This window comes from Drosophila obscura, unplaced genomic scaffold (genome assembly GCF_018151105.1).
Source record: "Drosophila obscura isolate BZ-5 IFL unplaced genomic scaffold, ASM1815110v1 contig_4, whole genome shotgun sequence".
Taxonomy (NCBI): Eukaryota; Metazoa; Arthropoda; class Insecta; order Diptera; family Drosophilidae; genus Drosophila; species Drosophila obscura.
Genome location: NW_024542828.1, coordinates 7,380,570 through 7,451,512, shown reverse-complemented (window position 1 = coordinate 7,451,512; position 70,943 = coordinate 7,380,570). Strand labels below are relative to the sequence as shown.

At 41.2% G+C, this 70,943-nt stretch overlaps 3 protein-coding genes across 3 annotated transcripts; all 3 read right to left on the bottom strand.

Annotated features, from left to right (window-relative positions):
- Positions 1 to 10,653: 10,653 nt before the first annotated feature.
- On the bottom strand, positions 10,654 to 11,790 carry LOC111065608. Its single transcript, XM_022353857.2, has 3 exons — positions 11,561 to 11,790; positions 11,032 to 11,474; positions 10,654 to 10,946 (listed from the first exon to the last, which is right to left on the bottom strand). Exons 1-3 carry the CDS (start codon positions 11,693 to 11,695, stop codon positions 10,862 to 10,864), a joined length of 663 nt encoding a protein of 220 aa, XP_022209549.2. The 5' UTR covers positions 11,696 to 11,790; the 3' UTR covers positions 10,654 to 10,861.
- A 1,591-nt stretch (positions 11,791 to 13,381) lies between these two features.
- LOC111066130 lies at positions 13,382 to 14,377 on the bottom strand. The gene is made up of 3 exons (XM_022354580.2): positions 14,185 to 14,377; positions 13,660 to 14,117; positions 13,382 to 13,590 (listed from the first exon to the last, which is right to left on the bottom strand). The coding sequence occupies exons 1-3, from the start codon at positions 14,320 to 14,322 to the stop codon at positions 13,494 to 13,496; spliced, it is 693 nt and encodes a 230-aa protein (XP_022210272.2). The 5' UTR covers positions 14,323 to 14,377; the 3' UTR covers positions 13,382 to 13,493.
- A 6,961-nt stretch (positions 14,378 to 21,338) lies between these two features.
- On the bottom strand, positions 21,339 to 48,753 carry LOC111065684. The gene is made up of 5 exons (XM_022353998.2): positions 48,643 to 48,753; positions 41,245 to 41,696; positions 33,317 to 33,429; positions 25,729 to 25,990; positions 21,339 to 23,601 (listed from the first exon to the last, which is right to left on the bottom strand). The coding sequence occupies exons 2-5, from the start codon at positions 41,479 to 41,481 to the stop codon at positions 22,189 to 22,191; spliced, it is 2,025 nt and encodes a 674-aa protein (XP_022209690.2). The 5' UTR covers positions 41,482 to 41,696; positions 48,643 to 48,753; the 3' UTR covers positions 21,339 to 22,188.
- Positions 48,754 to 70,943: the final 22,190 nt, after the last annotated feature.

Below are 70,943 nucleotides of genomic sequence, written 5' to 3'. Positions count from 1 at the left end.
CTGTCTGTCTGTCTGTCTGTCTGTCTGTCCGTCTTGTTGAGCGCCTAGATCTCAGAGACTATAAGAGCTAGGGCAACCAAATTTGGTTTCCAGACTCATGTGATATCACACTGCTACAAGTGTATTTCAAAATTTCGCCCCGCCTCCTTCCGCCCCCACAAAGAAGGAAAATCTGTGGCAGGCACAATTTTAAAGAAACGATAAAACTAAAAATGCAGTATCGTAGAGAATGCCCATATCTACCAGATTGCCGAATCTGAATCAGATCGGATCATAATTATAGCCAGAATGAAGAAATTAATTTTCTGTTACTTCCCCTGCACCCTCCTGACACAACAACACAACTCATTTTCCTTCTCGCTCGCACACTCTGCCGCGTTCAGTGCGCGAGCAACCCCTAGCGGAGGAGATGTAGAATATGAATGGAACATGTACAATCTACATGTTAGATGTATAATAGACATTTTATATGTAGATGTAGATAGCATATGTAGCAAAAAAATGTAAAATGTAAAATTTTTTTTTTTTTTCTAAAATTCTAAAAAATCATAAGCTCAAAAATGTATGTATATACTGACTGAGTACGGGTATAAGTAGAGTCGTGTCCCCAGAAACGACTCACACGTTCCTTCTCGTTTATTACTCTAAAATTGTTGCTTTTCTTGTGACTAGTGAGCGCGGGGAGTCAGAGAAGGCTCTTCCCCCTGCTTTGCTACTATAACTCTTACTTTTAATTCGAATATGCCTTCTGCAGTTGAGGGTATTTTATTAGTCAGTATATTAGGCAACTCTTCTTCATTCTATCTATTAGATGCATTTACAAAAATCAGAAACAAGTGATAACTTTCATTATGGATCTCTTAGAGTGTCTGATATATGGTTAAATATGAAATATGTAAAATTAATTTATTCGTGAAAATATTTATCAATATAAGTTTGAACCAACCCTGTACGATTTACTTTAATAATAATTTACAGCAGATATACAGCAGTTATAATTAATGCAACACATGCAAAATTATTCAATATACTTACTAGTCTGTACAGCCAGAGCAAGCCCATGTATCCTCCCCCTGATCCACAACTAATTATGGCGGCAAAAAAAGTAACAAAAACCTTTTTCAAAAATCCCATTTGGTAAATGACTAATTTGCAATTCAACGTCACGATTTCAACAGTCTGAAAATTTGAATTGTTTATGTGAAACGGTTATAGGCAACCAATCCGAACCAATCTGAATAAAATCTGCTTTTAATCACCAGAGCAGCCGACATTTGTGCACAGTGCGTGTCAAAAATATATAAATAAATTTCGTAGTCCTGCCAAACCACTCACTCATTTTATCCCTTTGCACCCCCGCCCACCACCACATTCGTTATGTAAATGCGGACAGGACAGGATTCCGGGTATACAAAAACAAAACAGAAAAAAAAAAACACGCTACTATATATGCAAACAATTAGCACTAAATGGATTTGCCCAACAACCGAGTGAGGAGGGGTAGTGAAAAGTTCGTAAATTTTGTACGAAATTTGCACAAAATCAATTAAACCGAAATGCAAAATATACACCCGAAAATCAGTAACAGAAATAGGATTTGAAATCGTGGCTAGCCAAAAGGGATAATCGAATGTTATGGCAACAGACACACAGACAGACACAGGAGGGTTATTTAGACATGTAAATGTATACTGAAAAGGTAAGTGGCATCCGCATCGACAACGACAACGATGCGGGGCGCCATGGGGGTGTACACTGTACAGCTATACCAAGGGTTAATCTATCTCTCATGTTACTGTATTCTACTTATTAGAGTGTCCATCAAACAATTGGAAAACGTTGGCAGTTCATGAATTGCGTTTGAAGAGGGCCAAAATCGAATGGAAAAGTTTGGGGAAAAGTATGAAACTTCGTCAGAATTTCATGAAAATGGCCAACAATTACCATAATCAGTCTGTGATTGTAGTAGTAAAATTAGTCAATCAATTGACTAGATATAACTCTTCATTTAGTAGCAGTTGCATTGAGTTTGCCCTCCCTGGATACCCGCCATTGAACTCCTTTTCACACATTTGAGCCATATTTGCTGCACTCAATTTTTAAATTGGATTTTCCTTTAGCTTACGGCTAAATGTTCTCACGTGCTTTCACATCCTCACAAAGAAGATTAAGACCAAGTATAAGAATGCGAATAACTATAAATGGATCTGGGAGAACTTTATAAAATTATGCACTTAAAGTTATTATTTGAGGCGATTATTGCAACAATGCCGGCAGTGGCAACTGCAACAAATGCACGATTGCACTTTCAACGGGCGGAGTAGTAGCAGTAGTAGTCCATATTTAAATGAAATTTTAAGTGCCTGACTTGCTGCACACGAAGAGCCAGCCAGTCCAAGGCTGAAACCATCAAAAGAGCCCCCAGCAGCAGCAGCAGCAGCAGCAGCAGCAGCTGTGCTTGGTTCTGGCTCTCTCTCTCTCTCTCTTACCCTCAAGTTGATTATTATTTCCGAGCACACTTCGTTGTGGCATTATTATAATGACTGTTGCAGCAAAATTCACAACGCACCTGACTCGAATACAATGTTTCTTCCTGCTAGAATTGAAGAAGGCGAAGAGCAGAGGAGATGGTTGCCACCTCACCCAAAGGAGCCAGTAGATTTTGAGCCAACTGTTGGCAGGCGTCCATTAGACAAGGCCAAAAAGCAGCATAAGGAAAACACAGAGAGAGAGAGAGAAAGAGGGAGAGTGAGAGAGCGTTGTTCTCAATTTCACTTTCGCTTGCGGTTGCTATTTATGCAGAATTTTAAGCATTTTTAAATTACTCTCAAGTTAAGTTGCTAAACATTTCAATTTACCTTTCAATGCATACCATATCCTCTGGTGTTTCTTGACGAAAATGATGTTAAGAACACGATTAACCGACAGAAAGATAGAAATACAGCGGGCAGGAGACACAATGCCATGACACACAAACAGGCAGGACACAATACAGTCCGAGACGCAGGACTTAGTCCGAGAAATATACACAGCAAACAGTCCAATACGCAGACAGACAGACAGACAAGCATTCGTCTGGGTCTCCAGCTCTGAGTAGCTCTTAAGACCCAACATCAATGTCAAAATGTTTACACTTATGCCTAATGAAATTTATAAAGCAGCCAAAATGCATTTGCACATTTTATGATTATTGATTTATTTATTTTACAATCCACCAGTCACCAGCCGCCAGCCCACCCACTTGCCAGATAATACCTTCTAATTAAATACGACTTGAAGTGGTTTTTAATCAGCATTTTCTTCCGTTTTAATTGCAGGTGGCAGACAACTCTTGAGGCTGAGTCACAGCCATACTTATTATTAGATGTATTTGTCCAACTGATAGGACAGTTCACTGGCGCTTCATGGCTGAGAAATGGTGCGAAATTCGCGACAAATGAGACAGAATCCATTTTGCAGCTAGCAAAACTCAAGATAACAGATTAATATTTGAGAGATCTTCAATTGAGGAAGCACCAAAGGAATGTCAGCTGATTGAATTGGGTGAGTAATACTTGGAATTTTGAGAGTAGAAAATTAAGTTAGAAACGCGTAAATATTATTTATCTCTTTTTTTAAATTATAATCTCATGTTATTTGTTGTTAGTTGTATGAATAATTGCAAGAGATAGCTTAGAAATTGATTATATATAAGTTGACGATCCCCTTTTACAGGATTTCAATTGGTTATAGATCGTTCTTGGAATAGATCACAGATTAACTTCCTGTAGTTTTTCTGTTTATCTTCAACAAATAAATTAATTTTGTTTACATTTTTCTAGTTAAATGGTTTTTTTATAGCATACTCGAGATTGTGTTAAACGGAACTGTATCTTATCTAATCACAGCTATCGTTTATTTTTATTATAAAACGTTTTTTCTTAGAAAAGATAAATTTCTGTTTTTGTCGTTTTTGTCGATAGATTTGTTGCTTTCAAATGGGGCTAATATTTATTTAATGTAGGGATCCGCTTGCAAAGCTAAGATCAAGATGACTTTTTAATATTGCTAGCTGTCAGAGCCATAGAAAAATGGGACTTAGATCTTTAGCCACCATTTTTGTTTATTTCTTTTGAATTTAAAAGCAGTTCCCAGAAAATGCATAGCATAGATTCACAAGCCTCAGCGGCAGACACAAATTTCGTACAAATTCCGTACCCATTCCGATTAGCAGCTTTCGCAAAAAAAAAAAAGAACTCAAATTACGAGCCCCAAGGAAATATAATAATTTTCCCCATCCCTTTTCCATGACAGCAACAAATATAATTAAAATTTTATCACACGCCAAAGCAAACACCTGGCGTACAAAATAAAGAAAAACGAATAAAATGCCCGTCGTATCATAAAAAATGAAATTCAAAAACTCGGAATTAAACGAAATTTTATTATTAAGTGCACAGACAGAGAGGCGAGGCACAACATACATTTTTATTGAAAGCGTGTGGCGCCTCAAGTGGCTCTCGGTCGCTCCCCAATTCCCCCCATGCCCATAATAATCTTCAGCAAATATTACGTATACGCCACACACACACACACGTAGACGGCCCCAGAGACCTCCGAGGAAAGACTTGTCGAAGAAGTAGGCAAAAGACTGCTTTGATTTTTAGTTAGGCGGCTGCCTCGTCGATTTTTGCCAATTTTGACATCCTTACTGCCAGCCGCATTATTTCCGCCACCTGCCATGCCTACCACCTACCCACCTACAACGCTACGCCCTTGTCTGCTGGGAGTTTCGATTGAAAATTGCTCCTGCTGTTGTGCGCGGGCCAAACGTGCCATGGATTTCAAATGAAACGTGTGTGTGCAGCAGCAGCAGCAGCAGCAGCAGTTAGACAGCGGCTCTGCCGCCTGTAAAAGTAAAATACTCATACGCCGCGTAAGCCATCGCACATTTTTACGTCCTCCCTATTTGCCAGAGTGTTTCTGTGCGTTTCTGTGTGTGTGACTACGTTAGGCGTAATTTTAATGGCTCAAACACGATGCAAACACACAGATAGACAAACACACACACACGCACAAGCAGAAAAAGTTGAATATAAAAAAAATGAATGCTGCGACTATTACGATACCCAGCAATCGATATTACTAGTTTCTGAGTGCTTCCATAGATTGAAAGTATTATTATTAATTTTACAAGTAAAAAAAAATCGAAAGCTGTACATTTTCCTAGTTTTCCTAGAGTCTCTAAGATCATGCCTATATCTACAATTTTATGCACTAGAAAATTCTTTCTACCATACTGCGCCCCATATACCTCTTTTGGTGATTCGTCGATTATCGCGGGGTATATATGTATGTATATGTATGTATGTAGGCAAAGTTGAGGCACGGAAATCAAAGTGTATTTGGTGGAATGGCATCCGGCACCCAGTGAGTGTGGGAATCTCTCTCTCTCTCATGTAGGTGTTGTACCGGAAATTTAATTGTGTGCGTGCTGGCGCAGTCAAATTTCGTCCTTCGTAACGTCCTGCGTTACGTTTTGTTTTGTTTTGTTTTTGGAAAAACAGGTGTAAAAATAAAAACTAAGGCACTCCCCGGGCCCGGGACCATTATTGTGTTTGCATTTTGTGTTATATTTGCGTTTATTTTTATGATCATGTCGCTCGTTACGAATAATGCCGTGAAACACAAATACACACACACAGGGTAAGGAAGAGGGGGAAAATCGACAGCAAACAGTGGAAAAGCCTTCCGAAATGGATTTACAGCAATTTGCGCCATTTTTGCCCCCTACAAATTCCACTTTATGCTACTCTCTCTCTCTCTCGCTCTCCGTTTCAGTCGCCTGCTATGTCTCTCTCTCTCTCTCTCGCTCTGTTGCTTTCTATGTCTCCTTTCTCCAACTGTAATTGGCATTTAAAATAATGGTTGGGATTGCTAGAGGAGGATGCACGTCGGATGTAAGATATAGTAGGATGTCTACTAGTACGTACCCCCCACACGACACTTCAGGTTATCGTTTTCTTTTACAGGCTCGCTCACGTTTTGTGGTTTACGGTCGCTCGAACTTAATTAATTGTTTTAATTGTGAATTTGATGGGCTGTCAAAAGAGGATTCGCACGTTTTCCCGAGAAGTCAGGGATAGAGAGAGAGAGAGAATCATGCCAGGAATCATAGCTAGACAGTTGGATGAGTCGATGTTAGACGATTGAGTAATGGATTTAGGAATTAAAGTGCATAAAGCTGGAATAGAAAGTACTGTGCTAAATGCAGAAGACTGTGCTCTAGGGAAAACATTTTGACAATATTTTTGGTGCTATTTGTTTAGGTATTTTATTATATTTTTGAAATGTTTTAAAAAATATATTTTAAATGTATTTTGGAGTATATTTGTATGAAATTTTTGAAGGTATTTTATGTCATTATTAAGGGTATTTAAGAACGCATTTTTGTCTCGCTACTTGCTACATTTTCTTCGGATGCTTTCTCCATCTCTCAAAGCACTTCACCGCAGATCTCTTTCCATGTCATACTGGTCTCAGAGCGTTGCCTCACAACTGTCATCAAAGGCAATGGCACAGCCAAGGGCAAAAGCAACCAATTCCTAATCCTTAATCCTTGATATTTGATACACTTTCGCTTGAAACTGTAACCATAATTACAGATATCTTATGCATTAGGCCAAAAGCCAAAACTGAGGACACACAAAACACAGTGCCATTATACACAAGACTCCAAGTTCATGGGGGCATAAATTATGGAAACATAAGCGGCGGTAAAGGGGGGTTCAATGAATTAGCTATAGAAGCGCCTCTCTCTTGGGGTAAGCCCCGGCCCATTGTCCATGAATATTTATGGGTAAAGCAGAAGCTAATAATACGACCAGACCCCAGAGAGAGAGAGAGAGAGAGAGAGAGAGAGAGGAGCACAAGTATCTCATAGATTGGCCCCTACAACTGTTAATTGAATGTAAATGACTAAGGACAGCCCATTCAATTACCTACCCACCGCCTCTCCCCACAAAACACAACCTGTAGCAGCCCAAAAGATCATCACAGGTTCACAGCTATATGTACATATTGTATATATTATCTGTTACCTTTGTGGTGGTAAAATCAAATCATGTTTTTCATGTGCCAAGTGTTTGATAACTATGCAAATGCTTAGAGGGTCATGCAATTTTCTCAGGCCAGAGATCAGCATAAATTAGGTATACACTTAACGAAATCAGTTAAAACCTAAAGAGAAGCCTTGTTGGGGTATATACAACGTTTTCTTTCAGTGCACAATGCTTAGCTCTCGAGGGTTCTGGCCCTGACACTTGACTGTGAAAATGCTCTCGAGTGCCTTGGAGTGTCAGGAACTTGTCTAAGATTTCAATTTATATGATAACATCTGTGGGGCTCTCTCCCTATAATAACCCACACTACTGGGTTGTGGTTCTACTTTCTTTTACTCTCTCTCTCCTACGCCCAAAACATCTTCCACTTTTCAAATGAATGTCTAAGCTAATTTTCTCGCTTTTCCTCGCATACATATATACATATAAAAACTTGTCTCTCACTCTCACTCCATTTGGCAATTCATTAGCCACTCCACACCCCTCTCTTCGCAGCCGTCTCATGGTCGGGCAGTGGGTTGGGGGAAATTGTATTGGTTTTGCTTTTGACTGAAATGTCAACGGCATGCGGTGTGTCGTGTCGATTGGCCCCTGCAGTGACTGGCAAATTAATTAATAGTTTTGTCTCCCACCTTCAATCGGTCTCTGTCTTTTCCTCTCTCTCTCTAAGCCCTGTCTCTTTCCCAAACCAACTATATATATATATATATATATCTGTACCTCTCCCTCTATCTATCTATCTATATCTGTGGCTTTTGGTTTTCTAAGCACTTTGAGTACTACATTGTAGAGGATGCTGTAGGATGATTGCTATTAGCATTGATTGGAGGCGTCCTTTGTTTGTCTGGCATTTGACCAAAAGCCCCAACTCTCTCCATCTCTCCATCTCTTTCTCTGTCTCTCTTGCTCTCTCCCTGCCTCTTGGACTTTGTTGCGGTCAGAGTTTTGGTTCCTAGGGTTTGGGTTTTGGCTTCTGATTCCTCTGGCTTCCACTGGTGATGGCTCGTTTGATGATTAGCTACTTGAGAGTGTATAATTATTGGCTATATGTGGATGGGTTTGTGATTGTGGCTGTTTGTGTGATTGTCGCTGTGTGTTTGATTGTAACTGTGTGTGTGTATATGACATGAATATCTTTCAGAGGGGAGAGAGTGAGGTGTACTTCATGGGTACTTGCTTTTGGGTGGGATTTATCCTAAATATTAATGGTTATTCAATGATTTATGTTTGATACATCACATAAAACTAATTATATAAAATTTAAGTGCATTGAAATGCGGTTTAAAATAATTTGTTTTAGACTTAGAGAATTTTCTGCTAATGAGAACATCTTTCATCTTGTACGTATAAATGTTTCTAAAGCAATTTATTGACTGGCAACACTATTTTGATGGATAATTTCCTCAAAAATTTCCTCTCTAAGACATAGTTTCTCATACTTCAAAGAAACACAAACAATTTCTGCTTACCTCCTCACTAAAGTTACAGTCGATAAATTATCGTTTTATAATCGATTGCATAAAAATAGTCTGTGGAAAACTATCAAAGAAATGAACATATGACTTAACGATTATAGTGTAGATTAACCGATATTTTATCGATAAATTATCGATATTTTAGTCATCAATCAAAGGCATTTTATTGATAAATTATAGAAACGTATGAATTATAGAAACAGTAGAAATGGCATCGATTTATTTTCGATGTCATAAATATATATTATCGATTCAACATCGATATGTTATCCATAAATTTCTTTATATTTCATTTAAATTAAAGATAACTTTCACTTTCCATAAGCTTCTCCATTTTTGTAGTTCTTATGACAACATCTTCTTGTGGGGCTTACCTTGTGTATCCATCAGATACTTTTGTGTGAAGAGGTGGCAGGGGGTTGCTTTTGTGTTATTCTTGGGCAACAGATTTTACAGCTACTTAATCGATGTAAACTTGATTTCAAGAATAACAACAACCAACAACAAGAACAACACCCAACACCCAACACGGGCAAACAATGAAGAAGATTGTAAGCAAACAATGTAACCAAATTGTGCCAACAAATAAACCGAAGCGAACCGAACCGAAGACAGAAGACCGAAGACCGAAGAAGAGGGTGTCCTGTCCGCAAAGGCGAAAGGGCAGAGGAGGAGGAGCTAGCTACCAGCCGCAAGGAGGAGGACAGATGAAGCCGCGGGTCAAGCAGCAACAAAAGAAATCATCGGTAGAGTGGAACAGCAGCAGAAGAGTCCTTCCGTGGGTGTAAATGCCAGGACTGTTGTGGGAGAGTGTTCAGTGATTTAGTGGCCTTCTGTTTGCATAAGTGTGGGTTTTGTTTGCATCGGTATTGTATATTGTATCTGCTGGGAACGGTATGTGTGTGTGTGTGTGTGGGCTGATTGGGTTGAAAGCAGAATAAATAAACATGAAATCAGCAACAGCTCCCAGAAGCTGGAAGCCCCGATAAGTGTATAAGCAGAAGTGCCACAGGCTACAGAAGGGGATTTTGTATCTGATTTGAGTCTTGGCCAAAAGGAACTTGAGAATGGGTAGTAGGGAGGGCTAAACAAATCACAGAAATCTTGAATAAGAAACCCAAAAGCACTGACTGGCTCTGCCCCCCGCAGTATGTTTAGTGAAGTTGTCTTTCCCACGCCCCAAAAACCTCTCCATTCATGACTTGCTCTGACAATTAAGTGTCTGGTGGATTGTGTGCTGTTGATTTTTTTTTTTTTTTCCTACATGACATGTAGATGACATTTGGTTAAGTGCGATATGATACCATGAATAGTTATAGAATCTATAATTTTTACTTAGCCAAGGGCAAGGCCGTCTTCGTTCTGTCAGTCCAGTTTTATTCTCATACTGCCCAGTGACGGGCAACCTGTTCTAATCAGACATTTAATTTCTCTTTTTTTATACCAAACACTTGAAGCTTCGACAAAACGCTGTCCTACCGCAAATTCAATTAAGTTTTTCTAATGATTAGTGGCCCCTTAAAAACGGCTACCGCCGTTTGCAGGCCCTCCTGTAAACCACTTCAACTGCAATCCTATCACATAATGACCCTAATTAGGGTGTAAATAAAACAAAAATAGCCAGCCAATAGATAAGCCAACAAAGCCAGCGATAACCGAAGCTGTCATCGGGTAGCAGTAATTAACGAAACAAAATCGGAATCGTAAAGCAAAACTGTAGTGATTTGTCAATCGGTTAATCAGGTGACAGGCAACATATGAGCGCCGCACATATGATTGATTTACGAGCTGGCTTGTACATAAATTGGCAACACGAAAAAAAAAAAACAACAAAAAGATACTATACGGCAATGTATCTATGGAATGTGTACCCAAAGAGTCATCATAAATTTGTTGTTATCTATTTTTCATATTTTTGAGTGTGTGTGTGTTTTTTTTTTGTCATTATCTTATCACGCATTTGATGGGGTACAAGTTTCCAAGCAAATTAAAGGCACTGATTGGGGAGCTCTCCTCATTATTCTTTATCGAGCTTCAGATTTTTTTTTGTCGTGTGTGTGTGGTGTAGCGCTCCTCTATTATGGTTCGGTCTTTTATTGAAGGAAGTTTTTAAAGTAAACTAAAAACTAAATAAAACAGCTGACGTAATAACTTAGGCAAAGGTTTTTTTGTTGGGGGGTTTTTTTTTTTTTTTTTTTGGGAGTGTCTTATTTTTTGATGGCAAATAATAAACGAAATCTACATTTGATTTTTGGGGGTTGCTTGTGTGTGTGTGTGTGTGTGCCCTTAGGCCTTGAAGATCAGGGCCATGGCCAGAGCCAGAAAGCCAGTAATCAAAGGCAGCGTCTGACTGGCAGAGCTGGCGTAGCAACTAAAAGAAATAAAAACGATATCAATTAGAATGATCTTTTGTGCAGATCTTAGGGAATCTTTTGGGATTCGATTCGATTACTCACCCAGCCTGCGTGACATTGCCGTAGGTGTTATTTTGGAAGTTTGCGTAATACAGTGAGGCATTATTGTTGGCCGACGCAATGCCTGCCGCCGTGTAAGCGCTGCGAGCCAGAATAAATCCATAGCTAGTGTTGCTATTGGCGGCATCCGTGTAGGCGCAACCCACCAAATAATTATCGGAGAAAGACAGCAGCTTAGTGTAGACGGCCGTCTCGTTTACGCCATTCTTTTGGAATGTCACATTGTAGCCAGCCGTTGAGGCGGCACCATCGCTGGCCAGCGTAATGTTGGCGCTCTCGTTCACATCCATGTAGAGGGATGAGACACTGCTCGAGTGGCTGATATTGACCAGGAGATTGGTGTTATTCCACAGTTCCGCCCTTATTTGAATGCAGGACGCATTCGCTGCAGGATTGCGGGCCACTTCCAGCCACGTACCCATCAACTGGGGAAGGGGTAGAGAGAGAAAATAAACAGACATTAGCTTTCGTTTGGGGCTATACTATAAATCTCTAATGTCTTTTCACTCACGTCAGTATTGTTGAAACTCAGACTGCTGGCAATACTGCTGCATGATGCGGGAGTGGCTGGAACTGTTTGTCCCTGCACCACAGACACAAGGACTGCCGCCGCGATGGCCATACAAATCATCAAACTTTTGCACATGATCTCACACTATATATATATATTTCACTGTCTGGTTATATCGATTACTCCGGTTCTACTCCGTTCGTTTCGCTGCAAGTGCGTCGTTCAACTGAGGTCGGATCGCACACAGAACTTGCTTTTATAGCCATGTGTATCTTTTGTCCTCTTTTTGCACCCCATTATCGAACCTCTGCACCCAGAAACGTGCACACACACATACACACACTCAGATACAGATAAACAATTCTGTCACCGATTTACGTACATCTGAGACCTGTTATCATGCCCCAGACGGAGGCATGAGTAATCCTCAAGGGCTTAGAGCTATCAGTGGTAGTTTGCTGATTTTCCATGTTCTTTTGGGGCGCTACCTACCTTTTGAAACTTCCCCCCATCGCAACCTTAGCCGTAAAGCTCATTGACATGGCCACAATAGATTTTCGTGGAAATTATTAACTTGGCCATAAATAGATGCATTGTCTAATTTACACAACAAATTGGCGTGGCTGAACCTTTTTACCATTATAAAGTGTTAATATCTTTATGGTTTTTTTTTATAATTGAAAGTTGTTTGAATTTGAAAAAAATCACGTCTACATTTATGGGATCGGAGTGGCATCATCAAATATAAGATTATTAAAAAAGTTACATATATGTATGTAATTATATATTTATTTCAGTATATATTTCATGATAGTAAGAAAGTGTCGAATGAAACTAAAATGTATATTATAAATATAGTTAGCAGATTCGCTTCATGGAGAAATGGAAAATCATCTAAATGTATTTCATTTTTCGATTACTGCATTTAAATAAATCTATATGGCAATAGAATTTCCCCTTAAATACTTTGAAAATTCATTCAAATTTTAATTATATTCTAGCGCAGGTTTTTCCCTGTCCTGTGCTATGACTACTTGCATTACTCATCTTTGGAAAAAGTTTATATTTCTTATCAATAGATACACAGACACAATGCCCCCACCTCTATTTAATTGAAGTCGCACACGTTGTATCTAAATCTTTTGACGATCTACCCCATCCCTTTGTGTCTCTACCCAGAGCATCGCACATGTGATTGTTTTTTATCACAGCCCCCAGAGAACTGAGTCAGCGTTGGACATAAAATTGAAGAAGAAATAAAAAAAAAAAAAATTGGAAACGTAAAAAACCCGTAGCAGATAGTGACACTATTTTGTTCGTTTTGTTTTGATAAATTGCAATCAGTGTGTGCAGAATGTACAGAAGAAAACACAGCAGAAAACAAGAAGGGAAGGCAGGAAGCTTCTGCTCGTCGTTGCCGTTGATACCCTTAGCGATCGATCGTTAAGTAGCATTAATAAATTTTCTAGAAACTGAACAGCTAGACAATAGATATTACTGTATTTCTACGCCTGCTGATGCTGAAGAGGAAATTTATAAAAGCTCAAGAATGGTTTCATCTTTGGCAATACCCTCTGCAAGGGTGTAGAAAGTGGAGAAATCCAACAAAACAGGTAACCAGATAGCATGCAATCATCGATGATCAGTGATTTATCGGTGTTCAGTGCTTATCAGTGTAGAGTAATGATATGCAGTGCTCATCAGCTTTGCTCAGTACTGTGTAACGCTTTTAGCAGTCTCTTTGTTAAGTTTTATGTTTGGATCAGTGTTTATTAATTTGTATCAGTGTTGAGTAATTATTTTTGATCAATGTTGATTAGTTTCAGAATCACTCTGCTGCTCTTTATTGTCTATCAAGTGTTGAACAACGCTTCAATCCAATCACACATAATCTAATATTTTCACTTGAACAAAACGAGAGTTTAAATAATATTCAATGACGAGCATCCAGCAGCCACAGAAGTCCAGTCACAGCCAACAAGAAAACGGAGATCATCGTCAGGGGATTGGCACTGCTGGGGGCATAGCACCTGGAAAAAACAAAACTATGACCATAAGATATCCATTATTAGACATGATGAATCGATCCGAATACATACGTTTCACCCTGAGTGATCGCCGACATGCTGCCGTTCAAGAAGTTAAAGGGAAACCGAATCGAAGCATTGCCCTCCAGTTTGTTCAGCGTATCGGTGGTCGGTGTGCGATCCCTGGTGAGGATCACACCAAACGAGGTCGAATTATCGGTGGCATTGGTGTAGCCGCAGATGAAGGCAAAGTCTGTGTAGTCAGTATACAGAACCTTGAACACGGTGTAGGGGGAGTAGTTGGGCGGATTCCAGTACGTAAAATTGTAGCCATCTGGTGCCTCGGTTTCATTCGGCACTGTGAGGGTGGCATTCATCGTCTGATTGACCCACGGATAGTCCGGGGACACGCCATAGGTTGTGTCAATCTGCACATTGTCATTGGGCTGATCCAACACGGTGAAGTTAACCTCAGTGCAGAAATAAGTGGTGGATGGCAGACGGGCAACCTCCCACCAAATGCCAGCAAACTACACAAGGATATGCGGAATTATTTTGAGGCTATAAATATAACCTGCACCCATTCCTATTCCTCACCTTATCCAATTCCAAAGCAACACTTGTGCTTAAATTGCAGGCCTGTAGAACATCATTTTGAGCTACTGTGGTGTGATCCCCCAGCAGTACGACCAGCAGCAGACAGATCACACTCAAAGCTTGACTCTTTGGCAGCATTTTTGCGTCTTATGTTGCGCGTAACTTGACCACAGTTCAGCGACTGAGGTGACCACGCAACGCGGATTGCCATGTCAGTGTGTAATTACCCCGCAACGTAATCAATCTGTAATCAATCAATCAGTGCAATGATATCTTAAAACCTTCAGATAAAACGATGATAAACCACCATGACTCACCAGTGTTGGTTAATGTGCAGACAGTTAGCTAAAACAAAGATTTGTTAGATCTTATCATTTTTTAGCATTGACCTAAGTAGTTTTCGATCAGAATCGATCAGCGCGAAAAGTGTGGCTGCAATTAGCCCCCAACCCCCACCTCTCCATTCCCACGCGCACTGATCTGATAATTGTGTAACTTGTGACTGCGATATCATATTTCTTTTTTTTTTTTCCAAATAGATAAGTGATAAGACCCACTGTCACATTGCAGCAACTCTCAAGTGATTGGCAAACAATTCATTGGAAATAAAAGAGCAGAGGTCGCTCATTAGTCTATCTCATTAGGGATACTCTTGCAACACTGATGGCCAGCCATTGTGAGACAACCACGGACATAAAATGCTGGATAATACTGGACTCGAACTGAGTGCAGTAGTTTTCAATGGCCTACTTCCAAGACTACTTTCTTTTGCAAGAAAAATTTAAAGTTCAAGTTTTAAAAATTAAACTTCTTAAAACAGTGTTGAAAAGCGTGTCTCAAGGGAGAGGGTGTCCTCAGCCGTTATGTTAACGTCTTCTTGTCTTCGACTTGTCTTCAGGCTTGTGTCTTGTAAGCTCTCAAACACCTCCATATCACATTAATTTTAAATGTCTTACAAGCTCGCGAAGAGTAAGAGAGAAAGATGCTCGTCGACAAGAGAGCGAGAGAGAGAGAGAGATAACTTTTGCTGACACTTTTCCTTGGTACAGTTGACACACATTTACCGTTATTCGGCCATAGGCTTTTGTCTTGGGAGTCGTTTCGTTTGCTCGCAAAACTTTTCCCTTAAAATTGCAACTAAAAAATAAGGCCACACCCCCCACACCTCCCAACAACAAAACAGTTGATACTACAAGGGTATATGTATCTATTATTTAATTAAAACTATTTCGAGTCCTCTTTCTCTTGTGCAGAGCTATGTGTGTGTGTGTGTGCGTCTAAATAATTTAATTGGACCATGTGTGAAAATTTGTAACAAATGACAAAACGAGGAGCCTTTTGGCAGGTACAAAACTCTCAGGTACAACTTTTCGAGTTGTTTTGGTGCAGGTGGGACGGTGAGGTGCTGTGACCCCCCAAACTTTTGATTAACACAAAATGGTGCCAGAACAGTTCGCAAAAACTAATTAGGGTCTTTGGGTCTCCATGGCAGTAAAGAGTTTAGATTTAGCTTCTATTTTTTTTGTGACAGATTGGCAAGGCATAGAAAATAATTTAAAACGAGAAGGAACGTGTGAGTCGCTTCTGGGGACGCGACTCTACTTATACCCGTACTCAGTCAGTATATACATTTTTGAGCATGATTTTTTAGAATTTTAGAACTAAAAAAAAAATTTATATTTTACATTTTTTTGCTACATTTGTTATCTACATCTCATCTACAATGTCTATTCTACATCTAACATGTAGATTGTACATGTACCATTTAGATTCTACATCTCCTTCGCTAGGGGTTGCTCGCGCACTGAACGCGGCAGATTGTGCGAGCGAGAAGGAAAATTAGTTGCGTTGTCGTTTGTTGGAGGAGGGGGAGGGGAAGCAACTGAAAATTAATTTCTTCATTCTGGCTATAATTATGATCCGATCTGATTCAGATTCGGCAATCTGGTAGATATGGGCATTCTCTACTATACTGCGTTTTTAGTTTTATCGTATCTTTAAAATTGTGGCTGCCACAGATTTTCGTCCTTTGTGGGGGCGGAAGGGGGCGGGGCGAAATTCTGAAATACACTTGTAGCAGTGTGATATTACATGAGTGTGGAAACCAAATTTGGTTGCCCTAGCTCTTATAGTCTCTGAGATCCAGGCGCTCATCGAGACGGACAGACGGACAGACGGACAGACGGACGGACGGACGGACGGACGGACAGACAGACATGGCTATATCGACTCGGCTATTGATGCTGATCAAGAATATATATACTTTATGGGGTCGGAAAATTTTCCTTCTCTGCGTTACACACATCCACTTTTACCACAAATCTAATATACCCCTTAACTCTTTTTTGAGTACGGGTATAAAAATGATTTTTACGCAAATAAAAATTTGATGAGTTCTACATTTATAATAAAAAAAATCTGTATCATTATTTTGCAGTAAAATCCATGGAACCGAATGTTAAACGGGTTTCGAGATGCAGTACCCCATTGAGTGTGAATTTATGCACGATTTTCGCTCAAACAATTTGCTTTTCCAATTAATTTCTCATTTAATGCGTAAATAATGAGTGCCGGTGCCTTGGGGTGCGTTTTTAAACGGCAAGTAGTCAGCCTGCGCATTCCAAGAAAAGCGTGGAACCACTTGATTTCCGCGCTGCTGTCGAGGTTAGTTTTCTTAGAAAATTTAAGTACTAGCAAAATAGTCCATGCCTCGCTGAATTCGAACTTACTTAAAGCAACAAATGAAAAATGAGAAAGCTTTGATTTATGCCAATGAAATGTGTTTAAATTTAGATGAACGTAAGAAAAGTTTGATGAACAAATTGAGTTAAATTTAAATCAATTGCGTGGTCTTTGTATTCAATGTCTTTTATCTATTAAGTGTGGGACACGTGCGTGGGGCAAAAAAAAAAACTGGAACTTGAATAGAATTTTGTACAGTGATATTAGTCGAAGATAGTCATGGCCCTGGGTTCGATATCTCCGACAAAAGTGTATAAGACTATATAATATAATTATTTACAATGTAAATGCTCTGCACATTTATTCCTTAGTTGCCTTATTGACTGGCACTTTGCCAGTGGCGGCACATGTTCCATGCGTTGGGGGTGTTCTATTGAGACATATCTCACTGTAATCTTCAGAGCATCTGAAATACAGTTGTTTTTGGGCAGCAGCATTAAATATCTTCCCAAGCTTGGAGCCATTCCTCGTAGGCTGCGTTTCCTTGAAATGAGTACACACTGTACTTTAGTTTTGCTGCTTCACTTTCGCTATTCCTTTAGCATTCACTCTACTGTATCGCATTTATTATAAATCTTCTTAGACTCGCTCGACACGCACTTTCTCCATTTTATTTAATTAGCTCAAAGAAAGCTTTGAAGCTTTCATTAACAGCAAACATACTTGAGTGGCACTCACTCTCTCTCTCTCTCTTTCGTTCCGTGTGTCTTTCGCTCTCCTGCTGCCTGCTTTTACAACCGCAGCAAAAGTGCAGCCACATTCACACTGCGAATATAATTAAGTTGTTTATCTTAATGCAAACATATCCCTGACACACTTCCACACACGAACACTAGCTCTCCCTTTCTCTCTCTCCCTCTCTCTGACTGCTCCTAGAGCTATGCTCTCACTGCAAGTAACTGTTAATTACAGCAAGAGCCTTATGCAAAAACCAAAGAAAAAGTAAGACAGAGAGAGAGGGGAATTAGCGTGCAAGAAGGAGTGGAAGAAGTGCCAGCCCAAGAAGTAGAGCAAGGTATATTGAAGCGAAGGTGAGGCAGTGGCCTTCATATATGTATCAGCCAGATACAGTTTCACTTGTGCAAGAAAGAGAATCAACGAGAGAGAATGAACCTGTTAAATATTAAGTAAACTACGGGCAGAGATTTACCTTCTCAGTCAATGCATCCTGTAACTGACAAAAAGGAGCAAGAAAAAGCGCAATGCAAACTTTCTATTTAAGTGAATCTTGGTTGGAGCCTCAACACACACACACTCCCCTCCCCTACCGCCATGCACACACATGTAAATGATGACTGCCTTTGCTCTTCCCTTACCCGCTCTCTCTCTTTCGGTCTTTCTGTTCTGTGGAGGGCTCCTACTCAAGGGCGCACTGCGCAAGCCAATTTAAATTTTAAAATAAGCACATTAACTGCATGCACAAGCGCCAAAACAAACGCCCAGCTACCGCCAGCCGCACTAGGCCCCTACGCAAGCTGCTGCTCACCCCACAACACACACACACGACGTCTCCGTTCTGACACACACGCGCGCATATTTAATTTGCTGCAGATTTACGCCTCCGCCGATGACTGTGTGCTCTGCCCACTGAGCTGCCTTTCACTCTCCCACTCTCTCTCTTTCTCTCGCTCTTTCTTTCTCTGCTGGCACTGCTACTTTGAGTACTGACTAAACGAGGAGGGAGCTAAAGTGCACGCAGGTTGCCTTTGCCTGTGCTCTTCAAGGGATTTCATTTAAGACGATACTTGGATTAAACCACAAAGTGAGAAGCATTAAACAGATACGTTTAATCAGTTCAAAAAATATGAAACATATCCAGCAGTAGGTGTATCATTAATCTTACCAAATAAATTTGGATTTCTGCTGCTGCGCTGTTTAGCCAGTACTTAAGATGCTGCTGCCTTGCCTGCTGCTGTTGTCCCCAGAATTTTCGTTTCTTTGCTGCTGCTGCTCCTCCGTCATGATACTCTTCTTGCTGCTGCTTCATCTTCTACTTTTTAATTCCTGCTCCATGTGGGCAATGCGTCACATATTACCCCACCACAGCTGCACGCCACCCCCACCCCCAACCCCCTTCACACGCATGAGCAAACTATCTGCAGAATTAGTGCAAGAGTGTGAGTATGCGAGAGTATGCTAATTGGTTCTTGCATTTCTGCGTTTCTCTGCTGCCTACTTTGCGGAAGGCGCAATTAATTTCCCCGCACACCACAGGGTGCCCTCAAGCCAAAAAGCAAAACAAAACAGCACACAAAAAAAAACGCAAGCATTTTTCATATTTCCATAATTTGATTCAGTTGTTTTTTCGGTCATTTCTTTTAATTATTTATCCATATCGGCTTATAGAAAAAGGTGAAACTAATTGTTAAATTGGTTTTGACAATTAAAAAAAATTTATAAACTAACTATTTTTCGGGGGCATATAATTAATTGCTAATCATTTTTCATTTTCATTTTAATTGAATTGATATTTATATAGTTGTTGCTGTTTTACTTCGATTAACTGCCATTAAACATTATAAATTCGATTAAATCGTTTTACTTTTAATTTTACCACTCTCTTTTGCATACAAAATGAAAAGATCTCTTACTTCCAATATAAAGTCTACGCGGTTTGTTGTTGTTGTGGTTGTAGAAAATTATTTAAATACTTATGGTTAGAGTCCATTGGCTTTGATATGCTGTCCAAAGGTTCTATTTGATTTTTTTTTTTTTTGGAAATAAAACAGGAAAACAATTTATGTACAATTAAATTTCATTCAATTGATTTCCTAACTTAAAATTTATAGTTGTTTATTTGTAACATTTTTAGCTTAATATAATATTAATGTGTGTGTTTTTGGAAGAGCTACGGCAAAATGTTTTTTGTTATTGACTTATCCGTATGTACAGGCATTTGATGGAGAAAAAGTTTCATTTCTGATGGATAAAAGATTTGTATTTAATAGAGATGTTTGTTTGTACTGATATTGATAGTATTAGAAACCAGGTGTGCTATATTACATAAATACGATCGTTGATATGTAAAATTCAACTAAAAAAAATGTTTCATAAATCAACGAAATTAATTAAAATCAAAAATCATAGCCATGTTTAAGCTATTGAAACGCTGTTTTACCATCTGATTTGTTTTTGAAAAGTATATGTATGTATGCCTAGTTTTAGATACATATGTTTCCTTTTTTTTTGTTTTTTTTTTGTTTGTTTAGGGTTAAGACCTGTAAGCTGCTGATTTTTTGGGTTTTTCTTGTCACTCGCTTTGGATGATTGTGCTACTGCATTTACATAGTTTAATTATTTATTGGGGAATCTATACGCTTTATATTTAAGGGGATTTCCAAAAATCACAACGACTTGAACTTGATCTAAAGCAATTATTGCATATCGTAGTATGGCAGAGATGGCTGAAAGAAGCTTAATCTAGGCTACAGTTTTTTGTATCCGTAATTTTATCCGATTTAGAAGGGTAGGATTATCATTGTGGGGCAGGGGCTTTCATTTCTAAGCTATATGTATGTTATGGTATGTATATGTATTGTATGTATAGACTACGTTTTTTTTAGGATACATTGCATTGTGCTCATTTAAGAAAATTTAACATTTTTCGCTTCCTCTCACACACATGACGCTTGCGAGGGGTGTTTAGGTTTAGGTTTAGGGGGGGATTTGATTTGATAATGGTTTATGGCTATACATATATTCCGGTTGCTGTGCAGGGAGGCAGCTCTGCCTCTCGTCTGCTATGTACAGGGGGGGTTACAACCTAGCAAGTGGGTTTTGGGGAATGCAAGGGATTGCCCGCCTAAAAATGGTTCACTCGACATACCTAATGGGTGTTTTTTTTTTGTTCTAATCTCCTCAGCTGATTGCTCAGTTTTAGTCATAGTTTACACAAGCCTTAACAACTAGATAGTTTTCCATTTACAAAGATTTATTATTGTTTCGGCAATAAGTAAAATATGTTTTAGGTTTATATACATATATAATTAAACAGTCTTGTTCGAGCCTCTAAATGTGTGTGTGTGCATAAAGGCATTGGTTAAATGCATTTCAGTTTGCTGAAAATAAAAGAAATTATTAAATAAAAAATGTTGAAAGAGTATTCTGCTATGTTAAGTTCCTGTTAAGTGGCAGTGTACTGTTTGTTTGAAATGGCAGTGGAAATTAACAGCAATGCATTTTTGGCACCGCCCAAAAAGTATGCTATGGAAATTGTACATATTTATGTGTGCCGCTCAAAAGTAAGCTATGCTTTTGTTTTAAACCACTTGGCTCCAGAGCTGTAGTACCACAAATGAACACATGGCAGTAGGGGTCGCCAGTGAGCAATGAAGGAGCAGAAAAATATAAATAAAAAATTTAGTAGCATAGAATTTTGTCTCTAAAAACTCTAAAAACTCAAAAACTCAATTCCAATTAAAATTAAAAAAAAAAAAATTATTACCCCTAAACCCACTTTCTACGCTTAAAGTTTCGACTTTAACCAGAAATTATGCGAACTATCTATACCTGCTTCTTCCTAAAAGTTTCATTTTTTAACTTAAAAGAAACTTGAATAAAAATTAAAAAAGCCAATTTGTTTGATTTTTCTTTTATGTTTTTTGTATTATTTTCTTTTTCTTCTGATATTTTGGTATATTTTCTGTTGATCTTCTCGCTTCAACGGTTTTTCTTTGTGTGTGTGTTTTTATGCATTTTTTTCATTGTATTTTTGTTGTTGTTTTAATTGTCTCTTAAAAACTAAAATAACAAACAAAATTAAAAAATAAAACTTAAAATTTACTTTATGATTAATGGATAATTTTATAGTTTAATAATACATTATAAATTAGTTGGTTGTTTTGCTTTCTTAGTTTTTTTGTTCATTAAATATATATATATATGTATATATATATTGTAGAATTTGGCAATCACATTGGAAAAACACTTAGGATCTATAAGTTCTTTGCTTTCGAGACGAAAAAGTTTTGCTTTTGAAACAGAGCGAAAACTGTTGTCATATGGCCACATCCATTCGATCCGTATCGTATCGTATCGTATATGGTATATAGTAATAATAAACCTATCAAGAAACTTTGGGCTCTCTTTTTTTATTATTATTATTATTATTATCTATTGCTTTGACGATGTACACGCAGGACAGATTTTTTGTTTTTTTGTTTTTTTTCTTTTGAATATAGAAGCCTAACTTATCCGACTATGACTAACTGTACAAAGGAAGGGCGGGCACGGGCACGGGCCTGAATTTACATGAGAAAGTATCTACGCTGGCGACAGACTGGCAGCAGCAGCAGCAACAGCATTATTATTGTCCAGCTGTGAGGTGACTGTGGAGCAGGCGCTGCTGTTGTTATTGGGACTGGTGGCCTCAGCGCTACTGCTGCCGGATGCATTGCCCGCTGCCACGACCATCATGGGCGTAGCTTTACCCCTGCCCCTATTCCAGCCAAAGCTCAGAGCTGAACTCAGTTTGCTGGGCTGCTTGGGCTGTTGTGTCTGAAGCTGCTGCTGCTGTTGGTGCTGCGGCTCTGCCAGATCGTAGTCCTGTCGTCCAATGGAACTGGCGGGCGTATGATGACTGTAACCGGAATCGGAGCCAAAGCTCGAGTCGCCATACGGATGACGATAGTCCCCGGTGCTGGTGCTGTTGCTGGTGTCATAGGGCACTGCTCGTGCCTGATAATTGGCGGCGGCGGCGGCACTCTCATAATAATAGTTGGCATTGTACATGGGCTCGGCATAGCCATAGGCGGGCTCCTGATGCATCGGCGCCGCATGAATGCGATGATGCTGATGCTGATGGGCTGCCAGGCGACGATCCACTATCCGTGGCTGTGTTCGTGCCCGCATGGTGGCGGCCATCAGGCCGCTGGCACTGTTCGAGGGATACTGCTGGGATGCCGTCGGATAGCGAATGCGTTCCCTGTAGATGGTCGAGAGTGGCGGGACGGCGGCCTTGCTCAGCTGCGCATTGATGCGGTTCCGTCGCTCCACCTCGTGCTCCAGCGTATTGTAGAACTGTGGCGCTGTCGAGCGGGCCATGTAGCCGAGGGACATCAGGTTGCTGCGGTTGTCGTACAGCGGCGCCAAGTCGGCGATTTCTGCCGTCGAACTGCTGTTATTCAGATCCTGATCCTGGGCACGTTGCTGTCGCGTGCGTGGCGTGCGTCGTGCCAGCAGCAGTTCGCTGTTGTTGTTGTTGTTGTTGCTGCCAGAGGAGGCTGTGGCCGTGGAGGCATCCTGGCCCGTCGACGACCCACTGCTCAGCACGCTGTGACGCTCCTGTGGCGCCTGTTGCAGCAGGCTGCAGCTAGTGCTCTGGCCTCCACCCTGTGTGCCACTGCCACCGGCACGCTCATGATACGGCGTGGCTCCCGGGCCCGCTGTGGTGCCTGTTGCTGCCGCTGCTGTTGCTGTTGCTGCTGCTGCTGTTGCTGGCTCCTTCTGGAAACTGCATTCGCCGGGCAGCGATAACTCATCCTCGGCGAAATCATCATCGGAATGCATTGGTGGCTCTGATTCGCCATCCGAATCGACGCGCCCAGGTCCCAGCTCCTCGTACACATTGTCATTGGAGCGATACGGATCGGGTCCGGGCGATGAGCTCACGAGGAAGGGTGGCGACCGTGTCATGGGATAGCCGCTGGGATAGTGAATGCTTTTGCCTTGCAGCAGCTGTAATGGCAGAAAGGGAGAATGTCAGTTAGTAAAAGGGTTGCACAAAAAGGGGCCGCTGGAGGGTAGGGAGGCAACTTTCACTGTCACTTTTACTGGCATTTTTTTTTCTTTTCTTTTGCTGTTTCGCGTAAGCCGCTTTAACCCTTGGGCAGGAGGAAGGGAGGAGGAGTAAAGGAGTAAAACTGCCACAAGAAATGAATAATAAATAGGCGGCCGCACGACCCACTGAAGCAGCGAAAGTAAAAAGTGGAGAGAAAAAAGTGAAAAGTTCTCTCGCCCATCTCGAGGCCACAAAACTAATTGAAAGCGTTGGCTATATATGTATGTAGTACCTGTGTTATATGACCTCCTATACTTTTGCTTATTTTTATTATAATTATTTTCCTCCATATAAATAAAAAACCCATTGGTGAAATATAATTGTTGTACGATCTTGGTGCGAACCACACTATTGAAACAGGTTTCGGGTTTGGCTTAAACATTGATTGTAATTATTATTAATTTTAGATAAAAACACCACAAACATGTTTGTATTTGGGGGGGGGCTTGGTATGACATGACTGGGCACTGTGCGTTTGTCCATTCGTTTCCAGGAGTAATGTAAGCATAACAATTGGACCTGAAAATTGGGGCCTATTATATAAAAAAACATGGACCCTCGAACCCGGCCCCGCCGTCTGTTAAATGGTCAAAGATGGCGTGGTCGCTGCGGACCAGAACCAGGGCCGAACAATAGCCGCCCCTGTGAATAGGAAGTCATGTTTTCTACTTTATTGATACTCACGGACCACCTGCACATAATTGGATGGGGGCGGTTCATGGTCAGCGACCACACACTTTGTATAATTAAGCCGGAACTTTTGGGGCCTAGGACTTTGGATTGTTAGCTTAAGTATATCATATTTGGGATTGCCTCCATAATATTTTTTTAATTATAGAATTTTTAAATGGCTCTCCTCACGATCCATCATTCAAGGAATATTTTTGATTTTTTTTCCAGTTCCTCTTAAATAGTATGTTTTATTTTCTTACTTTCCTTGGAAACGTCAATGTTTCGACCAATATCGGAGAAATCCATTTTGTGCTTCTCATGTCCATGGGTAGAGTACACTAAACGCCTCCACCACACTTGGGGTTTATACTAAATTATAATACTAATTACAATCATGTTAAGACCAAACACCACAGCGCGAAACTTGTTTGTGCCCATTTTCCCCCGTCACCGGGTTTTTTTAACCGCGGCGGATTATCACTGGCTGTATGTACTACTATATATACAGCACGGGGGAATATATTAGGCAGATTTCCACACCCTGGCATAGCCATGCTAAAGGAGCTGTTTATCAGACAATAAAATAAACACACACTTCACATGGTTGCGCCCCTCACTCCCTCTCTCTCACTCTCTTTCTCTCATAAAATATGGCAAAAAAAAAAAATATATGAAATAAAAATTGAAGCAGGGCAAGAGGAAGACCATAAAGAAAACACGTTTTTAGAGGGCAGGACCCAGCTCCAGCTACAGCTCCAGCTCCAGCTCACTGCCAAAAGCACGAAAAGAAATGCCAGAGAAGAAAAAAAAAAGCCCTCCAGGCGTCAGAGTCGTAAAATATTTAGGTACACAAAAGGAGCTGAAATTAAGCCTCACAAAGAGTGGGAGAGAGAGAGGGAGAGGGAGGGAGTATATATACTACATTCATATAGAGGGCATTCATATATCTTTATGAATATGTATATGTCCTTTTATGTATGTCCGTCCCATGTCAAGTTCAAGTGTAAATTGAGGCGTACAATGGGGGAGGGGCATAAAGACAGCAAATAGTAGGACACATCAATGAATAATATGCACAGCAAAAAGGGAAAGACAGCAAGGGGGATATGGATATGGATATCAGCGCTGTAGCGTTGGAAGGAAATGTGGTTTCATCTTACAATTGAATTGCATGTGACAGGATCAAGAACAGGCCAAACAGGACACGGCACACAGGCCAAACAGGACACAGCACAATGACAATGACAGTGCACTGTTTTGACAGCATTTGTCGTAATATTTGTCAAAAGGAAAAGGGATATGGGGCAGGGGCAGGGACTGGTGTATGGTGTATAAGGGGGGAAGATACTAACCTCTGAATGATGCTGCTGATAATGATGATGATGATGCGGCAACTGCTGATGATGCTGCTGATGATGATGATGATGGCGATGCATCACCAGCGGCCGATGATGGCCCAAATGTGCATCGGGATCCTCATACAGCCCATGATGATGATGATGATGATGATGGGCTGAGCCCAAAGTACCGCCGCCGCCCAGTGGCATGGCACCAGTGAGTGGTCCCCGTGTGGGTGTCTTGCAGGGCAGCAGATTCTGCACTTTGCGCTTGTTTCTGCAAAGAAAATCAAGACAGATATTGATTAATAAATGTGCCAAAAGAGAGATAGAGAGAGAGAGATAAATGATGATGATTATAATGATTATAATGTACTTCGTGGAGGCGGCGTAGAGAGCGGCTAATAGAGCCATAAGTTTCTGGCTTGGTCCAAGCCAAAGGAGATAAATCGATTTGTAATGACCAAAAAAAGGACACCAAAGCCAGGAGGCAAGGCAGCCTGCTTGATAAATGTCAGGTAAACAAGCCACGATTTTCCATGCCACTGCGCGCGCCCAGAAACATTTGCCCCAAAACAATTTGATTAATAAAGAATGCGCGGCAAATCCCACAGCCCCAACCCCCCCACACACACACACACACACATAAAATTCAATTTAAATGAGCACAAAGCGTCAAGAATGTCAAAATGATGTTGGGAGAAGTCTCTGAAGGAGGCTGCGGCAGCAGGAGCAAGCCTCAGAAGGAGCAGGGAAATCCTCTCAGTACTTGGGGACAACCGCGTGCCATGAAAATAATGAACATAATTAAGTGTTGCCCATGGCAAAAAGACAAAACAGACAACCTTGACGATGCCTTCAAGTAACCGAAGAAAAACATTCCACTTGCCTTGCCTTGCCTTGCCTGCTCCTCATGTGGCAGGCATAAGCATAATGAAAAATGTGAAATTAAATTGACGCCACACCAGGCCAGGACAGGCCAGGCCACACGTAGCAGTAAGACGCTTTGGCTGGGCTGCTGGGGGCTTCCCCCAGGATGAGCTAACATCCTTGTAATGTCTTGTAGGTAAACATGTTGCGATGTCAAGACGGAAGTCGCTCGTAAAAACTCTCAAACAGAGCGCGTAGAGAGTGAGTGAGTGAGAGAGACAGAGAACTTGTGGCATCTGATTGTTGGCTGGGCGGGGGCGGTACATTAAAAATGCTTACCCACTTTTAGGCGTATTTACCGGCCGAGGAACCAAAAGAAAAGGTAGCAAAAAAAATTATAGACGAAGATTGGTTTACCTTTTCGAGAGGCTTTTTGGAGAAGAAGTTGTGGAAAAAAATTGTTGGAATTTTGTAAGAAGAAAAACTTTTTTGCGCATAAAAGGGGTAGAGCTTATAGAAGAATATCTGCAGAAAAAAAAGCTTGGCTTCTTAAGCTATCAGTCGGTGGAAATCTTCATGTATGAACTTCAAAATTTCTAGCTTTAAATCGCTTTGAATGGCGTCGTAACAAACTCAATCTGATATTGCATAATATGCCTGATTCCCTGAAGAATATAAATGACAGCACACACACACACAGCCACACCCTCCAACCCCACACACACACACACACATCGGCCACTGAGGACCTCTCACATTACATGTTAGCCTACTCATAGCTAAGGAGAGAATGAAAGATGCTGCCTGCTGGTGCTGCTGCTTGTTGACATTGACTCGAGACTGAGACTAAGACTGAGAGGGGAGAAGAAGTAAGAGACTAAGATGGGTAGAAGGAGGCAGAGACTAAGATGGGGAGACGTAGGCAGAGACTAAGAGTGGAGAAGGCGGCCAAGACAGTGGCTGAGAAAGAAGCCAAGACAGGACTGCCGCCTGTTGTCTGTCTTGTAAAATATTCTTAAAAGTAAATTAAATAATGTGGCATGCCGCACAAGCCAAAGCACTTCTCTTCCTACTCTCTACTGTTCGGTGTGTGTGTGTGTCAGTGTGTGTGTCTGCCTCTTGACTTTTGTGTGTGCCTCATTTCATTTCATTTCACTTACGAGGCGTAAAAACCAAATCAAACTTAGAGAGTGGGAGGATTACAAGAGAGAGTGAGTGAGACAGGGGGCATGTGTTTGCTTAACCCTTTGAGAGAGCGAGAGTCTTGTTTGATTTCTAAGCGTTATGGCCGAACGAGCAGGCAGGCAGGCAGGCAGGCAGGCAGGCAGGCTGACTGGCATCCCCCAGAGTGTCGTACAATTTGGCAAGAAAGTAAACCATTTGTATGCTCGATATATGCAAAAGGGTTGGAGGGGGTTGGCTGCTCTGTATGTTTAAGGGATGGAAGGATTGTGTGTGTGTGGCAGCATCTTAAACTACCTTTTGGGCGTTTGGGGGCCTGCCCCGGGGAACACACAGCAGACACATAAGCAATTTACAATAAAAAGTAGCTGCTGCTGTTGCTGCTTCTGCCACAGAAAGGGGCAACAATGTTGTACGACGGTGAAGGTGGTTTGTGGGGTAGGGAATTCCTTTCTTTCTTTTTTCTTTTTTTGCCAAAGTTACGGCTTGCCAAAGAAGTGAAATCTTTTATTTATGAACTCTGAACTGCTGAAAGTTACACAGGAGAGGAACAGAGACTCTCTCACTTTTGGGGGTTGCACACGGCGAAAAACGCAAAGCTCCTTCGGCACGTAAAAAAGTAAAAACTACAAAGAATAAAATAAAGGAAGGGAAAACACTGGCAGCAGAGGTATTCCCCAGAAAGTGTACGAGAAGTGGAGTGGAGTGGAGGCCTCGTGTTAAGACTTTGATATGGAAATTGCATGCAAAAATCTGCATAGTTGTAGCACGGAAAGGGGGTGGGCAGGGGAAAACAAGGGAAAAAAATTAAACAAAAAGGCAAATAACAGCGCAAGAAAATTGATTTCCAAAATTTTTTTTTTTTTTTTCTGTTTCGAGTAAAAGGAAATCAATATTTGTCGATTTTTTTGGTACTTAAATGAAACGACAATTTTCTGTATATATTACTAGTTTTTCTTCCAGTTTTTCTGCACTTAAACTTTATAAACAAACATTTGCTTAGGCCCATAATGATGATTTCTGTTTAAAGTTGCAGTCAAAGAGGCACACACAAACAGACAACCGCCAGCCGCCAGTGCCACTTTGGTGGTCTCTAAACCGCTCAAAAATCTACCCCACTACACCCGCCTGTCTCACGCTGCTTTTGACCATTGCACAACGACTGAAACGCCGCAGCCAGTTGACTGCAGTTGACCAGCAGCCAGTCCCAGGCCGCCCAGTCAACAAACAAACAAAACTTGACCGCAAGACCTAGCCGCAAATGCAAGACTCTGAAAAGGCATCAAATTACCAGAGAGAGAGAGAGAGGGAGAGGTGGAGAAGAGAGGCAGAAAAGTGCTACAGCTGTTGACAGCCGCCAATGAGTCAGTCACATGGCAACACTGGTTGGTTGTTCTCCAGGCAGCATTTGATTAAAAATATGCCCAAAAGAAAGTGAAATTGCCAGGGAAACAAATGGGGGGGAAAAGAAAGAAAAAAGGTAAATGAAAATGAAAATCTCTCCCTCTTATAATAAACAGAAATTTTGATTGTTATTGCATACTTGAGGGCGGCCTTACATACACATATGTGAGACAGACAGGCGTGCAGAGGAAAGAACTCCTTCAAGGGAGCAAAATTAAATTGCCATTCTGATGAAATTGATTTTATTTATTTAAGAGTCAGAAGATGTCATAGCTTCTTCCTGCTTATGAGTGGGGCTGTGGCCTGTGTACCTTCATCTTTCTCATTTAATATGAATGAAACATCATTTAGCAAACAAAAAGGCCTCGACACGTCACGACTTGACTTTGGAGTTTGTATTTAACGAGCGTATTTTGTTTCCTGCCCCTGGCCACCCACTTGAACCATAATTTGTGTGTGTGTTGCGAATATTTATATAAATTAAGCATATATTTATTTATTGAAATATTATTAACTGGCGACAATGTTAACAATTTTAATGACAAGCGCTTCAGATTTCCCTGGTTTTTTTTTTTTTTGTTGCCACATGTTGCACATGCAACATTTTCGTGTAATTAATAAAGTTACCAATATGCAAACATTTGCCAGCGAGAGCGAGAAAGTGTGTGTGTGTGTCTGTCGGGGTTTATTAAAATAATTAAGGTAATTATGAGTCCCAGAGATTGTTGGCAAAGTGAGCGAGTGAGGGGTGTGGTGTGCTGCAGTGCGGTGTGTGGTGTGCATCATAATAAATGCAATTTATGGTTTGAATTTTATATGATAATCGTTTTTGGAGCCAAGCACAGATCTCTGCCATCGGGGGCATTTTAATTAAATATTTATCAAGAATTTAAAAGCCATAAAGCGGCCAGGGGGATACGAGTATAAAAAATATATATATACATATATAAAAATATATATAAAATAATAATGCCACAAAAATGCATAAAGAAATGGCATTTCTAGCAATTTGGCTGCTTGAACACCTGGCTCTCGAAGACTATGAATGCCAGAGCATACGCGCTTTGAGGTACTGAGGTATCGTAGTGTCCTCGACTGCTTTGGCTGGCGGCGCCATATAAAAGCATTATGATTATTTGATTTGTATTAGGCTAGAAACCAAAAATATAAATAAAATTAGTTGCTATTTTATTTATGAGTTTTTCCATAGTTCTTTCGTTTCTTGTGCTTCTCTTTTTGGGGGCAGGACACGCAACACATAAAAGCACAAATAATGTGCCACATCATAAATGCCACAGAAATGGCACACACACACACACACACACACACACACACAGGGCCCTATAGTAGAGTGGAGGGCGGGTCCAGACACTTAAAGCTTTTCCTTTCGCCTAAACGCACACATACAAAACATCCATACAGACACACACACACACATATGCATAGATTACTATGTAATAAAGATGCCCGTTTGTGATGGTTGTTGTTGTTTTTTTGCCTTTTGTTTGCCTCAAAAATGATGAAGCACAAGAGCAACATTCACGCACCCCTCTTCCCCACTGCCCCTGCCCCTTCTCCACTGTGCTGTTGTCCATCTCTTTCTGTTGATGCCTCTTGCTATCTCTCTCGCTGGTGCGTGCCCGTGCGGTCAGCAGAACTTTAATGAATATGTATGAAAATCGCTTGTAGCACAACTGATGCTCAGGACCCAAAAACACACACACACATACGCGCCCCCAGACCCAGCCCCCTGCCCCTCTTGATGCTGCTGATGGACAAGAGTCCCATGAATATTTTTGCGTCCAAGTTTTTCGGGGTTCTGTTGTTGTTTGCTGAAGCGAAAATCGATTTTGCGGAAGACAGAGAAAACAGGGAGAGAAAAAAACTGTGTGTAACATGTTACTTCAACACTTGTTGATGTTAATGAGCAGCAAAGAAAAAGTTCTCTTCGCTTTACTGTGGGGCGGGGAAATCAATACATGTGGGGATAGCTAGTGGCTTTTGGCTGGTGAATAATGATGGTACTTGTATTTTAGTCGGGGTTTATTTTTAAAACATTTATGAACACTCAAAAAGCTGAATAGAAGAAGATATTAGCAGGAGGTTTCCCCTTTAAATTGCTCCCTGCATAAAGCGTTACCAATCCATTTTAGGGATCTGTAAAGTATATTGCTTGATGATACCACAAAATCCTTCAGCACTAAAAAGTGCTTTAATCAAAAAATTTAACCCATTAAAGTCTCTGCTATAAAAAAAAGTGTTGAGCCTTAGCTTTGGCCTTGTCCCTCTCTTGGCTGTGTTCGTGCCTTTGCCTATAACTGTTATCTAGAACTGGCATCTCTCTTTCTCTCTCTCTCTATCTATCTTCTTTGCTCTCCCTTACTCCACTGCGGTGCTTGCAAAAATCTTTTGCAGCTTTTACTCCACACTGAATTACATGCAAACAATGTCCAGAGTTTGTTTCGCTCTCTCCCTCTCTGTCTACCTCTCTCTTTCCCATTAGTATTTTTTTTGCGTTCTCCTTTTGTGGTTTATTTCTGCAGCAGATTTCATTTCGTTTGCAATCTCATGGTGTGTGTGTGTTTTTTTTTTTTTTTTTTTTTCCTTGAGACCGTAAAAGTAAATTGTTTTATATCTTTTTTGTGTGTGTGTGTGTGTTTTTTTTACCGCCCAACCAAAAGTTGATTTGTTTTTTTGTGTGTTGTGTGTGTGTGAGCCATTTCTCACGTGTTTTTTCTTGTAGCTGCTGCAGCATTTATTTAAAATTTCAATTTAATTTAGTTTCGGGTTTTAAGTGCACCCACACAAATACACACACTGAATGCATGCATATATATATATACACACACATAAATATTACATGCATACATTCCCATATTGAGGTCACTGTGTGGCTCCGCTCGAAAGTAGACTACATTAATTCTCGTTTGGCTCTGCTACAACTATCTCCCTCACTCATTCTCTATCTCCCTCTCTCTCTCTCTCGCTCTAACGGTAGGGATAACTTTTACAAATGGATTTTCATTTCTTTCGTGATTTTTTTGTTGCACTTTTGTTTTACATACATTTTTGATATAGTTTTATAATGTTTATGCGCACATTGCCTGCTGCACATTTTTTACATGGCGCGAACATTTATGCGGCTCAACACTTTTATCCTTTCACCCTACTGCCCTGCCCTTGTGGGGCAATAAGTGCATAATGCTTTGAGCTCCCTCTCTCTCTCTGATTTAATTACGTTTTTTTTTTTGGTGTGCGATTTAAAAACGTTTGTAAATGCATCATGGGTATTTTAATCAATTGATGAAAAGCTTATGGAGAGTTATTTACTTAATTTAAATAAAAGAAATTGCATCGTTAAGATATTTACGAGGGCTTAAAGTTGTTTAAATTTGTTTTAAATACACAATTCATTGACTATTTGATGGAAAGCATTGAGCCAACAGTTTAAATGATGAAAACTATTATTGCCTTTGATGTAAGCTGTGGCTAAATGGTTTTTGTAGCTTCAATTGTGGCTGAAAGATCTCTATCAACAAAAAATATGCTGAATAATGAGGAATATTTTATTTCACAGATTACTTTTATGGCTTCAATGATATAAATAATTGTTTTAATTATTAGAAACCTTTTCTTTGAGTTTTTTTTGTGAATGCAGCACTTGAGTTAAAGCGTTTCTTAAACTTGATTTCATTCCTAACCATTTCTCATCTTAAGATCTCTGCTCCCCTCACTCCAAAACTACTCCACTGCTCTTCCGTTCGTATCTCTACTCAGTTATCTGGCAGCGCAAAAGTTTTTTTTTTTTTTTGCTGCACATAAATCATAAAAGCAAAAGAGCAACAACATGCCACATGCAACATGTTGCATGGCAATGGTTAACGCCTCCCCAGCACAGAGGAGAGCTTTCAGCTGCTGCGGTAAAAGTTGCCGGGGGACAGACAGACAAGCCGCGATAATAGTAGTCAAGACAAAGCCACACAAGGCGTTGCATGGAATGGAAGAATGTTTTGGGTAGGAGGGGGAATGGGTATTGGATCCCCGCATTGGATTGTGTGTGGCCCCAAGACCATAATTGAGTCATTGTAGGTGCATATACATACATACATACATACAACTAGCACTAGATATTGTATCTTTTACTTACTTCCAAACGAACAGCGACGAGATGAGAACAATCAAGACCAATAGCAGCGAGAAGACCGCAATCATGGCCGAGGTGGCCAACGATTGACTGCTGTACAGGCTAGCATCCAAGATCTGCAAATGAACAGAGAGAGAGAGAAACTTTTGGGGTTAATAAAAAGTAAAAGTTAAATGTTAATGCGATGGGCGGATGGGGGAGCAGTAATGTAAATCAACGTTTCAAACTCAAACACAAAGCCATTTTGCATATAAACGAAAAAGCAGAAAACAAACCAAAACAACAACAACAAAAAGACACGAAAGAAAGCCACAGGAAAACACTGACTGCGCTGAATGAGGGAAAAATACTAAATGGACGAGGAGGAAATATATTTTGGTAAATATGCCTAACGAAATGCAAACAAAAGCGCAGTGCACGCGACTTGGGCTGGCTGTTAACCTTTTCCTGTTACTTTGGCTTCTACTTTGGCTCCGCAAGAGAAGCGTGGCGAGTATGGGTTAGAGCCAGCCAGGCCAAGAAGCTAGAGTGTAGGCGTTTACCTTCTTTTTTTTTTTTGGCCAGAGACCTTACAGTAAATTAAGGTCATCGTCGCTGTGGATAAAGCGAGCAATTTGCCTTTTGAATTTATGCTTGAACATGCACAAAACAACAAAAAAGTTACAACAAAACAACTCAAGGATGGGCAGGAAAATATGTACATTTGATAAAAGAAAAAAATTAGCTGAGATTTTTATGGGAGCTGCAAGAAAAGCGTGGGGTGGGCGGGCATTATATGTATGTATATAACATAAGCCAAACAACATGGAAAATGCTTTGAAATGTCGGAAAAAAATATACCCAAAAAAAAGCAGCCTTTACCTTTTGAATATTTATGTCTTTGCCAACGAGTTTTCTCATATTTCAAATCAACAATGACAACAACAACAAAAATAACTATCATTCCAACAAAAACTTTTTGCTTATCAGAGGGGCAGCGGCAGCGACAGAGCGGCCGCCTCTCACCTGTCGCCTGTCAAAAGAAAGAGATAAACTGACTTTTTGTTTCATTCCCCCCCCCCCTCACACCGTAGATTTGAAATATTTTTGCATTAAGTAGTTTTATTTATTTAAATTGTGTGTTTGTTTGTTGCGCAAACTGGCGTTTTGACCCCAAACTTTTGGTGGAAAAAACAGTCGGGTGAGGAGAAAAAAAAAAGGGAAAACTCCTCCACAAAAATGCACCTGTCGTTGCACAGCAGAGACAAACGCAGCATAAATCACTCAAAAACATTGAAAATATATATATGTATATTTTTTCGGGGAAAGAGAGATGGAGAGCGAGAGAGAATGCCAAACGCACAGAGGGAATATTGAGGTCAAACTTTGACAGCTGTGCAAATAATTTCGCCAGCGATTGTATGAACGAGTATCTGGAGAGTATCTGTGTGTGTGTGTGTGTGTTTACTCAACTGGTGCTCTTTGTGCTGCATTTATGTGTATGTGGGCTACTCTTTAATTTATAATGCATTTTGTGCATTTACTAATTTATTAAATGCATCTCTCGCTCGGCTTTGATTTATTTGCCAGGCACAAATACGCACAAACAGAGAGAAATACGAATGAGTAGATGCGTACAAATATGAAATGTGGGACACACACAGAAAATGCGGAAGCATCCATCGTTTTCCAATCGCCGCTTATCGTCCCAAGAAAGGGGATTCTGGCATATAATTAATCAAGCGCTTGCAGCAAATATAAATATTATTATTAATATTTCAATGAGAGAGAGAGAGAGGGGGAAAGGTCTCTGCTCTCCCACCGCCTAAAGTCACAGATAAGCCATAAAAATATTGACATCCAGCAGCCGTTGCTCCAAATGGCGAAATTGTTTAAACTATCGGAAAAGGCAGGGTGGGGGGAGACACACACAATAGCAGTACCAAAGGGGAGTGCCATAGGGGGGGGGACGACAGACGCTTATCACAATCCAAAACCGAAACGAAAGAAATTGTTTTGTGATATTTTGAAATCCATTTTCAAAGACAAATCGCTGAGACAGACGACTCTCAAGGCAAAACCAAAATACAAATAATAATAAATTAAACAATTATAATGCGGCATGTGTTGTGTTGCGTGTGTGTGTGCAGTGCAACGCCAAAAGCTGTGTGGCAGCCCCAGAGGAACTGAGGAACAGACGAACAATGCCCCAATGCTCGTAATCAAATTGATTAATGAGACCTGACGCCAGTTTTTCCTTATGCTTCTCATTCCATATTTTTTTTTTGGCTTTTTTTATTGTATGTGGAGCAGTGGAGCATTTGGGAGACGCTGAAGGGCAAATGTATTGATTTAATGTGGTATTATGTATCGTTAGATGATGCGGATAATCAAATGATGCCCCCAAATTCGATCTATCAAATCCGCTTTAAATATTGATTATTGAAAATATTGTGCAAAATAAAACAATTTATTTTAAGTAAATCAACCAAAATTTAGAGCTTTCTCCTAGTTATCGATAAATAATCGAAAAATAAATGATTGAGAATTATAATTATTATAATTATAATTTTGTGCATTATTATAATTATAACTATTATAATTATTAAAAAGATATTTTTCTTTGCAGATTTGCCAATTATTATTCGATTTCTGGTAAGTTTTTTTTGATTATTATTCATTTCGATTATTTTACCGATAAAAGTTTTTAATTTTTCCTGCCTCACCCCACTATCAAATAAAATGACAGCAGCTTAGAGACCTGCTCTCAGTCTGTCTGTCCCTCCCCCTGCTGCCTATCACACCATCTCTTACACTCCCGAATAGACCAGACCCGGGACCCCATTGATTCATATAGAAATCACACTTGCGTCATTCAATTTTTGTGTGTGCTTGTGAAAAAGAAAAACGAAATAATTTTCTTTTGTCTAAAGATTTCTCATGCTTCTCTCACACACACGAAACGATTTTCCAAGTCAACTTTGAACTGCATTGTGCGTGTCCGTGTGTGTGTGTGTGCGTTGATAATCAATAAATCTAAAATACATGCACAACGAAATGCAGCGTTTACCTATTTGTAATGCTCATATATATTTTTTGGGGGCAAGCAAATAAATGAAGCGGGGGGGGATAGATTGGGAAGCTTGTAGACATTGCGACAGTTGTCGATTGCTGTGTGCTGTGGCGTGTGGAGTGCCAGAAGCTGCCACCGAAACGCTTCCAGCTGCCTCAGAGCCATGCCCCTACGGATTAACCCAAAAGATAAAATACAGAAAGAAAGAAACTGAAAAAAAAGTTGTAAGCAAACAGAGTCGCATTATCGATAACAACGAGAAGGCGGCGGCAGAGTTACAGTTGCTCGACCACACCCCCCACTCCCGTTACAGATAAGCAGTGCAACACAGTAGGCCGCGGACCCTACTGTATGATTGAAGGCCTTCCATCTGGCTCTAGGCATTCCATAAATTAAATTAAATAAAGAGAAAAAAAAAATAGGCAAAGGAGTAGTAGGCAAAAGGTAAACATACACCCAGATAGCGATAGCAGCTTTTGAACGATTTATGGTAGGAAAAAACAAATAAAGGAAACGCAAACAGAGACAGCAGTCGGCAGTCAGCAGTCAGACGACGGGCAGTGCTGCCAACTTGGCCGATAAAATAATTAAGGCGCTGCTCCAGGAAAACAAAAACAAAATCCCACAAGAAAACCCATTAGCTGGAGGGGACCGCACTCTGGGATAAATGTAAAATTATGGCCTAAAGTTTAAGCCAAAAGAATAATAATAATCGTAAAACAAACAAAAGGAAAAAGTGCTTACAAGTGCGCGCAGAATGTAGATTAACGCAGCCAGTGTTGCATAATGTTTCTTACTTTTATGTGTATGTGTTTTTTTTCTTTTCTTTTTAATCATGAAAAATCAGCCAGGCTTTTTTTGCTTTCGCCTTCAAGTAGGCCATAAAGTGTGAAGGTTTTTGTGCTTGGCTTTGACCCAATTTTTAAAGGTGCATAAAACCCACACAAAAGACGGGGGGGGCACAACAAAGTACGGGCAGAACATTTTCTGCCCAGAGTGGAGTCATCAAAATCAGTCGTCAAACTGTGGTTGTTGTTGCTGTTGTTATTTTTGAACCTATTGAAAAGTTCTCTCACCGCTCTTTTGGGCGCAGAAACTTTAAAAGTTAACAACTTTTCGTTTCTCTTGCAAAAGTCAAACGGTTGATGGGAGAGAGAGCCGCGCGGCAGCGTTTTCATTTTCGTGCCTGATGAGAAAAACACAAAAGTTTTTTTTCTGGCCCCCCCCACACACATAGACAAAAGCCTGATGATGTTGCGTTGCAACAAGCACGTGCCACTTGCAGTGCACAGAGCAGTGCAGTGCAGACAACAGCTAAGGCAACTTTGGCCGTTGCTTTGATAACATGGCAAAAGTTTTTCAAACATGCGATGTGTGTGTGTGTGTGTGGCTGTTGTGGCTTCCCCTGTTTTTTTTCTCAACACTGCTACTACATCCTGTAAGCCCTAACAACTTCGATTTTCATAGCACGTGCATATCCGAGAATCGAGCTGTGTGGTATGGTGTGGCAGGGTGAGGTGGCGCTACCTGGAGCTTCCCCAAAACCCCATTGGTGTAACCACTTGGCAGTGCAATTGTTTGGAAACAGCTTCGTGATTGAGGGTACCCCTCTGCAACCCATAAGATGCGAAGGGGGGGCGTAAGCACCATCATCATCATCTAAAGGGTGTAATGAGTCGAAGAAAACTTCGCTGGGGGTTGTGTGGGGGTTTCGATTGGAAAAAACTCAAAGAAAATAATATAAAAATTGCTAGCAAAAGGCTTAAAGTTGGAAAGCCTTTAATTTTGAAACTTTAAAGGGGATATAAATAAACATTTAATATATTGCTCTTGGCTAAAACCAGAGAACCACAGAGCGCACAACTAACTTTTATTTACAGCTTTAATCCTTAAGTATCATTTATTTCTCTAAATATTCTCAAAAAAAAAAAAACGGGAAATAAATATTTGTATATTATATAAAATATACATTTTACTCTCTGACTGGCAACATTTTTCATTTTCATTCCTCCCTCAGCCCCCTTTATCATTCTGTAGTTTTTCCTGCTTCTTGCTGCTGTCTGCAGCTGTGTCTGGCGATGTCAACTGTAAACAACATCAACACTAAACCCCCGGAAAAACAACCAACAAGAATGAACGAAAAACCCCAAAATCCAAGAACTTGCCCATACGCCCAAAAGCAGACTACAGACTACAACAAAAATTGTTGTGAGATAGAGATAGAAAATATATATGTAGCTAAGGAATTTCGCATTCTCACGACATTTGATATCAATGTCATGCTATTTGCCACACATACCCTATCGCCCCACCAACCCTGTCTGTGGGCCACACACACTCTTTAACCCCCCCAAAAAAAAGTAACCCCAAGCCATCATCATCTTCAAGAGTTTTCGTCGTTGTCGTTGTCGTCGTCTTCGTCGTTTTCCTGCTTGCTGCTTAAAGGAAAAACGTTGAAATATTTCTTTGGGACAAATGTGCAAAAAAAAAAAAAAAAGGATTATTTCTGCCACGCCCATTGAAGCAAATCAGAAGCTGCTTGTCAAGGATTTTTTCTATATATATGTATATACCAGCCGCCCTGCCGGTTGCCTTCCTTCCTTCCTTCTGCAGACACATGTGAAATTTAATTTCACTTTGGAGCTGCTTCCGCCTTTTGCCTTCCTTTAAAGGTTTTCCGCGTTTGTCCGCCCCTCACGAGTTTGCCTCTTTTTTTCCTTCTTCAAATTGGCACAATTCCTGCTTTTCCTGTCATTCAATTTACCCACACCCACCCACTGCCCTCACCCCTGCCAATGCTAATCCATTAAATTGGATTCGAATGCTTTGATTTTTTTCTGATTTTAAGCTGATTTTCTCAGAGATTTTTAATGGGGTGGGGGGTATGGGGCTCTTATAAGAAAATTTGATCTAATATAATCCCTTAACCGTGAGATACAGTTTCCACGAGACATAAACTGCATGTTAACATTTGATTTGTCAGCATAAATCAACGACACGAAGCCAACGCGCGACAGACAGACAGACAGACAGACAGACCAAGAGACAGCCTCAAGTGTTGCCCACACACAGAAATAATACTCCAGATTCAGAGATATGTCTCATACGGGGGCCCAGGGGCTGTGGCAGAGGTAAAGACCACACACACAGCCCGGGCTTATATAGATACATTTTTTGTGTTATTTATTTAAATTTTTCATGTTGGAAATTAAGTGGAAAACACTCGAGTTTTTCGTGTGGAGTCCAGAGATTTATTTATTTTTTTTTTTTTGGGGCGCTGACTGGCAGCACGTGAAATTTTATCAATGACCGTTTTCCACAGTGCTGCAGTTTGTGTGTTGATATGTGGAATTTGATCTTTGTTTTACTCATAACATACCCCTGCCCCTGCCTTTCGTTCCCCTGCGCCTAAACAAACACTTTGCCCCCACAGATTAGACGAGAGTTTTTTTCCGCATGAAAAATTATCTATCTATCTATCTATGTTTTTATGTGAGGAAAACAGAAATTAAATATGTAACCTTTTAAAGTCGAGGGTTGATTTCGGGGCCAGCCAGTCAGCCAGCCAGCCATATGTTTCCCCAGAATGAGTCAAGAGTCCGTTCTGTGGCAGGACCAAAGGGCAGTGCTTTATTTTTTGTTGCCATTCTCTTTTTTGTTCCACGGCCCACTAACATTTGTTGTCCTTTTGCTGCTGCTGCTGTTGCCTGTCGCTTAACTTTTTCATTGTTATTGTAATTTCTGTTGCTCGCAGCGAGGGGATATGGTCATCATCATCATCTGTACAAGGGGGCGGGCGGCAGTCGTCAAGGCATGGCTGATGTCGGAAGAGCTTCAGTAGCCGTGCAACAGCTGCTGTTGCTCGGGCAACACTCTCTCTCTCTCTCTCCCTCAAGGACTGACTTGAAGGCAACCCAAACGCAAAAGAAAATTTGTTTCACTTTTGCTTTAAAGTGATTTTCTTGTGGTTTTTCCCCCGCAACCAGGAGGGATTTTTGTGTGTGTGTGTGTGTGTGTGTGTGTGGGGCGTTGTGCCATGTTGGCAATTTCTCATCATCCCTTTTTTTGGGGCCTTTTTTTATTTATGCCAGAGACTTCAATTTAAATGGCCTTTAAGATGGCCCCTTTAAGCGAAGAAAGATTGAAGTGAAAGTGTTTTGGAGTAAGAAAATATGGAAATGAAAGAGAAAAACAAAAAGGATTCTCTTTGTGCGATATTTAATTGAAATTTGAATTTGAAAATGAAGAATAAATAAAATCAAAGCCAAAATTTAAAAGATAAAACTACACAAAAACCGATTTCCCCAATTAAAATAAATTTACGGGAACCTCTACAATCGCAAATAAAATTCAAACAGATTTTGACTTGTCAATAAATCAATTCAATAAATTCATATACACAGATTTCGAGTGCTTTTGCCACTCAACTGTTAACATTTATTGGGGTGTTGAGCCACCACGCCCACAGCTACAAATATCAACCTACCACTTGAGTTTGCTATTGTTGTTGCTGTTGCTGCTGTTGTTGTTGTTGCAATATGCATAACACATAATTCAATAAGGCAACATAAATTTCTGACACCTCTAACGAGAAAGCGCGCAGCAAAAAAACCAAACCAAAAGCAACTTGCGAGCGATGTGAAAAGGAAAAACACTAACCAGAAAATACAAAAGGAAAATCCCAACAGCTGTGGCCAAAATGCAGGGGCCACCTCATTACGAGTTTAGAGAACGGGTAAGGGTTGCCGCATAATCAGCCACCCCTCGGATGGGTCGGTGTGCGGGGATTTGCAACGCCCTCGAAATTATAATCAGCCTTAACTTGCTATAGTACAGCGGGGGGTGGGGGAGGGAAAATGTGCTGGGCTTGGCTACTCACCGGCATTGCCTGACAGACATCGCTGTCCCATTGCTGTTGGGCCAACTGCTCATCGTTGCAGTCCTGCGGCACCACCGTATATTCGGCCAACGCTGGCGGCCTTGGCGGCGGCGGTATAAGGAACTGTGGCGGCGGTGCCAGTGGCATGGGCATTCCCCCCGCACAGTCATCGCACTCGAACATAAAGATATCCGCATCGGAGGAGGGCATGTCCATGATATCCAACATTTTCCACATTTGGTGTGTGTGTTTCCGTTCTAACACAACAATTTTTGTATACGGCAGTCCTTGGGTTGGAGTCCTGCCTAGGTTTCTCGGTGTGTGTGCGTGTGCGTGTGTGTGTGTGTTTTGTTGCAGCTCTTTTGTTTAGTTGTGTGGGGGCGGGGTCAAATGCGCTTCCCGATGGCTGCTGCTGTCATCGCTGGACAGCCGTCGGTGGCGGCCTCTAAGAGCTGTAAAGAGAGAGAGAGCGAGAGTAGGATATACTGATTAGTTGGGGTATACGCAAAGGATCTTTTATGAGCAGCCAAATAACAGAAATGTAAAAGAAACTACGTTGAAAGCGGCGTGGACCAGACCAGCATGTGTCCATGTCGCCTCGCATGTCGCCTTGTGTATCCTTGTGCTGTGTTCCTTTTGTTCCTGCTAATTATCTGACACATGAATGTCCTGGCACGTAACAATTTCCAAGTTGTCCATCCTCCATCCTCCTGCTATCTTTATAATTAGCTTGATCCTGACCATTTCAGCTCACACACGGTCGTCCCGTGCCCCAAGCAGCAAGCAGCCAGCAGCACGCGCTTTCCTACTCTGCCGCCACCCCTAAGCCATGACACCTACCCCTAGCAAAATAACACCTACCCATACCCCATCCCTAACCCCCCTGGCCAATGTTAATTTTTATTGATTTTGCTTAATGCGTTTCCAGTTTTTTTGCCATTTTATTTTTATTTACTTTGTGCGTTGAGTATTTATTTTTTTTTTCTGCTCTGTTCGGTTCTGCTTATCCTATTTCTATTTTTGGCCGCAGCAGCACCCCCTGGATATTTCTGTCGACTCATGGGCAATTGTTTTAACCCTCGAAGGGCAGGGGGATTGGTTTTCTCTCTCACTTCTCTTCTTTATGATTTTTATTATCCTTTTTTTTTTTGGGTTTCTGTGTGCGGTTGATGTTTTTTTTCTTCACACATATGGCTTAGAAAAAAATAATTGAAGAGCAGAGAAATTGACTCTCGGGCTGCAACCTTTTGGCAGTTGTTGTTGTGTGGCGGGGGGGTTAAGATTGAGTTAGGATTGAATTGGATGATTGATTGATGGTTGGGATGGATGGTCCGGCTGTAATGTGATATGTGTGAAGCGTAAGAGTTGGTAAAAAAATATCTTAAATTCTCTAGCTCCTTTTTTTTGAACTTAAATCAAAAGTTGGACTTCAAGATTTTCCCTCCATCTGTTGTCGGTTTTTTTGTTGTTGTTTTTTTCTTTTTGTTTAGCTTGGGGTAGTCCCAAGTCCAAGGTTGATGCCACGAATACGTTGCAACATATGTTGCCAGTTGGTTTTCATTTAATTAGCTTGACAGCTCAGAGATTCTATACAGCGCAAGAGAAAAGAGAAGAGAGGAGGTCGGTCTCTCGGTCTCTGCCTCGATGTGCTCTCTGTGATAAGATCTCTTTTTTCTCTCTCACAACACAAGAGCAAAAAAAAAAAGAAGAAATGTTTGTATCTGTAGCTATGTATCTTTGTATCTCCAAGTATCTGTCTGTGTCTGTGTGTGTGTGTCTTGTCTTGCAATCAAATGTAAGCCGCTGTTGACATTGGAGATTAAAAGATATTAAAAACGAAGACGACAAACCAGGAGGAAAAAGGCAAGAGAAAGAGAAACGAGGAGGAGAAGTAGGAGGAGCAGACAGGCAGCAGTGGCTTGGATACAATGACACTGGCAGGGGGAGCGGACAGTGGGGGGGACACTCTCTGGACAGACACACACACAAAACATGTCAAAGATGAAATGTTGTAAAGAAAATTGAATTGAATTGAACTTCCCAGCGGCCGTGGCAGTGGCGGCAGCGGCAAACTAATAAATAACAAAGCAAAGCAAACCAAATCGAAAAGGAAAATAAAAGTTAAAACTTAAAAATCTTAAAGCTCTCAACTAAGCGAGGAGAGTGAGTAGAGTATCTTGTATCTGCCGCTTGAAAATCGATTGAATTGTCTGGCCCATTGGGTGATTAACTTTGAGCAGACAAAAGAAAAACGAAAAGCAAAAAAAAAAAAACGTTTGAGTATAATGAAATAAATCGTGTTGAAAAAAAAAAATAAAAGAGGAGAACTCTAAGGCTGAGCGACGAGAGACTGAGAGACTGAAGTCCAAGAGGAAACGACAGACAGACAGACAGACAGACAGACAGGCAGTCAGACGAAAGTCAACGAAATCGATTTGTTTTGAGATTAAGTCTGAGACTGAGCCTGAAAAAACTCCCTGACCTCGCTATGCCCTGTCTATTCTTTATTCTGAAAGCAAGGAGCAGGCAGGGCAGGCAGCCAGCCAGTAAAACGGAAATGTTATGGACAGCAGGCCTGAGCGTAATGGAAATCAAAGCCAGAGACAGAGCCAGAGAGAGCCAGGGCAATTAGCGAGTGAAGTCCCTCTCCTCTCCACTCTCTCTACTCTCGATAAGCCCAAAGCAGCAAGCACTTAGATAATTGTCTTAAAAAGCTGGACAGGGGGATGGAGTTTGGAATACTTATAAGGACCAGCAGCTGTCCCAGTGAGGGAGGGAGACACTTCAATCGAAAACCCCCCAAGAGAACCAACAATTTCAACCCATTCCTTGAGCCCATAAATACCAAGCACTTCAGGCCAATTAAAGGCTACACTTTCTTTCACTTTCACATTCACATTCACTTCGTTTCGTTTCGTTTGTGATTTATACCATACACACCAAAAATTCTCCTCTGCTCTCTTGCCAGTACTTGACACAAAAGACAATTGCGGTTGTCCTCCTCTCAAGTACAAGAAGGCAACAAACAGCTGCTCGTGAAATTTATATGCATTTCTATAATTGAATTGTTTGATTGGTAAAAAAAAATTACTAGAAACAAAAACGTAAGAAGGAACAAAATTAAATGGACAAAGTCAAACCTCGTATCTCGAGGGGGGTTGCGTTGCAAATGGAAAATGACTCAATTGGAATTGGGCTCTGGATGCCGTGTGTGTGTGTGTCGGTCAGGTAAAGGAAACACATTTATTAGCTACAATGATAAATGTTCTTTCAAGGCAACGAAGGATCTGTAAAAATCCCTCTCTCCCTATCCCTCTCCACATCAACGTCTGTCGCAACGGTCCGTACGTCGATGTGTAATTTTAATTCGTTTTGGGTCTGGCCGGTCTCTGGCTTGGTAGAAAGGAAATTGATATGGGTGCGACATCGTCTAGTTTGTTGGTAAAAATTCAAACACCAACGAACACTCAGGTAGAAATATATCCATTTCTCTCTCTCTCTCACTCTCTCTCTCTGTCTGTCTCTTGTTCGGTTCACATATTGAGACATTATAGTATTTGGTATTGATAACACCACGGGTGATCGTCTCGTAAGTGGAACAAATGCGGCAGACAGTTGGAAATTATCCTTGGAAATAATTGTGTTGCAAAATGTGCGTTGCTTGGGCCATGATTTTTGGCAGCAGGCAGTAGGGTTTTCTTTTCCTTTTCTGAGCAGGGGGATTAGTAGTTGTAAGTAGTTTTGGTTTTTTCGAATGATTGGGAATTAAGTTGGAAGGTTAAGGTTGTGTTGGGCAGAGACTTGGAGTTATTTGTAGGGCTACTTTGAAGTGTTTCCCAAAGGGTTTTCTTTTTTCACACAGTGAAAGTTCTTTTAAAAAAGTATTATTTTTATGGTTTTATATATATTTTAAACCCTCTTTTCTATCGGTTAATTCTTGTTGCTATATTTTGTTGTCTGCTTACCAGATCTTTGGGCATTATTTATAATATTTTCTGTTTACTTTGATTAAGTTTAAAGCCTCATCTCTCTCTCGCTCGCTTTGCCGCCCCCTGCCATAACTTTAATCTGTATAGTAAATGCCTTGCAGCATGCCTCCTTGTGCCACACACACACACAAATTACCAAGATTTGGGGCCTCTATCACACTCCCCTCCCCTACCCAATCCTCTGGTTAAGCTCCATAAAGTGGCTGGGCTACAAAACCTACGGCAACTTTTGACTTAGTTTACATATCATTTATTATTTTGCAGTGCCGGGAGGGTCCTGTCTCAAGGGTACGTGGGTGGGGTGCGGGGATTTCCTCTATTGTTATATAAGGTGTGTTCTACAAAAAAATCCAAAACAAAACTTGCCACGCCCCTGAGGCGTTAAGACAGAGAGCAAAGAAAACTTTTAAATAAAGCAAAGAATGCGTTGAAAGAGGCAGAGAGTGTGTGGTAGGTGAGGTTGGTGGGGGGGCTTGGGCAGTGGGAAATGAGAAGATGACGGCATGTCACATCAATGTCACTCAGCATTAACGGCGGAGAGAGGAGAGCGAGAGCGTGAAACACCGTGAAGGAGATTGGCAGGGGGGGGGGGGTGGTGAGGGTAGCCAGCAAGGAACTGTGGATTGCGTTTTGGATTGCTCAGGGAGGGGCACGTCCTGCCTGGACTGCGATAAAGTTTTTTGTTTTTTTTTTTTGTTCTGTTTCGCAGCCTCTTCCATTGCTCGGTCTTTCTGTGTGTGTGTTCCCTCCTTTGGGCAGCCGCCAGCTGAGGCATGAAAATCAGCCTCTCCCTGTCCCACTCCTCCCTCTCTCGCTTCCGCCCCGTGCCTTATGCTTTCGCTTTTCTTTCGCACACTTCCTTCTCTACCTTCTTTCATTCATTCTACTCCCCCCGCCTCCTTTTTGTTTCCTTTAGCGTTACTTTTGTGCTTCGCGCGAGAAAATTTACAAGCGTATAACAAATATTTTGTTTTGTGTTTACAATTTCTTTTTGCGTGCTTCGTTTTTTTTGTCCGCCCCATAATCTCTCTCTCTCTCTGTCCTGTTCTGCCAGCTACTACTTCGTACTCTGCTGTGTGCTTCCTGTGGCTGCTCTCCTTCTGCATCTTTCACTTGTCCTCAAGACCTATTTGCATAAGATACTTTCTGGTTTTCTTGTCCGCGTGGAGAGAGAGAGGGAGGGAGAGAGAGGGAGAGAGACAGCGTAAGCGAGGACTTTACCTTGTAAGTAGCTTAGGCCTATTGGAAAGTACTACCCAGGGATTCAATGAGCAGAATGAGCACTTCCCACGCTACCCCAAGCACCAGCAGCAGCAGCAGCAAAAGTCCCCATGAATGAAGAATCCAAGCAGAAGTCCTACGCCCCCGCCCCTCACCCAAAAAACAATTGAGTTTTGATGAAGAACCCAAGCAGAAGAAGTACTATCCAAATGTAGACGTCGTACCCACCAATTGAGTTCTCAAAAAACAAAAAAAAAACAAAACAGCCCAAGAATAAATAAAGTTGGGGGACATTTTCTTTTTTTTACTTGAAATTTATGTTTCAACTACGAAGAAGCAAAGTTTATCCAATGTTTTGGATATAAACAACACACGACATTGGAATACTAATTAGAGGCAGAATACACGCTGCGGATAGGCGACGCTGAGAGGGTGAGGGTGAGGAGATTATTTCATTGAAAAAAGGTTGGACAGCAACAGCAAACGGAAATCCTGTGAAAAAAGGCTCACCAATCGCTGTGCTCTCACAGGGAAAGAACAAAAAAAAAAAAAAGGTTAACATGTGTAAAACTCAATTCTGAATTAAAATTCAATTTGCCAACAGGTAACAAAAGTTCGGGGGGAAAATCCCAAACTTAAAACCGATTGACCGCAAAGCGAACCGAGAGTGAACTCTTTTCAATACCCGCCCGATCCCTGGATCAATCTAAATTGAGTTATTATTGTGTACCTCATTTGGGGGCAGAACAGGGATTTCCTGTAAGGAATTATACCCTTAAAATGTAGTGAGTTTTTGTTCTGGGTATAGCCTTAGCTATTAGCGAAAAATTCCACTTGATTTAATGCACTTTCTTCTATAAATCTCATCACTGGGTATACCTCTAGTCGTTGTATCGTTTTTCTACCTTCCATTCTTGCTTATTATTTATTTGTGTGGCGGCCACGATTCCCGTTTAACAACTCATTTAAAGCAAAGACACATGCGGCACCAACAGAGATCTTATCGCCCGATCTGAAAGATCTCTGCGCGCTCCCCCTCTCTCTCTCTGTAGCACCACCACCACTCCTTCCTTCTGCCACACGCTCGCTTGTCGGCAACATAAATTTTATTTTGCGTGAATTTATGAGTTACGCTGCAGACAGTCGGTGCAGGAGAGCAAGAGTCGGGTAGAGGGGGGGTACAAGAAGTGCGTATTTACCAAAGGATTAACACGAAGGGAAGTAAAGAGAGAATTGGAGAAAAAATAATGAACCTGCCTGTGTCGGGTGGCATGGCTATTGCACTTGTTGCTCATTTGCTAATAATTTAAACAAATTTACAATACAAAAAAATATGAAAAAAATACAGAGAAAAAACACTAGATGAAAATGTTTGTCAGCGTCAAACAAAGGTGTCGCCCGCCTCGTCTTCTCTCTTTCTTCAACTAGTATTTGGTTATAATTAAAGTTTGTCTCGCCATCTCGCTGCCTGCCTCTCTCTCTCTCTCTCTCTATGTGCTGGCTCTGTCGGTTTCTGGACTTTGAAGAAGAACCGCAATGCAGGCCCCCAAAACAAAAGCCCCCTGAGAGAGATGATTTGTTTACACTCTCTGAGAAATGCTTGGGTTGCTCCAAGAGTTCTATTTGGTTTTTGTTGGTTTTGGGGCAGTTGGGATCACATATCGCCCATATAAAACTGATATCTATAGGGAGATACTTCCACTCATCGCTTGTAATTCTATACACACAGATAAACACACACACACACACAGATGGATCTTTCCACTTGTGTTGGGCCCAGCCACACTTGATTTTTTATTTTTTGGATTTCCATTATAATTCCAAGTTTATTTGAATATTTCACTGGGGCTTTTTTTTCGCCCTACTTCCTCTCATAAATCTTTTAGTTTTTGTTTTTTTTTTATGGCCTTACTTCCTCTGGAAAGTATACTTTATTTCGTTTCAATTAGTCACCGCACTTTGAAGATTAGAAAACACTTTTTACAATCATATTTTGTGACCTTATGATAATGCTCTAATCACAAAGCCAAAAAGCGGCTTGGCTTGCATTCGCCCACAGAAGCTCCCAGGCTTATGATCTGTTTATAACGCCTGAGATCTATGCGTAATCCGGTCTGCCGTTTGGGGTAAAAGTTTTCCAATTTCTTTTGTATTTTTTTTTGTATCCATTTTCCCTAGCCACACTTACCCGCTATTTCCTATATATACTCCAAAATGTTAGGGTTTTCAAATGGATTTTGTTTCTTTACTATGTTCTATTTCGTATTTATTTCGTTTTTGTTACTTTTGATTTTATTTTCTGTTTTGTTTGGGAAACACTAAACACAATATAATTTGTTTTATTTTCTTTATTTTAAAACTCTTTTTGCATATTCTTGTGTGGTTTTGCACGACGCGCGGCGTTTATCTTTAGTTGTATTTTGGATGCAAGCACTTTTCACTTTTTCGCCACTCAGTCTTCTTGTTTTGTGAAATGTTTCGGAATACGAAAAAACTCAGATCAGATCGCTTTTGATGAAATAACGCGAGACGCACCACGTCCGATGTCGGGGACGGCGATGGATAAACTGAACGGTAACTCCGAGGCTGCTTGCCGGTTTGCCCTGCCTGCCACAACGAGCCAACGCAGGCACAGGCACAGGCACAGACACAGACACGCTCGTGTGCATGTCTCATCGTGCTCAATCGTGTTTCGGCCTGCGTTTCGGTTCAAAATGAACACCCCGAGAGAGAGAGAGAGAGCGAACGACAGAGAGAGTAACTGAGTACTGCTGTTGCTGCTGCTGCTCTTGTGGCCAGGTAATAGAGAGCGTGGGGTTCATTCTAAACTGTTTGATTTCTGCCTCGATTTTGGGACTCGTTCATTTGGTTTTCGTTGGGGCTTGATGCTTGTACATGTTGCTGCTGACGCTGCTTGAAAAAACCATTAAAAATTATGGAAATTATGGAAATTAATCGAAATTTTTGCTTATTGAACGCTGGATCATATTACGCAAACCCCAACAGATTCTTTGGCTACCAAAAAAAAATGTTTAAAATATTGTTAACAAGGCAATAAAATGTCTGGAATATTGTTAACATGGTAATAATTGGGTGTGTTTTGCTGTAATTTGGCTGCAGTAAATATCCCATAAATAGTTATAGTTTCCTGGAGAGAGATGACTCTTCAAGATATTCCCACAAATTTCTCTTGTTTGCAAAACACTTGCCACAAATGTTGTGGGTTAAATTAAAAATCAGCTGAAACAATTTTAAATATCAATTTCAAATGAAAGTTGGTTATATTTGTCAATACCAATAACAAGAATTATTCATGTTTTATCAGGTTTCATCGTAAAAAAAAATATAAAACTTAAAGCTGAAAGTCTGCAACGAACAGCTGACGTAATGTAAACGAAGCTTTGGATGCCCTTTAAATGGCTATAACTACAGTTAGTAGTTGCAGTACTTTCCCAGTGCAGTAAAGCCAATCAGTTCCAAACATCTGGTGAAATTCGTAATGCCATGCCCCCACTGCCATGACAAGGGCATAATATGATCAAGGTCAATGTCTGAGTGGGGGTGGCTGGGCGGCTGCCGGGAGTTTAGTGCTTTTCATAGCTTACAGTTTTTTCCCGATGCTGCTGCTGGTGCTGTCTCTACCCCCTTCCTCTGCTGCCGTTTCACCCGCACCCCCTTTCGCTGCTGTTGCAGTTTTTTCTTCTCTTCTGGTGCTGCTGCTGCATGGAAAATGAAAATGCCGGCTTTCGAATGAAAATGCAATGTTATTTTTCATATTGCACACACAAACACACACACACACACACAAGCAAATGTGTGAGCTCTCTCAATCAAACGAATTTCGAGTTCGAAAATGAACGCTGCTTTAGCGCTCTCTCTCTCTCTCTCTCTCTCTGCTTGCTCTCTCTGCCTGCTTCGGGTTCATTCGTATTGTGCTCGCTCACTCTCTCTCTCGTTTTTCTGCTTTGTTGATGTTGCTTAAATGCCTTAGCAGCATGCTGCTGCCTGACTATATACATTGGCGTGTTGCTGGACACATTTGCATGTTGCTGTACGCTTTTTGTATGTTGCTATGGGTGCAATTTTTTCTGTTTACGCATTTTTTTCGCACCTCTTCTCATTTTTGTTTACAGTTCTACTTTCTACCTTCTTCGTTGCACTCCACACCCCCACCTCTAACTCTCACCCCCCTGGCTTCAACGATCCCTACCCCCTACCCCACCCCCTGCATTCTTTCTGTGTTTTGTTTATAAACATTTTTTCTCCCCCACCCACCCACGCCTTTTGTCTGGGATTTTTCTTGTGTTTGTTTTCAATGCAATTCTGGTGGAACAGCCGTTGAAAGGTGGCAGTGGGGGCATGCGGGGGGGTCTGTGGTGGGGGGCATGGAATTGTTATAGATCGGTGTGGAGGAGCTGCACAGAGGCGCGTGGGGGTGGGGCAGTGGCATCTGTGGAGTCAAAGAAATATTCTTAATAAATTGTTGGCAACAAATGTTTTTGGGAGCCCGCAACTTAGTCAAAGTCCAGGGGGGTAATACCCTCCCCCACACCCTGTGGCTGACCCTTCAACACCAGCCCATGCCACATTACCCTACACACAGCCCCCGCCCCCCCCTCGTGCACTCATTAGGCGCGTCAAGTGATATGTTGTTGGGCAGGAAGGGAATGGGAATGGATCCACCAAAACACATTAGCAGCTCATACCACATGCCACATGGGGCAAGAGGGTGGCGCAAATTAAAGAAGCATTAAGAGGGGGGGGTGTATCCAAATGAAGTGTGGTAGGGGCAGGGGGTAGGGTTAACAATCAGCGGTAGAGGTTAGCGGTCAGGGGGCATGGGCTGTGCCGTGCGACAAATGGCGGCCACATGAAATTCACATCCAAAAACTCAAAGAACTTTTGTTCGAGCAAAAGCCGCAGAAAGATACAAAACTGAAAAGTATCTTAGGGATGCAGAAATCTTAAAAGTTAGTTTTGCATAGGGGTGGGAGGAAAAAAGAATCTGTAGCTTAAGAACAATCTTTGGGATTGAAAACTCTGAAGAATTATGAGCTTATGAGATACAAAAAGTATTCGAAGCTCACAAGTTTGGGGCTTAAGATGCAGACGCTGCATATGGGTAGCTTAAAAGATACAAAAGTATCTGTATGCAGCACTAGCACCAGAGATACAAATACATTAACACCTAAAAGAGAATCTTTTTGGAATAATTCTTTTAATAGAAATGCAAAACTATTTGGACAAAGGTATTTCTTGGGTAGCAGGAAGAGAGGACGGAAGTACATCACTCCTTCAAAATATCCAGATAGATTGTCATCATAGTACAAGGGACACGCAGTACATTCAAAATCATACACCAAACAGAAAATGTACCTTCTACAGCCTGGCATACCCTGATTACAAAACTGGCCCAAAATCCTGCCCAAAAATCCAACTCTTTCGCACACGAAACAAAAGCGTGTGTTCGAGTTAACAAATCTCTCACTTGGCTTACCAATTAGTCAGCCCAGAGTTTCAGGTCTCCCTTAACAAAATGCTCTTTTTCGGGTAGCACCGACACACACACACCCCACACACACACAGTTGCAGATATTCATGGCTCATGGCTCATGGCTCATGGCTCGGGGGACAGCTGACCAAGCTCGTGTTTGCAGATATAATAATTAATAATTCTGGGGATAATCCGCATGTTTGTCAAAGTGATACGGTCCAGCAATGTGCAGAGTGAAAAGCGAGAGGAGAAAAACCTGAAACACACAAAAACACCTACACGCACACGCATGCAAAGATACAAAGATACTCGTACACACACAGAGATTTAAATAAATGCTCATGTGTGTGTGTGCGTGTGTGTGTAAGCCAAAGATATGTTGGCCTAAAACCATCTGCATAAATACTTATAGATTCGGTACGAGGTGAATTCTTTGTGATACTCGTAGCACGATGTTCGTTTCCCATACAGATGATTATACAGAAAATTGCAGTCCGGGGGTTGGGAGTACACGAGTATGCTTGGAGGCTGGAGAATATCTGCGCTCCCTGCTCCTGAGACACATTTTTGGCTTACTTTCAGCTGTTCAGGCAGGGAGGGAGGTTCTGCCTCAATTTATTAGACATTTTATGTGTATAAAACTTCATTAGTGCTAAGAAAAATATTATTTCTTCTTCCATCCGATTGTGTGACAAATATTTCTAAATGAAACCGATTTCAATGGAAATTGATTTTTGGGCTGCAGAAATCTTTGTGTATTTGGTTTGGGTTTGCATGTCTTAAAATACAGGAAAAAACAATTTAGATCTATGGAGAATTTTCTCTTGAAAATATCTCAACAAATCGCAATAAAGAATCTAAATTATTTATTTATTTGCATTTATTATTTTGTAATTTATTTCATTTAAATTCTTCCCTTACAGTCAGTCAAAAAATCGTTAAAATCCTGCTAGACTTGTGAGAATAAGATGAAGCATTAAAATAGAATTTTTCGTTTTTATATTAGCTTTAATTTTTGATTGAAAGATACTGCTTTTTGGTGTACAAGTCGTGAATGTTTGTATAAAAAATGATTAGGTAGCTGTTTTCTTGAAACTTATAGAGTTCTCAAGCTCTTACGATGTGTGGGGGTCACCAAAAACGATTTGATTTCGACATGACTCAAATACTACAAACATTACTCAATATTACAAATATTACCTCTTCTCGTTGCTTATATTTTGTCTCTGTATCTGTCAGAAATCGTATCTTCTACACAGGTTTCTCCCATATGTATCTTCATATCTTATCTGATTTTCTGACCTTGTTAAAGTCCGCTGCCATAATCTATATAGTTCAAGGATTTTCATGTTTACGTACTGAATGTTCCGCTCTTAAATAATCGCTCTGCTGTTTGTCAATGATTTCGCACAATTCACGTGTGCGATAAAACTTGACACAACAAATACGAAATATCCTGCATATAGCCAGTGCCACCCCCCCTGAATCCTGCCTGGCTCCACACATCCATCCCCTTGTGCCAATTTCAAGTGCAATTATAATTTTTGTTTGTCATGCAAAAGCATCAACAAGCAAAAACAATCGACAATGGGGCAAGTGGCAACAACAGTGCTACAGCAGCAGCAGCAGCAGCAGCAACAGCTCCAGCGACAAAATGGGGAAAAATACACACACACACACACACACACAACAGGAACAACACGCAGGCGGCAGGAATTGTGTGGCAAGGCAAGGGTTCTCCTGTGTAGAGTGAGCGGGGGTGGACAGAGGTTTAGACACAGGGGGTGTGTGGACTGGCCACAATCAAACTGGGTCACACATTGGGGGCTCCCCGCCCACACCCTCAACCATTGCAATTTGCATATGCATGAGTAGAACAGAGATACAAAGACCAACGGAAGCGGAGAGTGAGCGAGAGATACATATACTAAGAGGAAGAGTGCGATGAAGGGGGAGCAGGTTACCGTTACCTACCGCCACCCAGCGAGGTGTGCAAGTGTGTCCTGCATATCCTTCGGCACATGACTTTACAGTTTTTCAACCTTTTCTAATAAATTTTACAAGCCAAAGTGGAATATGCAAAGTCACACAAAAGCCAGAGAGCGAAAAACAACTAAGAAGATTGCACAGCGCAGAGCATAACGACCAGAAGGTACTCTGTCAATGAGATTATTATTATATATATATATAAATATGCACCAAGAAATGGGGGCTTTAAAATTGGAGCAAAAGAAAGTCAACGTTTGCAGCTACGCAACAGAAAAATAGAGGGGGAAAAAGAAACAGAAGGCTTTGGTAGATATTCACTGATTGTGGCGGGAAAAATCATGCCAAATTAAGGATTCCATGTTAAGGATGTTCCAGATGAAAGGATTTATTGGGTAGATATACCCAAACTACAATATATAAAAAAATACATAGAGGAATTCCTTATTTATTTATGAAACTGAACACCGAGAAAAAGATATTTATTGATGGATTCATTCCGCTTCAGCTTCAGCTTCTGCTTCAGCGTCTGCTTCAGCTTCAGCTTCAGCGCCTGCTTAAACTTCAGCTTCTGCTTCAGCTGTTCCTAAGAATACGAATAAAACATGCTCTATAATTGAGCAGACTTCCCTTGACCCATGTCATAGCTGCCCTGCAATCCCATCATACCCCATTCAAGCATTCTACGCGTACCGGAGGTATCACAAACAGCCAGCACACACGCAGGATATGACCAGGATTTCACCTATATACACACACACCCAAAGATATAGATACAGATGCATATATAGTTACATACATATATTTGCAGGCATATAGTTTAGATATATTTATGTAGAGGTATATGGATATGGATGTGGCTCATAAATCAGCGCCCCCAACTGGCTGACATTTCGATGTGTCCTGGCGAGTCCTGGCGAGGACACTTGCTCCTGGGACGCATTTCCTGCCCCAAAAAATCTCTCTCTCTCTCTTGCTCTGTGTGTCCAGCATATTTGCCAATGACTTTGCCCAAGCTACTTTTCCGCTGCAACTGCTGCTCCTACTGCTGCGACTGAAGGTTTTTCTTGTGAATTTTCATTTGCATGCTGCATATCCGTGATATCGTATGCCTTTTGTTGCATTATTCTAATATCCATACCCCACTGGGACTGCTCTTCCTCCTCCTCCTATCCTCTGCACTCCCCCTGCTCACACGCTGCTCTTATTGTTTGGTCTGATCTGCGACCTTAATGGCTGCCTCAGTGTGTGTGTTCCCGTATCTCATTTGCATATTCTGCTTGCCCCACATGCAGCCGCCCGCCCACTCCTCTTGGACACATCTCTGCACCGCTCTCTCTCTCCCTTTCTCTCTTTGTCTACCACTGGGGGCCACGCATTTTGGCCCACATTCCACGCTGCAGTTGGTTTTGGCGTTCGGGCCGTAATTAAAGGTGTTAATGCCGTTGATAATTACACTCTCCAGTGCTACCCACCCTCCTCTACCTGTTTGGTGTGCCTGCTATCGTTGTAGCCATAAATTGTTCCAGGGGGGGTCAGCATCCAGACACACAAAAGGTGTGTATTTTATGTCCTGTAAGTAGTTGGTATTTATGGCTTGCAAAAGAAATCCACAAAGTGTTTTCTGTTTAAAGTCCCACAAAGGCGATCTACTATTTGGAGGTGTATTACTCTATGGGCTGTAAATTACGGCACTGTAGCTAAAGGCTTAGCCAACAGATGAATCTCTGTTTAATTTTTTGAGCGATGTAGCTCAAAGATTGAACTTGCCGAGGAGCTTGAAATCTTTCAGAGATTATTCAAAGAAATATAAATAAATAATAACAAATAAATAAATATTTTTAATATACAAATTAAAAATATTTCTTAAAAAATAATTATACTATATTTATTTTAAAGTGTTTTATATTATATATATTTACATATATTTTATTATATTATTATTATTATAATTATTATTAATTAATTAAATTAATAATTTAAAAAAATTAATATTATTATTATTATATCATATATTTATATTTAAATTTAATAGGGGCCCCATTAAGAACGTTTATGTTTTCAAATCACAGTGCATTCTATATCATGTTTATATTTCTTTATCTACATATCTAAAACCGGAAAATTTAATTAAAATATTATTATGTTTCCTTTTATTTGTATTTTTTTTTATTTATATATTTATTTTTGACTATTTATTTATTTATTTATTTTGTTGTTGGATTCTCGCTCATTCTCTTTGGTTATTTTAGCTTGTGCATCAGGCTGGCCTCGGTTGTCGTAGAATAAATCTGGGAGCATTGGGCGCCGCCAAGAGAAGGCCGTTACATATTTTAAAGTAACATTTATCCTATAGCCCCCCATTAATATTGAAATCAAAATGAAGAATAATCAAAATAATTTATGCAAAAATAAATTTCGTAAATCAAATTTCTTAAGTGAAACTCCTTGAGCCTTCGGCATATTATCAATGTTACAATCACATTGCTGTCATGAACTTTAGTCCTGATAAATAGCGAAATCTATTGTTTCATTGGCCAAAAACGAAACTTTAGATGGAAGTGAGGCACTCATCATTAACATGAAAACGGTAGCTGCAGGGCCCTGTAATGAATATGAGGCATAGGCCAAATTATTGAGCACCCAAAACATTCACCCCCACCCCACCAGCCCCCGCCCCCTTTCCACTGTTGCCCACAAAACTAGTTACAGTTCATTGGCCCTGAAATATCAACCAGACCGACCCGACCGCCTGTGGCTGCAACATATGAAATTTCAGAAAGCAACAGCGTCGCTGCCACCCATCGATAGGATGGATGGGGGAGGCTGTACAGGAACAGAGGGGGACGGGGGGGAGGGAAACCCATTACAAGCAGCCATGTAAACTAATTTAAAAGGTCGCCTCAAAATCACCCACCAACCAAAAATAACAAAAGACCCCCACAGAAGAAAACCAACCAGAACCCAGAACCCAGAGGCGGCAGGCGGCAGGCTCGAAGGGAGGGTGGCGCGACTTGGCTAATGAAGAAAAAGCAGCTGTCAGCTGTGCATTACAAGGCACAACGATACACAAGGATACAAGGATATTGCCGCAAAAACTACCAAAAATTCAATCACTCCCCGCCAGAAACTCCAGCAGCCAAAAAAAAAAAAAAGGCAAAAGGCAAAAGGCAAAATCCACCCCCAAAATGCAGGTCAAAGGCGTTAATGCACATTTGTCCACTCGGACATCAGGCAGATCGAAGGGTTCTTTCCTGTAACAAGTGTCAGAGGGTGACACCCACCCACCATCTCACAGCCCCCCCAAAAAGGGGGAAAAACGATTTATGAATATGTCCCAAGGAAAAACGAAACGAAAATCAATGAAGAGAAATGTTTTGCCGCAGCGCAGAGAAAGAAACGAAAGAAAAAAATGGCAACAAAATCAATTGAAAGCAAATTATAGTCGCTGCAGTTAGATAAGCTACCCCCAACTGCCCATCAACAACCCCACAGATACTTGTCGTAGTACCCCCCCTCCCCACATCACTTCCCTGGACCTGTGTGAGTTATGGAACATTGGAGTTTCTTCCCGAAGCTCCTTTTGATAAAGCCAAGCGGCCCCCGAGGCGGCAGGACAATTTAGCTCAATGGCTTTCTCTTTTATTTTCTTTTGTGTGTGTGTGTGTGGGTGTGGGGGGTGGGAGGTCAAGGCACAGCAATTGGGGGGTCAATTTGCAACCCGAGCAACTTTGAGCTGAGCGGAGGAAAAAAAATAACAGAAAGAAGGAGCAAGCAGGAGGAAGGCAGAAAGAAGGAGCAGATCTTCCATGGAAAGGTGGCAAAGAAATTGAGCTGAAATCTGATGATGAGCTGCATTTCGTAATTATGCCAGGCAATTAAACGATTAAGCCTTCACAGTGGGGAAGATAGCAGCGCCCCAAGGAGTGGGGTTAAGGCACAGCTCAGGTTCAAAGTGGAGTGGAGTGGAGGGGAGTGCCAGAACTTGTCTTTGGACACCAGGAAAAGATTTATAAGGCGGAGCAGGCTTCGGTAATTGAAGTGCACTCAGAAAAAGAGAGGCAGGCAGGAGAAAGCTATAAAGGGAGGCAGGCAGATATATAGAGACAGGGAGAGAGAGGGCGAGAAAAGCATAGAAGAAAAGGGATGGAGCAGAAAGCGAGGCAGCAGCAGCAGCAGCAGCAAGGTGTCACTCTGAAGTATTGTTTGCTGTTTATTAACAGGGCCGAGAAGAAATATGCGATGACATCAGCAAAAAACTTTGCCAATCAATTGGATGGATTAGTGGAAAGTGCACTTTCCCCCGGCAAAGCAGCAGAAAACACACACACACACACAAGAAGTCAGTTCTTTGGGGTCTACGCCCAGGAGTCACTTGTTTGATTTAGAGTGCAATTTGTGGCGCGTCTCTGGCTGGATGAAGTTGCCCTCTTGGCGAGGAAAATGAATTATATTTTTGATATTTGAGTTAGCAACAGGTATAATACTCCCTTTGCGGCTTGTTCTACATTTCTGCAACGAATTTAAAAGCCATTCTTTACTATATTTATTTATTTTAGACTTAACTCTGACTTTTCTCAACTCTTTCTTAGCCTTTAAAGCACATTTTCAGCTCTATTTTTTCGCTTTTATTTCCTGCGTGCATAGCAGATGCTTTAACTTCAACTTTAATTCTATTTCCCGCACTACTTTGCTCATTAAAAAATGTTAAACCAAAAAAAAAAAACACAATCTCCTTTCTGGATGTTCTCACTTTCATAAACTCCCATTTGAGTGCGCTGCGTGTTGCCCTTCTCTCCATAGAATGCCTGTCAAAAGCTTTGATTTCACTCACTCCCTCAATGCAGCTGCAGCTCCTGTAAGTCCTTTGCAACCTGCCCCGTAATGCCCGCCCAACGGCCCGCCCCGCCTTGGACATGACCATTTTGCAAGACACTTTGGCCAACACATTTTACAAGGACCCACAGCACAGCACAGTACCCAGGACACAACAGAAAAAACCTTTCATTTATGTGCAATGCATGGCCACTGCCTGGATAAAAGTTTTCGGCTGAAGGAAGTTTCTGGGGAAAAGTGCGAGTGTTTGCTGTCTCTGCTGCGGAGCGTAGCAGCAGGAGGAGCTGGAAAGGAGTTCAACAGTGGCGGGCGGGGGGACAGAGTGTGGCAGGGACCGAGGCAAACATATTTGGCAAATCCGGAAACGGAAATATTCGCACCAAGGCGAGACAACAGCCAAACAGCCAACACAGAAGGAAGAGAACAGAAAAAGATACTTTTTGGGCCTTTCGCCCTGACAACTGGCAGTGCAAACCCCGCACCGCCACCCTGTGCCACCCCTTGCAGCAGTCACTCTCTGTTGTTGCCCCCCCCGCTCTCCCTCTGTTGCAGAGTTTTCCTGTCTATCTGCCATTTCTGTTTGGGTTTTTCTCCCTCCCACACACCCTGGTTCAGCCAGCCCCCTCTCTCGTTTCTTTTCATATTTTCTAAATGCACTTTTGTTGTTCAATTTCAAACTGCGTCTGCAATTTTATTTTGCTGCCACCAAACTCACCGCCGCATGCCACATGCCGCCTGTGCCACATCCTAGCAATACTCTTACACTCTTTTTTTCGTCCCTTTTCTCAATTTAATTTTACTCACTTTTTTCTGTACGTTCTGTTTCCCCCCCTTTTGTGCTTTTGGCATTGGAAAAGTGCGATAAGAAAAGTTTCTTGCGGCTTGGAAAATGTTGGATATATCAATCTAATTAGGATATAATGATAGAGTTCTTGCATTGTACATTTCAAATGGTGTTTTATGTGAGGTTTTCTAGCTGTTTTATGTGGGGTTATTTATTTATTATTTTTTTTGGCTTAGAATTTATTTTATTTATTTATTTTTTATTTTATTTATTTTCTTTTTTTTTGGGGGGGAAATTTTATCTAAGATATTTACGGAATATATTTAAATAAAACATTATAATCTCTCAGCTACAAATTCCTTTAAAAATATATATTTTATTCTAAATTCTAAACCTCGAAAAAATCTAAAACAATTTAATTTCCATACACAAAAATAATTTCCAATGAATTTTCATAAAAATTTTTTGCAGCACAACACACAGAAAAATCAAAAGAAAAATAAGAAAATTGGCAAACCAAATTGGAGGGAGGACTGGGAATGGGATTGTTTCCCCAAAATGCAACTGGAACTGGCCCCATGGACCACCCGTAGCGTCCAAACACTTGCCCCCAACCCCCACTTAAATGTCTTTCTTGCGAAAGGAGCCAAACAAAAAATGGAAAATGGAATAATTTAATTAGAAATTGCCACTTCTGTCGCATTGGACAACAAAAGCGCGGCAAATTGGCTGCCGCCGCGCAGAGACTGACAGCCGAAAGGCGAAAGGCGCATAGCAGTGTGGTGGAGGAGTGGCACAGGCACAGTGGTGGCGACGGCTGCGGGGCCGCCAAAAAAAAAGAGTTGAGTTGTTGGTTGCCTTGCCTTTGCCTTGCCTGCCGCTGCTCTTTGAGTGACGCATGCAAAAATTGGCAATGCTGCTTCTCTCTCTCTCCCCAACAACAGCTGCTGCAGAAGGTGGGCTGCTCGCTCTGCCTCATGCGCGGGGTGGCGGCAGAGAAAGCTGACAGCTGCTGCTGCTGCTGCTGGTTGTGGCAGGATAAAGAGGGGCAGGCAAGCAAGGAAAACAGTTGACAGCGTGGCAAGAGCAAACACACTTCAAGTAGCGTAGTTTAATTAAATTTCGAACATTTTTCCCCAACCGGCACTTTACATTGTACGAGAGGGAAATAAGAGTGTGCATTGCGACCCCCCAATGGGCACGGTGCGGGCGGGGGGTTGGCAGTGTGTTGCAAATAAAGTTGCAAAGTGTCAAATTGAGAAAGTATCGCAGAAAGTGTTGCCACTTAACTGTTGGGGTGGGGTGGGGGTATGATATGAAAGGGAAAGTCTTTCTTTGAATGAAAAAGGAATCGAATTTACTTGACGGGAAGGTTAATTGTTTTTAGAGAAGGATGTTCGGGCGGGGGGGAATGTAAGTGATATATGTATATATATTTGCATTTATACCCCTTTTTACATCGAATTTATAATCGGCTCTTAACTTTTTCAATGGATTTTCATTGCTACTTTATACGCAATTCGTTTATTTTACACCATTAAGTGTTTAAATGGTTTTCATGCTATTTCATATTTTAGTCTATTAATTATAAATAATATTTTATTAAATTTAAAATATTATTTTATTTTTTATATAAAATTCTTTAATACGATTTTTATTTTATTTATATTTATATCTTAGATAAAATTTTCTGCCAAAAAAAATATCCGCACTTTTAATTTGCTTTCCTTAAAGTGCCAATGCAAACTATCCTTCCATTACAGTTCCATCCATTTCCATTCCCTTTAATTCCCAGAAATAATACTACTTACTCCGCCAATGAATCACCCTTACAGCCATCTTTTCCTGTTCGTTTTGTTCCTTAAACTAATCCGTAAATTATATGCGATTGATTTGCCACCTGAAATCATTCGACTAATTGTTTCTGAGCGCAAGGAAACTCAGATTATCACCTTTTCTCCGTGTCTGGCTGTCACATAATAAAGAAGTTTCCATTAACAAATGCTACTCATTAGGCCACATCTTATCGGACTGTGACTAGGCCAGCCCGAGGCTCCTGCTACTCCTGCTCCTCTCCAATCCTTTGTGGAGCCCAAAAAGTAGCCCATTAAACGGCAGTTTTCATCGTCTCTTGATCGGCTTTGCTGTCGTCTGTCGTCAGTCGTTGGCGGCGGCGGCGGCGGCGGCGGCTTGGCTCAAAAGGTCAATAAACAATTGAGGCAAGAACTTGCATTGATTTTGTTACAACGTTTGCCTTTGCCTTTACCTTTACCTTTACCATTTCCACGAGTCAGGTCTTTCAGTCAGTCATTCAGTCAAACAATTAAGGCCACAATTCAGAGTTAGCCGAGAAAATTATGGTGTCACCACAGGCCATAGGTGACAGCCGACCGTCTGCTTATGGGCCCCTGACAAATGATGGAGAAAAAAAAGAGAAGAAGACGAAGAAGATGAAGTAAAAACTGCTGACTTGGAAGGAGCATGGGGGGAGGGGCCATTGGTAATCCTTTAACCTGCCGCCAGTGTCCAGTGTCTACGTCTCAATTTTTAGGGTCAAAGACACAGGCACCGCCACGACACGACACACGATGACAACGACTTCGATTGAGACATTCATCTGGAGCAGTAAGCGGCGTTTATCACAGGCCAAACAGGCAGGGACAAACAAAGGTGTGGAAACAGGTATAGTAGGACCCATAGAAGAACCTCAAACCTCAAAGGACACTTTTCACAGGCCAATGCACAAAAGGGACAACACAGCAAGAAACTTCATTGTGCAATTGGCACAATTAAAACGATGATCCAAGCGGCGGCGGCTTTCCTTGAGTTTAAGAGAGATTTTCGCTAGAAATACCTCGGAATACCCGGGTCTTGGGTCTTGGGTCTTGGGTGCCCAACTTCAAAGGCAAAAAAAAAAAAAAACTTCAAAATTTTGTTGCCGATTCCGTGGTCCGATTGTTTGATTGTTTGTCACACAAATGTTTATGCTTGACTGCGAAACAAACAAACAATTGTTACGTGAAACTATCTCGGTTGTCGGTCGGCGAAATCTTAGATCTCCTGCGGGTCCAACAATCTGCGGGACTCGCAGTTGGGCGGGGGGGTCCGCGCTCTCTTTGAGCGGCAAATTTTCGCGTAGACTTCTAGGACAACCGCAACCTTAACCTCGGCTGGGATGGGGTGGGGTGTGCCCGTGTGAAATGCAAAATCTGCGCCAACCAAAATAATTAAAATTGATGTCCGCAAAGGCGAAAAATGTGTGTGGAAAAGCTAGGAAAATGGAAAATGCCGCTGGCAAGGCCAACAACAAGGCAGAGAGAGAGAGAGAGAGAGAGCTAGTAGTGGAGACACACTAGGAGCATAATTTGATTAAAGCAGCCATGAACCGAGCCAGAGAGGACGCAGGACTACAGCTAAAAGGACTACCACCAGGCTACACTGCTAACACTGGTAGAAAATTTTGAGTAAAATCGCAGCAAAATGAAAGTAGGAATACAAAATATAATTTTAAAATATAATGTAAAAAATATAAAAATATAAAAAAATATAGTAATTACAGAAATTCTCATAGGCTCAAAGAATAGGTTCAAATATGTTTTTTTTTTTTATGGTAGAAGTTTTCTATAAAAAAAACACAAAAAATGCTATAGTTTTAGACAATAAAAATAAGAAAAAATGTTGATCAAAATCTACAACAAAAATTAATAAAATCAAAGCAAAATCCAAGTAAGACCATTTGAACTCAGTTACATATTTGAGTTTAATTTTGTATAATTGGAATGTCTCTTAGTTTTATGGTTTTTGAGTAAACAGAATCAAATAATATAACTTAAACATAAAAAGTAGCCTGAAAAATAGAGAATCTTCCAGCTGATGAGAAAATGCATACACACAAAAGTTATGCCTAAAGTCTTACATATATTTTGTATATATTTTAATTAATTAAATTAAATTAATTAATCCTATTATTATGAATTAATTAATTTGAAATTATTTATTCAAACCACATTAAATTTGTCGCCCAGTGCACCAGAAGCAGCTCTTCTGTAGCATCTTCTGTTCATTGCCCAGGTGCCCCAAAAATGTTGACGCTATAGCGGCGCAAAATGCCAAAAGCATGCTTTCAGCTTCAGTTCCATTCTACTCCCCTGGTTGGGTCTCTCTCTCTCTCTCTCTTTCTATCTTTTTATGGTCCATAATTACACCCCTTTGGGGATGGGGATGGGGGTGACAGGCCAGCAGTTGAGGAACGAGGACCGGACCCCAAACGCTATAAACATTTGGCTCCCTATAGACCAAGAGAATCCCTAGGATTTAGTTTGATATCCGTAAATGTTTAAATATATCTTTTATGGCCAAGAGATTTACGAAATAAAACTCTCACGAGAGAAGGTGTGGGGTGGGTTGGTTCTGGTTGCGACCTTGTTACCGCAACGAATTAATGAGCGACGACCAACCAGGGTAAGAACCACTTGGCCCCTAAAACAGCGGGAAACACTACGGAGTTTCGGGAATTTTTTTTTTGTTTTTTTTTGGGAATATATCTATGCGAAAATGTGTCCTTGTGTTGGGATTGTCGAAAATGGTACCTGAGTAAATGTTCACACTCCATTATCGACGGTCGACCAGAGTCATTAGCAGCATATTAGAGTCGGCCAACCCTCACGCCTGGACATTGACCAGCAAAAAGGAAACCCCTCAAAAGAGCCCACAGCCCACAACCTTACCTCAAACAGAGTTTTTGGGTAACTTAATCAAGCATGGCTAATACTAGGGTAAAACTAACACCAAATTGAGCTGTACGAGAGAGATGTCCAAGCTAATGGTAGCGTGAAGAATTTCCTTAAAATGCATTCGACAACACGCAGCATGGAGATCGGTTCGGAGACCCCCCAACCCCCAACCCTCATTGAGGCAAATGACACAGTGAAAATCTTCCACACAAAATGACTTTAAATTTTCATTCCTTCGCTACAGATACAGAAAAAGAAACAGAAACAGTTCGATTTCTACATTTACAATCCGCTCTAATCACACAAGATCTTCTATAGAACCTCCCTCCATCCAACCCATCCCATCCCTTTGCAGCGATCCACAATGCACGCTTTAATGGCTAATTATAGACGGACTTTATGCCCAGATCTTTCTCTCTCTCTCTCACTCGAGGTTGGTTCTCTGTCACGCTATGATGAGTTGTCATAAAATTCTCAGTGTCAGCGTCGAAGTCAAAGAACCGTCCACAGATGAAGATGAAATGATGCTGACTGAGATGGTAAAGGGAAACCAACAACCAACCAACGAAACAACCTTCCATGGTCTGTCTCTATGGTCATGTCAAAGTTGAGAGACAAACGTGTCGTAATTGATTTTTATGGTCTTTTGTCATTGTGCTGTGCTAGATGCTAGATGCTGTGCTGTGCTGTGCTGCTTGGCCTCGACGTCCAACCAAAAGAAATACGAACAAAATGGTTTATGACGTAGCAAAGATCGTAAATCCATCCGCGACCTCTACACACAGTTTGAGATTGTCTTGTCCTTAGGGCCAACTCTCCAATGAGGCCCAGTTAGTTGCCAATTTGTATTGCCCATTGCACATTTACGACCTTGAGGCAGTGCTAAATGCTTTAACCTTGAACTGAAATGGTTGCAGTGTTTGGAACCTGCTGAGTTCTTCGGATGGTTCTCGGGGGCTTCCTCTCTCATCGCTGGGATGACCGAGCATAAACAAATTATCGACGGTTTCTGCAGTATGATATCATATGGCGTTGCCCTGACAGCTGGATAGATTTCTTTATTTTTTTTTTTCCTTTTCTGGTTACGATTTCGGTTAGATCTTCCTTCTGATCCAGCAGAAGGTGACAAGGTCGCGTAGTCTTTGTAGAAGTGGCCACTGGCCAGGGTTCCATATGGCTCTACGGTTAGCCAAAAATTTGCGTTAGTCACACAGTTCTCTGGGGTTTCGGATGCGTGGAAAAGATTGAATCGTATATCTATTGGTAGGGAACTCAAGGTTGAGGGAATTGGTAGAGCAAATTCCAGAGAAATTGAAGATTAGGAGCTGAATAGTAGACCACAACGAAACCAGTTAATTTATTTGATGGGGAAGATCTTCGAAAAAGTATTCTTATTAGAACTTATTGAGACTAATTTGAGGATCGTATGTCATTATAAGTATTTAACAATCGATTCTTAACTCTGTTTCTATTGAATCTATGCAACGCGAATTGGATCTAATTCATTTCTATGCCATTTTCTATCAAATAAGCCTAAATATTCCTTTTGAATATATCCAAAACTTATATTTAACGCTGGAAATATTATTACAATTTTCAGGAAACTAAATCTGCAGTATTTCCTTATAAATTAGACTGAAATATGGTAAGTTCATGGTATGAAAATCTTTAAAAACTTTACCATCCTTTTTTTTAACCATTTTACCAAAATTTTATGGAAAACTTAGGTAAAAATAATACCCTAAGAAATATTCTAGTTGTAAGTTCTCAAAACCTAAAAAAAAAACTTTTAAAGTTGACCCAAAAGATGATCAAAGATCTCTCTCTCTCATTGAACTCTTTTATTGTCATCTCAGTCGCGCATTATATTTAATTTTGTGATTTATGGCGCTATGAATCCGGCATTAATATCAATTCAATTGCACCAAAAACCCACACAAAACGAAGAACAGCAACCGCAACAGCAGCAGCAGCCGCAGCAGGCAACAAAATGTAGCAAGTTGCAAGTAGAATTTGACCCAGGCAACCGTTAATTGACTTAATTGCAAAGCCCAACAATACAGTACGCCCCCCCATCAACGCCCTAATGCGATAACAAACAAAAGGAAAATTCGAACAAATAAAAGATAGATAGGGGGAGGGCGAGAGGCGCTTGATATCAGAGAAATATTAAAAATTAACAACAAAAAATAATTTCCCATAAATTCTCGTTAACGCGGCATCCCTCTCTTTCTGCTCTTCACGCTGCCTAATTAAAAGCAAACAGAACAGAGAGACAGAGAGAGAGAGAGAACGTCTGATGATCCCCAGGAGGAGGCTGAGTGGATGAGGAGGATGACTGATAAGAGAGGGAGGAAGCGAATGTCGGCGCATCACACAATTTGTCTCATAATCAAATATCATTTGTTAATGTCTATCGCAAAGAGAGGGAGAGAGAGTGAGAGCATGATCTGCGGGTGTTTTTGTGAAGAGGGGGAAGCCGTCTGTAACGTAACTTAATATTCATTTTAAATGTATGCGTAAACATTGATAGCATATTGATGACCAAAACCGAGACTCAAGCTGATGCTTCTGATGATGATGATGAGTAGATGATGATGCAACTGCCACTGATAAGATGCAGCTGGAAGTTGCACAAAACGACCTTAATTAAATTTCCCTTCGTAGCTCTTGGTTCCTTTTTTCCGCTCAATCAAGCTTCGGAGAGATATGCTCCATGGGGACTGGCTGCTGAAGCTGCACTTCCACTTCTCGGCAACTTTTGCCATTCAGATTCGGCATTAAATGTACGAGTTCCCATCTCCCTCTCACTCCTCAAGGAAGGGTTCCACCAAATCTTTCTCGCTCTCACTGCATCTCCACCTCTTACTCCTCCTGCTCTTCTGACCACACGAAGATCATCACGAGTCAAACTCAAATCAGTCGAATCCCCACAGGAAGAAGTGAGAAACGGCGATCAAAACCCAACAAACGATACGCATACGAAAGAGTGAGTGCAAAGACCAAGATAAAGCGATCAAAACGAATCACACGAAGCTCAACAGCCAGAGCGAGAGCGAGATGGAGATGGAGCAGGCAAAGCTTTACTCCAGACACACACACACACACACACACGAAGCCCAAGAAAAGAGCAAGACCGAGCGTGTAGCAAAATTGAACACACGAAGCCCGCGAAGTGCGGGATGAAGCGATCAAAACTTAATGTCTCAATTTGCCCGTAGTGTAGTGATAGCCCCGGCAAGTGCACCATGAGGAAGAAGGAGCAGTGTGGAAACTAGGAGTGGGGAGGGGCGGGGTGTAGCGGGCAAAAATGTCTTCATCAAAAGCCACGATGATGCCCCAACAAAACGCGTTAAATGAGCGATCGTTAAAAGGAATTGCGATTCGCGACTCGCTTGGCTTCGCTTGCCTTGTCTTTTCTTGACTTGTCTTTGGGTTTCGGTTCCCTTCTTTGCATGGGCCTGCCCAAAGGCATAAACGGTTACGTAGCGCTGCAGCATCAGATAAACATAGGTGCAGGAAGCAGGCACAGTGGGCCAAATATACATATGTAATGACTAGAACAAAAAAAATAATAATTGCTTTGCCACACTGCACTGTAATCATGGTAAGCTTTTTTCTCTCTGCGAGTATAATTGAATTATATATCTTGATGCTCTAATGCCCACTGTGCAGCACACAAGCTGCTGCGAAATTGTTTGCATTGAATAAAAAACAACAACAACTGCAGCGGGCATCAAAAGCCCCCACACAGCACACGACGTCACGAAGCAAAGAAAGATTGAGCGTGAGAGAGAGAGAGGTGCAAAGAGAGCAAGTGAAGGGAGCAGCATCGCAGCATCTTGCACTCATCGTTCGTCACACTCGCTGAGAGTTTTGATACCTTTGGCTGATCAGGTATGACGGGTTTTGGCTCAGGTGTTTGCAAGGCAGTGAAAGTGGAAGTGAAAATTGTATGAAATATTTCTATGTGTGTCTGAAATGGCTTTGAAAATCCTCCAACCTTTTATTCTTAGATTAATTGCTAGAAAATAATGCAAATTAATTAAACAACTGCATATGCTAGGGTATCAAACGCTCGACACCCCCTTGCCTTTAGCTTTCCTGTGTGCTTTTTTGCTTGTGCTTTTTTGCTCTTTTGGAAGTGATGCCCCGTTGTTGTCGCTGGCTGCTTTCCGGCTGATCTTATCGGCAATTTGTCATGCAAAAATTTACTGCCGCTCCAAGTCATGGGCGTTGTGTCAGGGAGGTGGGGTGGGGTGGGTGTATTTATACGGAGTAGGATGGGGACTGCCCCCGTTTGTTTATAATAAAAGTTGCTTGTGTGGCAGCATGCGGCCTATGTTTTATAATTTTTTTGTTTCGGGTGTTTTTTTTTTTTTTTTTGTATTTTGGTAGGGAGGCGGCTTCAAAGCGTTTTGTACAGGATGTGCGTTGGTTTTTTTAGTACAACCAGTGCCTCCCCTCAATCTCTCACTCTCCTTCCACCTACGTGTGCTTCCTTGCCTCCCTCTACTGCTGTGTGGCTCCCTCTCTCCCTCTTCCTTGTGGTCCCTCTTATGTGTTTGGGGGAGCCGACGCCGCCTGATCAACTCGTACAATATGTGTCGATTAATGCGCTCCAGATGCTCTGACAGACAGATCCCGGACAGACAGACACTCTCTCGCACTCGTCAGTGAGCGGCATTTGTCGTTCGTTCGGAATGTGTCTTTGATTTGTTGGAGCCCCTGCAATTGGAAGAGAGTGTGACAGAGAGAGAGAGAGAGACAGAGTGTGTGTGTGTTCCAAAGGGGGGAAGAGCCGCTCTGACACTGATGAATGTCAGTCGTTTGTCAAAACGCACTGGAAAAGTGCGTCGAGTTGTTGGCGTTCCACAGGGAGTACTACGACATCGAGTGGAAGGGGGAACTGCAATGGGTGTGGAAGGAGCAGGGAGGAGAGGGCAAAAGTTTTGAAAGCCAAATGAAAACAGTAACAAAAACCTAAATGAAATGCAATGTGAATGAATGCGTAAGCGAGTGAAAGAGAGGCAAGGTAGCGGTGGCCCCCCTTTTTGGAGTGACTTCTGAGGGAACGTTTCCCTTGGGTCGCGCCGGCCGCTCCCTGTGTCAATGGATGACGCCACTGGTGGACACCTTGGTTGCTGCCGGGCTCCATGTGTGTGGGCCACCCTGTCTAAACAATGGAAGCTTGCTTGCCCCACATAAATGTTACTCAGTGTCAGGTTTAATCGCTGCCAACAGGATGGAAGGCGCCGCCAAAATCAGAGAAAGAGGGAGACAGAGGCAGAGAGAAACACCAAGGGTCAAAGATAACTTTAAAATTTTTTAATTTCCTTTAAATTCTAGGAGAATTAGATGAAAATCCTGAAAGGTCCTTTAGGATTAACCTGTCAAAGTTCCCCTAGAGATCGTATCAAATGAAAATACCCATAAGCATAATCTACCAGGGTTTCCAGGATTAACCTGCTAAAATTTCCCCTCAAAACTTAGTTACATCCTAATAAAGACATTATACCATTACGATCTCTGCCATATGTCTGCCAGAAAGCACTCAAAAGAATTTCCAAGTACCTGTGTGTGCCGTTCCGTTAAAAACCACAAATTAGAAACAAATTATTGTATTAAACCTTAAAGATAATCCCAGCCCATGCTGAAACAGTACCAAAAACCCAACCCAAAAATCCAAGGAATAACTGAAACACTTGAGTTTTACGTTGCCAAGTGGAAAATGCACGTATTGTATGGTGTGGTATGGTGGCAAACAAAAGGATCTCCAAAAAAACGGAACAGTTGTTGAAATACGAATACGAAAGTATTCCGAAATTAAATGAATTATTGTATTTGGTTTCGGGTCTGTGTATGCCCCCCAAACAACAGAAGGTCTATAGAGTCATTATGATAACAATCTGAGTGAAAGAAAAAGGAAAAACTAGAACAGAAATTGTCAGCGGGCAATGGGAAAACAAAATAAAACAAAAAAAAAATTTGGAAATTAAATGGACAACATGTGTTGAAAGAAGGATCAATATGGGAGCAGGGGAGGGATCACGGAAGGACAACAGTTGGTCTAAAGAAGATACAAAAAAAAAACGTAAGAAAAGGAATAAAAATTTTTTAGTTTTTTTAGGTTTCAATTTTAAATAAGAAAAATATTATTATTTTTATATCCGGGAAAGCCACAAGAACAACAAAAGACATTTGGCCAGAGCGCAAAAATCTACCCAGAAAATCCACACACAAATTTTCCAGTCTGTTGCTGATTGAGTGGCAAGTGCCCCAGACAAGCGGCAGGTAGCAGGTAGCAGTCAGGGTCGTTGCAGTTGCAAGGTTCTCTCGTTCTCTCTGTCCACCTGCGGCGTTTTGGCAGAACTGTGCAATGCTACGGTTTGATAGATGATTGAGTGAGGAGTCGCTCAACAGTTATGCCCCGCAGTTGCAGTACCCAGCAGTGGCAAGTAGCTCTAGTAGTAAGTACAGTTAGACTTGTTAGAGAGCGGCACCACAATTAGGCATGCCACATGGAACTAATGCAGTTTTGCAACCGCAGAAATCAATTTTCATCGCAGTTTTCCAGGGAAACAGCACTTAAGATATACGCGTAGTACATATGGGAAAAAGGTGGGAATCTTTTCAGGGAGGTCCCCTCGTTCCCT

Coding starts and splice junctions, on each gene's coding strand:
- LOC111065608 (XM_022353857.2), bottom strand. CDS start 11,695: ATGTGCAAAAGTTTGATGATTTGTATGGCCATCGCGGCGGCAGTCCTT. Junction 11,475..11,560: donor TGAGTTTCAACAATACTGAC/GTGAGTGAAAAG, acceptor CCCCTTCCCCAG/TTGATGGGTACGTGGCTGGA. Junction 10,947..11,031: donor GGCAATGTCACGCAGGCTGG/GTGAGTAATCGA, acceptor TATTTCTTTTAG/TTGCTACGCCAGCTCTGCCA.
- LOC111066130 (XM_022354580.2), bottom strand. CDS start 14,322: ATGCTGCCAAAGAGTCAAGCTTTGAGTGTGATCTGTCTGCTGCTGGTC. Junction 14,118..14,184: donor TTGCTTTGGAATTGGATAAG/GTGAGGAATAGG, acceptor ATCCTTGTGTAG/TTTGCTGGCATTTGGTGGGA. Junction 13,591..13,659: donor GCGATCACTCAGGGTGAAAC/GTATGTATTCGG, acceptor TGTTTTTTCCAG/GTGCTATGCCCCCAGCAGTG.
- LOC111065684 (XM_022353998.2), bottom strand. CDS start 41,481: ATGTGGAAAATGTTGGATATCATGGACATGCCCTCCTCCGATGCGGAT. Junction 33,430..41,244: donor ATGTCTGTCAGGCAATGCCG/GTGAGTAGCCAA, acceptor GTTCATTTGCAG/ATCTTGGATGCTAGCCTGTA. Junction 25,991..33,316: donor TCGTCGCTGTTCGTTTGGAA/GTAAGTAAAAGA, acceptor TTTTCTTTGCAG/AAACAAGCGCAAAGTGCAGA.